Source organism: Neomonachus schauinslandi, chromosome 10, assembly GCF_002201575.2.
Source record: "Neomonachus schauinslandi chromosome 10, ASM220157v2, whole genome shotgun sequence".
NCBI classification, from domain to species: Eukaryota; Metazoa; Chordata; class Mammalia; order Carnivora; family Phocidae; genus Neomonachus; species Neomonachus schauinslandi.
The window spans coordinates 116915788-116986492 of record NC_058412.1 but is presented as its reverse complement, the minus strand read 5'-3'; the positions used below and the strand labels follow the sequence as shown (position 1 = coordinate 116986492).

At 53.7% G+C, this 70705-nt stretch overlaps 1 protein-coding gene across 1 annotated transcript; it reads right to left on the bottom strand.

Annotated features, from left to right (window-relative positions):
- Positions 1–14841: 14841 nt before the first annotated feature.
- Positions 14842–49478, bottom strand: VSTM2L (V-set and transmembrane domain containing 2 like). Its single transcript, XM_021689248.1, has 4 exons — positions 49358–49478; positions 25645–25814; positions 24104–24154; positions 14842–15403 (listed from the first exon to the last, which is right to left on the bottom strand). Exons 1-4 carry the CDS (start codon positions 49476–49478, stop codon positions 15131–15133), a joined length of 615 nt encoding a protein of 204 aa, XP_021544923.1. The 3' UTR covers positions 14842–15130.
- Positions 49479–70705: the final 21227 nt, after the last annotated feature.

The following is a 70705-nucleotide window of genomic DNA, read 5'->3' as shown; positions in this document are numbered from 1 at the left end:
TTTCCTCAACTGCCTGCTTATACTGGGAAGAGAGTTATTCACAGAGATTCCTCTTTACCTAAGGAACTTATCTGCACAACTGGACAACCTTTGTTTTCCAAACATCTCCTCTCACGTTCATGCTAATGGCCTTTCTCTCCTTTGTATCCTCAGACCCCTACCACTCTCCTTAGCTCATATAAGCATCATGCTGCTTCACTGTCTTCAGAATGTCCATGTCTGTGTGGATTCCCTGTGTGCACACTATTAAATTTTATTTTCTCCTGTTAATCTGTCTCCTGTCAATCTGATTCTTAGTCCAGCTAGAAGGACCTTGAAGGGCAGAGGAAATTCTTTCCTATCCATGTGAAGAAATTCTTCCTAACCATGGGATCTTTGACAAGTCGGTTTCTTCATCTGTAAGATAGAGATGATAATAGTAGCTCACCCCTGTAACATTGTTTGAGGACTTGGTGACTTAATGCATGGCATGCACTGAGCCCTGAAGCTAGTTAGTACTCAGACAAACAGAACTGTTTCTTTTCTGCAGACCTACCAGGCCCCTGAGAACATTAGGATGAGTAAGACCCAGGAATGGCAGACCCACCTAATGAAGCACAAGACTGGACAGAACAGCCATTTCTTCCTCAAGGGTCATAAATGGCTTCCTGAGGGGATGGCTCAGCGTGGCAAAGAGAAAAGACCCAGGGCAAGAGCCTCTCCCCTCCAAACCTCAGTTTCCACACCTGCAAACGCATATAATGGCTACCTGGTTGGTTTGGCTGTGAGGATTAAATGAGCTAGTGCAAAACAAGGGTGGGCACGACATGGCCTGTGAGCACCTTCTAGGCATGGGACTGCTTATAAGAAAAGAGGAGCCTGTTTGCTATCAAGACCTGAAGAGTTCAGACCAGTGGGCCTGCAGGGTAGCTACATCCTCAAAATAGACTCCCTCCCCTCACAGTCCTTCAAGGGGGATAATACCAGGGTGTGAGCTGACATTCCTGAGTGCACGGCTCCTTCTAATCTTCACTCCTAGCCATGAAATTGAATGCTGTGCCCATTGTACAGGGGCAGAACCCGAGCTTAGAGAGCGGGAGAAACAGGCCCCTCCCATGAGAAAGGACTAGGGTCCTCAACTAAGGTAGTTCCAGCTTGTGAGCACCTGCTTTGCTGACATCTGGGAGGTCTGTACAAAAGAGGGGGTGCAGCCCTTGAATTTACACTCCAGTGTGGGAGGCCAGACTTCCCTGAGAAACATTTTCATTTACTAATGGATTTAATGAGTGCAGAACTTCCCGTTTTAAACAAACAAGTGATTAGCATTGACTACAGAAGTGAAAATGGATCCTAATGAATTGCTAATTAGCCTCCTCCTCTTCCAGGGGTCTTTAGCTGGTAAATTCCCTCTCTGGCTACTGGGAGTCTTCATCAATCTGACTGGAATTCGTTCATTCATTTTTTCATTTTTTTATTCGTTCGTTTTTTCACTCATCATACATTTCTTGAAGACCTACTATGTGTTGCTGTGAACAAGACAAGTAAGATCCCTTCCTTACAGTCCAACGGGGAAGGCAGGATTAACTAACCTCACATATAATGACACCCTTATAGGACAGGGAGCTGGGACAAAGTGCAACAGGAGGACTGATTCTTTTTTTTTTTTTTAAGATTTTATTCATTTTATTTGACAGAGAGAGAGAGCACAAGCAGGGGGAGCAGCAGACAGAGGGAGGGGGAGAAACAGGGAACCCTCAATCATGTCCTGAGCCGAAGGCAGACGCTTAACTAACTGAGCCACTCAGGCACTCCCTGGAGGACTTGTTCTTGCTTTGGGGTGGGGATGGGGTGTCCCTCAGGGAAGGTTCCTTAGAGGAAAGGTCATTTGAGCCAAGATCTGAAGAATAAGTAGGACTTAACTAAATGAAAGGGGATGAGAAAGAGTAGAAGAGTGTCTCAGGCATCCAGAATAGGTATTTGCAAAAGTCCAATGGTGGGAAGGAAGCAGAGTAAGTCTGAGGAAAAGGAAGAAGCCAGTGTGAGAAATGTACAAGGGCATGTGTGTGTGTGTGTGTGTGTGTGTGTATGAGATGAGGCTAGGGTTAAGGATGTTGGTCTTCCCCCTTTGTAGCAGACAGTGCTGAGTGCCCAGCCCATATTCCGCTAGTCTCACCACTCCAGCGTGCTCCAGCCAACTTCCAGCTGCCCCATGTTTGCATCTCTTTGCCTGAGGACTTTCTACAGGTAAGGAAGGCCTCTGTCTTTATACTTTGCAGGCCAGAAGTCCTGGTGAATTAACACCCGGAAGAAGCCCTCAGCCAATGATGGGGAAGTTGAGGTAGAAAAACCACAGGACCCCAGCCCTTGGGCAAGATGACTTTGAGGTGTGTGCTCTGCACTGACTCCCAGAGTTCCCCAGTAGGATGGAGCCCCACTTCTTCACAATGATCACTTGCCTGACCAGGCACACTTTCCCTGTCTCACTTCCCCATCCCCTCACTGGTACTTCCTGGGATCACCTCCCAAGTAAATTCCTTGCCCTGAATATTTTGGCCCAGCATCTGCTTCTGGAGGAACCCATGCTAAAACAACTTTAAACAAGACACGTATATACTTCCTACACCTCTGTACTCTGGTCACCCTTGCCTGGATGTCTTCCTCTCTCTCATTTGCTTCCCTCACAGACTCTGGGGCCTGTAGACCATAGTGGCTCAATTGGGATCTGCCTGGCATAGTATAGACCAGCCCCATCAGATGCCCTCTTTCTTGGTACTCTGCCTCTATTAATATGACCCAAGATGTCTTTCATCCAGAACAGTGCTATCCAATAGAACCTTCTTCAGTTATGAGAATGTTCTGTATCTGTGCTATCCAATTCAATATCCATGGGTCACACGTGTCTATTGAACATTTGAAATGTGTCTGGTATAACTGAGGAACTGAATATTTTATTTATTTATTTATTTATTTATTTATTTATTTATTTATTTATTTATTTTCAATAGAGCTATGCAGTTGGTGGCTACTGTATTGGAAACTCAGCTCTGGGACATGCCTTATCCCCTGTAGGCTGCTAAGTTTCCCAGAACTCAAGCCTGATGAACTGTGAGAAGGGCAACCAAGTGGACCCAGCTCTCTGCACCCAGCTCAGTGATAGGGTCCACCAGAGCTTCCTCAGGTAGGTCACCCAGGGCACCAGGGAACTCAGCAGTGTGAGCCGCCTACAGATCCCATCATTAACTTCCCCCTTCTATAAATGCACCATCCTTCAACTGCTCCCCACCCCTTGTAGCTGGAGCAGACAACCTTGAGGGAGGAGCCAGGATAGTTAGTCTGGGCATGGGGTTGGGCCTAGAGGTGCTGAATGAGACACCTCCTATATCCACCAGCCTGTTCTTTTGGATAGTGAATTTAAAGTTTCTCCCTGGAGTTGAGGAATAAACATGTTTTTCAAATAATACAGTGTGTTGAGCCTAAAGTGCCTAGAGTTCAGGACAAAGTCAGGCTTGCAGTGGGGCCTGCTGGAAGTGATCCAATGTCTATCTTCCCTTTCCTCTGACTAAAAGAACCCTGCTATCTATCTAGGCACACAGCTGTCAGAACAAGGGCCACGTTTCTCGGTCTCCCTTGCAGCTAGATGTGGCCATGTGACTAAGTTCTATCCCATGACAGATAAGCAGAAATGATCTTCATTGTCAAATAAGTGTCTTTAAAGAGAGATGTGCTCTTCTCACCCTTTTTCTCCTTCCTGCTGGCTGAAATGCATACCCAGTGCAGGGAGGTGGGGTGGCTCTCCTGAGCTAAGAGAAGCCTGGCTGAAATGATGGTAGAGCTCAGGGTAGAAATGCCAACTAGCTCAAAACAAGGGTTTTTGTGACATTTAGGGAAGGAGAAAACAGGGCTCCTCAAAACTTCCTTTGGTTAAATAAGATGCAGTAGGTCCAAACTTTGACCCAACTCTTATGAGCTGTTAATGTTTGTCAGAGGCAAGTCTTTATTCATTGATTGATTTACGGAGTGTGTGCCATAAGCCTAGACTGGTGCTAGGCGTTGGGGATGCCACAGTAAACAGGACACTTAAGAATCTGTGCCCTCACAGAGCCTTCATTACCATTCCTGGCATTTTGTAGCTCAGTATACATTCTAAAGTGTTTTTACGGTCACCTACAGTCAAGATGGCATTGAGTTCATGCTTTAAAAAATAACCTGCTTCTCAACCAGAACTCTCACACAGTGCAGATGGAAATGCAAAATGGTGTGGCCACTTAGAAAAACAGTTTGGAAGTTTCTTGTAAAGTCAAACATACACTTAGCTTACTGCCCAGTAATCCCAGTCTTACATATTTACCCGAGAGAAATGAAAACATGTCCACACAAAGACTTGTGTATGAATGTACGTGGCAGATTTGTATATAATAGCCTCAAACTAGAAACAACCCAAATGTCCATCACTAGAAGAATGGATAAACAAATTGTGATAAATCCACAAACAAAATACTATGCATCAGTACAAAGGAATGAAGTATCAGTGTACAACCATATGGATAAACTCAAAATCACTATGCTTAGTGAGACAAGCCAAACACAAAAGAGTATCTACTGTCTGATTCAATTTATTTGAAATTGTAGAAAAGGCAAAACTAATCCACAGATAGAAAGCAGATCAGTGATTACCTGGGGCTGGGGTTTGGGGAAGAGGATTGATAGTAAAGGGGCACAAGGGAAGTTTGGCTGGGGGTGACAGGAGTATTCTTTTCTTGACTGTAATGGTGATTACATGACTATAGATTTATCAAAAGTCATGGAATTTTACACTTTAAATTGGTGCTTTAGTTGGATATAAATCATACTTCAATAAAACTGATATAGGAAAAATTAAACACATTGCCCATGAATTAGTGGGAAAAATAATCTCTGTTTATACACTGCAATAATATATAAATTATGTTTTTAAAATGAAATTACATAGCCACACTCAGAAATATGGCAAACTTCTCCTTTGGAATGGAAAGAGATGAGAAATACAAAGTAAATGGAGGCTGAAGGCTCGGACCTGCCAGGCTCCAGAGCCAGAAGTGACTAGGAATTCAAGTCCTGCAGAGTAAATGGGACCAAAAGGATTCTTTGAGAACTGGAGGCCTAGCATCAGACTCACTGCTTAAAACTGTATCTGAGGTAACAGGGGGAACAGATGCAGATCTGGAAAGTGGGATCGGAGTTAAGCCACCCTGACTCATTAACCTCCTCTGTGATATCTCTGATATCACCCAAAACTGGGGATCGTGAGCTACATTTAGAAAGCCTGGATTGGGACTTGAGTCCCCAGGGTCTGGGTTTAAACAAGTGCAAAGAAAGAAAATGGACAGAAAGATTCCTCTTAAAAATAAGCTTGTGAAGAAAACTGACACTGAGACGGTCAGTAAACTAAACTCTTAACAAATGGATTCATTTGTGATAAGTGCAAGTAAAAAGAGCAATCTGGAAATGACTCTAAAAATAAGTTTAAGACTTTAACAAAGGTAAAGGAATTACTTCCTTTCCTATAAAAAGGAAAAAGTTATGAAGTAAAACAGAATTAACTATTTTTTTGAAGATTTTATTTATCTATTTTAGAGAGAGAATGCGTGCCCGTGTGCATGGGGGGGGAGCAGAGGGGGAGGGAGAAGGAGAGGGAGAGAATCTCCAGCAGACTCCACAACTGAGCATGGAGCCCACACAGGGCTCAATCCCATGACCCCGAGATCATGACCTGAGCCAAAACCAACAGTCGGACACTTAACTGACTGAGCCACCCAAGCACCCCAAAACAGAATTAACTATCAATGTGAAAAAGAAACAATGAGAAATATTAAAAATAAAAAATACCATTATTGAAGTGAATTCAAATAGAATAAACTCTAAATCAGACACATTTGAAGAGACGATTAGTGAATTGATAGATATTCCTGAGCAATTCACCCAAAGAGAGAGATAAAGAAATGGAAAATATGAAAGAGCAGTTAAGACATAGTAAATAGATTGAAAGATTCCAACATATGTGTAATAGAAATTCTAGAAGGATAGAATAAAGGATATAATGGAGTTACAATATTTAAGATATGGTGGCTGAGAATATTTCAGAACCAAAAAGAAAGTCCTCAGATGAAAAACACATACCAATGGTTAAAACAGGGTGGTAAAAAATAAATATCAAACAGAAAAATTGTAATGATAGAGCAGAATGTCAAAGACAAAAAGAAAAATCTTAAGAGTTACAAAAGAATAAAGACAAATTGCCTATGAAAGAATTCCAATTGAGCTGACAGCAGATTTCTCATCAACAGCAATGGATGACAGAGACGAGAGAGTAATATCCTAAACATGCAGAGGGAAAAGCATAATCAGGGGTGCCTGGGTGGCTCAGTCGGTTAAGTGTCTGCCTTCAGCTTAGGTCATGATCCCAGGGTCCTGGGATTGAGCCCCACATCAGGCTCCCTGCTCAGTGGGGAATCTGCTTCTCTCTCACCCTCTGCCCCTCCCCCTGCTCATGCTTTTGCTCTCTCTCTCTCTCAAATGAATAAAATCTTAAAAAAAAAAATATTTAAAGAAAAGCATAATCAACCTCCCTCAATACACAGCTAGAGGAATATTGAAAAAGAAGAGCAAATTACAGGCATTTTCAGACTTTCATAGATTAAGAGAGTTTACCACCCATATCCTCATTGAAAGGATTAATAAAGCACATACTTCAGCAAAACAGAAAGTGAAAGAAGAAAATCACTGAGTCAGAAATTGGTAAAATACATTGGTAAATCTAATGAATTTCTGATCATACAAATATCAACTTTTGTGAAAAACAGTGTAATTAAAATTCTAGGCAATAACAAGGAAGATGGGGTGGGGCACAGTTCAACTGATAGTTACACTGTGTTAAAGGGGTTTCTTGTCAAGAGGAAAATAGAGATACTGAATAACTTTAGACTGTTAAGAAAATACATAGCTAAATAAGTATGTTAAAAATTAAAATAAAACCACTAAAAGAAATGTGACTTACAGCCTTCGAATAAATGGGGAGGAAAAGGGATGGGGTTCTGAAGAACCCTATTCATCAAAAGTCAAGAAAGAAGAAAAAAAATTAAACTAACCACACATGCTCTTCACCCTGCCCCCCACCAAATCTCATGGTAATAGGAAAAATACACATAACACACACACAAAATAAGATGGCAGAACAGAAATCCAAATAAATCAGTAATCACAATAAATGTAAGTGGACTAAACTTATCTATTAAAGACAGAGACTACTGGTTGAATTTTTTAAAAAATAAAATAAAAATCCAGCTATAAGCTCTGTATAAGAGATACTATGCTTAAGACAATGATACACAAATATTCAAAATAGACAAAAAAGATATCCCAGGCAAATACTAACCAACGAAAACTGGTCTAACAATGGTTAATATCAGGCAAATTAGAATATAATGCCAAAAGCACTACTGAGGATAAAGTGAATCATTATATTCATGATGAAACCAAGAATCCTATCAAGAAGGTGAAAACTTATGAACTTAACGCCTTCCCTAGAATTTGAATGGAATCCTTTTGCAGCTACACTTATTCAAGGATTGATGGTTCATTAAACTGAATCTTTGTGCAGGCTTAGGTCCCTTAATGTGGAAAAAGATGAGGCATGAGGACAAAGGGAGATTAAAAAATAAGGTTGCTTACTAAATTATTAACCATAAAGCTATGGGCTAAATCAACATAACTGCAACTAGAACAATAAAGGCCTAGCACACCCTAAATCACTTGTGGTACATTTGCATATTAAATGAGAACATTTATGTAACTGTAGCCTAGAAGATGGTCTTTATTAAAATGTGCCCACAGTTAACACTTCCAGAAACCAAACTCATGTGGCTCCAAATGCAACTCAGAAAGCCTAACCTACTCTTTGTGGCAGGAGTGGAGATAGTAAAAGGGCTGAGTTGTGGTTGAAGGAGATATGGGAGACTCAAGAAAGCTAGGGCATTTGACAAAAATCACATTTGACAACCTTGTAGACAAGAAAGATGAATGAGCTGGATGAGGCACAATTAGGTAAATTTGCCTTGGGTCCCAAAGGGCAGCTGATTAATAGATGCTGTTAAGCAGGAAGAGAGTTCTTAATTGTAGAGTTCTATAAGCCAGGCTCAAATCCTGGGTCCCTCGTTTATTTACCAGCTAGGTAACCTTGGGAATTTTTTTATTTCTCTGGGTGTCAGTCTCCCCAGAGAGAGATAGCTGCCCATTTCAAGGATTGTTGTAAGAATTAAATGGAACAACTCATTAAAGTACTCAGCACATAATAAACACTCAACAAGTGATACTTCCCGTTCTCTAGAATATGGAGAGAGTTTAGGAGCCACCTATATGATACAAGTTTCAGAGTTTTGGTAACTTGAAGTTCAACAGTATAAAATAGCAGTTTGTAATTTGGGCTGCAATAATAGGAGCATGCTGTTGATATTGAGAGAGGTGATAGTTCTGCTTAACACTAGTCAGACCCCAGCCTGAGTAGTGGTTTCATCTGGGGAAGCCATGTTTTTATAGGGACCTAGACCAGTGGTTCTCAAATGGTGGTCCCCAAGACCAGCAGCATCAGCATGATGAGGGAATTTGTTAGAAATGCAAATTATGGGGACGCACTCCAGCCTTATTGAATCTGAAACTCTCAGAGTGGGACCTAGAAATGTACGTGTAACAACAAATGTTAACAAACATTAGCATGATTCTGATGCATGCTGAAGTTTGAGAACCACTGACCTAGATAGACATACATGTTAGGGGTGGATACAGATCTCAAAACCATGTCTCTTGAGCCCAGTTGAAGGACCTGAAGATGTTCAGCCTCAAGGAAAGGAGATGTGACCAATCTAAATAAGGGTCAGAAAGGAAGAAGGAGCTGACTTGTTTCTCCATGTTACTCCAGCAATGATTCACATCAAGCATGGAAAATGTGAGGGAACAGAAATAACATGGTAGGTTAAAGAAAGTGTTCTTGTCTGCAAGTAATTGACAACTGGCCTAAATCGTAAGAGATTTATTCACTGATGACAGGAATCCAGGGGTAGGGAAGTTCTTATCTGACTCATTCACCAGATCACCCACATCCTCAGTTGCTTCTACATCTCAAGTGGATCAGCCGCTCTCTGCATGGTTGCCCAATGGTAGAAGAAATTCCCAGCACACATGCTCAGACACTAAGAAGCAGAGGAAGAAAGTATGACTTCCTTGTGCCTCCTCTTAAGAAACCTTTTCCAAGAGGGGCTCCACTCTCCCTCCAGCAGATGTCCCCTCAAATTTCATTGTGAACGTAACACGCCAGGTCACATGACACTTCCTAAGCTAGTCCCCAGCTAGGATAATGCAATTGCCAGCATTGTCTTGGACCATGGTTTATCTACCTCTTCTGGGCCGTGGACCCCTTTGGCAGTCTGGAGAAACCTATGGACCCCTTCTCAGAAGACCGTTTTTAACTGCATAAAATAAAATGATAGGATTACAAAGGAAACCAATTATTTTGAAATACAGTTTCCGAAATATATTTTTGAAAACGTGTGATATAGGAATAAACACGCTTCTTTTATTAGTGCATTAAATAACAAATTCTAGCAGCAGATCTAATAACAGCCATAATTCTGAAGTGGTGATGAGTGTGAACAATGTTCTGAGATACTGCAATAACTTTTGTGATATGAAAACATTTGTGATTTCTATTGGGGACAAAGTCACAAAGTTCCTGCTAACACTACTGTGGTTTCTTGCTTACATTCATAATAGAAGGAAATGCTAAATTTCAGGTGGAGATTAGTGAAAATAGAGATGGAGGGGTTTTTTTTTCCCCACTCAAGTTTGTGAATCCCATGCATACCATCCACGGATCCCTGATTGGGGTGATCTGTGGACTCCACGTGAAGAGCCCCTAGCTTAGATTAATCAAGATTCACACGCTAAGGCTGGGAGTGGGCAAGCCTTCAATGAGACAAGTGGCCTCAAACAAGCGTAGATTCCTAAGCTAAATCAGGGCCAAATCAAGCAAAACAAGAAATGGGAGTGGGGAGGGGATGGCAGAGAAGCGTGGAGGAAGAGTGGCTCCAGCATCTGCTCCATGTAGTGTCAAGGACTCCTTCAGAAGGAGAACCCTCCTCACTACCGGAAGGTGAGACCTGGTTAAGGCCACTCACACCCCACACGGTGCACATTCCAGGATTCCCTCCATTTTATTTACTTTTGTTTCCTGGTTGGTTTTTGAAAAATATCTCTATGCATATCAAGTTACAGGTGTAATACTTGCCCTTTACAAATATTTAGCCTACTGGGGTGTGTCCCTTCTATTCCTCTCCTTAGGAGAGACCGCAGTTCTCAGCTTGATGGTGTCTTTTCAGACAACTTACTATGCACGCATGGTATCCCAACAGCTCACAAGCGAGCATGCCGGGAAGCTTGTGAGCAATGCAGATTCCTGGGCCCCGCCCTCACTTGTGTGGGTGAATGAAAGCAGCTTCAGTGTGCCAAAAGCTAATTTCACGGTATCCCCTTAAATTCTCCCCCCAATTTTTTAAGATTGTCAAGGTTGTTTGGAGAGAGCAGTTTGTTAGACTGTCTCGGACTGAAAGTGTAGATTCACCTATCTGGTGCTAATGATTCCATGTTGAAGGATTTCCCACACACCTAAAATACCTCATGTGTGCTGAGCAGTTCATAGAACCATATTTGGAGAATCATCACCTGTAACGGCAAATCACTAGAAATAACTTAGCTGTCCATCAGTAGGTGAGTCCTTAGGGTAATTGTGGTGCATCCAGGTGCTGGAATGCTCTTCAGTTAGCAGCCAAAATGAGCGCTGGTAAGAAGCAAGGCCTGTTGCTTGTGGTTGAGTGAAACAAACACCCACTTTTATATAAAAAGTATTATTTTTTAGTTATTCATGTCTATTTCTTTAAAGGATCATATGGTAGAGTTTTTCTCGAACCACCGTCCATTGGCCACCTCCATCAGAATCCCATTGGACATACAGATTTCTGGGCTCCGCTCTGGAACTACTGGGTCAGAATCTCCAGGGATAGAGCCCCAAAACCTGGGTTGCTCACAAGCTCCCCAGACTCAGATGCCCAGGTTTGGGCGAAGTGTGGGCCTGGGCGGGCAGCAGACCGCACTCATTTCCAGAGTCCCTGGTGGGGCTCTTGAGTCCCTCCCCATCTCCCCCTGGACCAGGCCCCTATCATCCCCTGCCCCCAACCTCATTCCTTATTCAGGTGCGGGGATGATTTTGGAACTGGCCCTTGCCCTCTTAGGTAGCTAATCACATAGCCAGCACTTGTCAGGACTAGGAGTATAGTCAGTCTTGCCCTGAACCAGGAGGGCCAGCCCTTGGGTTGAAACTTAGTGGACACGCTCTCACCTCCTAAAATGGGAGCACTCCTGCCTCACACTCTGAATCCTGGGGTAAATTAGGACCAAGAAGGGGACAGAAGCCTTGTCCTTACTGTCAGTTACCCCATCCCCATGCTGCACAGGGCAGGAAGGGAAGCTCTAGGACAGGGTCAGCAGGGGAGCCCTGAGAGGGGCACTGAGAGCGGGCCAGGCAGCCAGGGTGTGGGAGGGGTTGGGGCCAGAATTCAGGGCCTTGGAGACCAAGGGAGCTGGGGGCTGGAGATGTAAGAGTATGAGAGTTGAGCAAGAGTATGGGAAGATGTCCCTGGCCAGGGGTCTGCTCTCTTTCCCCATCACAGAACCACCTGGGGGCACTAGCTATTGATGTGGGCAGGGATCTGAAGGCCAAGAGGGGCCTGGGACATCTGAATTTATAATAAGCCCACCACCGCCCTATTATTCGTAGGGCGGGGCATAAAGGGGACCGTGGCCTGCAACTAACCTGGGGGTGTGCAGAGGTTTATCTGAGACTTTAGGACAGGACTAGGTATGATTGTTAGGAACTGCCCTCCCCCAGGACTCACGTTTCTTTCCTGCCCTTCACACCCACCCCCCAGGCTGCCCTGGGGAGGGGCACAACTTGGCTCTGGCTTCCATATAAAAATCACAGCAATATTAATAGGAGTCAGAATTTCCTGGGGGCCTCCGTGTGCCTGTTGTGGGCCCGTGGGCACTGTGCTGTAGTCAGGAGCACCTCCTTTCTCTCAACAGATTTATTGAGATATAATTCACACACTATACAGTTCACCCATGTAAAGTGTACAATTCAGCGGTTTTTAGGATATCCGCAGAGTTGTGTGTCCATCACCACAATCAATTTTAGAATATTTCAATCACCTGCAAAAGAACCCCATAGCCATTAGCAGTCACCACCCACTCTACTCTCCCCTGGCCCTGGCAACCACCATCTGCTTTCTATCCCTGTGGATATTCCTATTCTGGACATTTCATATAAATGCCATCATACAATATGGGACCTTTTGTGTCTGGCTGCTTTCTCTTAGAATAATGTTTCCAAGGTTCATCTATGATGTAGTATGGGTCAGTACTGCGTTCCTCTTTATTGCCAAATAATATTCCAGTGTCTAGATATGCCACATTCTATCCACCCATTCATCAGTTGATGGGTGCTTGGGTTGTTTCCACTTTTTAGCTATTGTGCATAATGCTGCTAAGAGTATTCATGCACACGTTTTTGTGTGAACATAGGTTTTCAGTTCTCTTGAGTATATATATACACAGGAGTGGAATTGCTGGGTGATACAGCAACTCTATGTTTAACATTCTGAGAAACTGCCAAACTGTTCTCCCAAATGGCTGTATCACTTTATAATCCCACCAGCAGAGCATGAGGGTTCCAGTTAGGCCACATCTTTGTCAACACTTGTTATTATCTGTCTTTTTTATTCATGCCATCCTAGTGTGTGCAAAGGGGTATTTCTTGATTTTGATTTGTATCTCCCTGGGAGCCTCCCCATTTTACAGAAGAAGAAACTGAGGCTCAGAGATGTGAGGAACCTTGCTGGAGATCCTGAGGATGTCCCTATGGATATAGGGACAGTGTGGGTGGTGGGCCGTGGTTCCTGTAGGTGCCAAGGGGGGACCAGCTGGGTGTGCTGGCTGTGAGGGTTTCACCTGAGCGCCCCAGAAGGACACACCCTCAGGCAGATTGTCAGCAGGACTGTGGTGGGTGGGACTCTTGTCTGGGATGAGCCAAGGGAAATCCAAGCCCAGGGCACGAGGGGAGAAGTGGTGACATTCCATGGGTGGGGTGGGAGTTTGGGGGGTGGTCCAGATCCTGCAGAGCAGAGTTCCACAACTGGGTGACCTTGAGCAAGCTACTTAACCTCTCTGATGCTGTTTGCTCAACTGTAAGAAGGTGCTGGTGATACCTGATGGGGGCAAACGAGATCCCTACCGTGCTGTGCCTCAACCTCAGGAATCTCATGCTCGCGCACACCAGGAGACACGGGCGAGAATGCCTTCGGCACTGTTGCCGAGCACCCAGACGGGAACACAAATTCTTGTCAACCGTAGAATGAATCAATAAGTTAAATTGTGGGATATTCATGCAGTAATAAAAGTGGACAAATTACAGACATGCAACAACATGGATGAATCTCACAGAGTGGTGCATGCAAGGATGGATGTGATATGATTCCATGCATAGAAAATTCTAAATGATAGACAAAACTCAACTATATTGCTTAAGATGACATACATATAGGTAGTAAAGCTATAACAAGAACATGAAAAATGTGCTGGAGGGCCGTGTTTGGTAGGTGATGGGCTCACCTTTATTTGCTTTCTAATGTATTTATTGACAAAACAGTGTAAACGTGTCTTACGCACTCCTCTGTATGTGTGACTATCTCAAAATCTCAGAACAATTCAAGCACCGGGTAACTGGACAAAGGCCGGTTTCCCCTCACCCTCTCTTTGTGCCCCAGCCAGCTCTTGTTCTGTGCTGGGGGGTGGGGGACAGGGAGCAGGAGGGAGAGGGGGCTGAGGGAGGCTGGGTGTGGGCTGACCCCTCCCCCACCAGACCCAAATGCCCCAGAAAGACACCGCCCAGAGGTTTCTTTAAACCACTTTATTCAGGTTGGCTGGTAGTCACGGATTGGATCATGTGTACAGGGTTACCCACACAGCCCTGGGCAGAGCCCTCGGCCTCTCCCACATCCCAACTCCATCACTGAGGGGCGGCCAGAGGTTTGAGCCAGTTCCCCCTCCAGGCGGCCCAATAGAAATATTTACAAATTGCCAGGGGGTGGGTGTCCCCCAATCGGGAATTGTGAGGGGATTGGTATGGGGGGGCCTTTGGCTCCCAACAGCCCCAGGCCCTTGGGTGGGCATGGCATGGGCCCCGGAGGGGGCTGGGACATTGGGAGCTGGCAGAGGGGGGCTCCTGGGAGAGCCTCGAAGACCCTGGAAGGGGTCCTGCTGGTGCAAAACTCTGCATAGGGCCACTGGGTCAGAGGGGAAAGGCCCTCCTTCGGACTTGCCATGTGAAAGAGCAGATTCCTGGTCCCCCCACCTCTGCGGAGAGTGGGACAGGGAGCTGTTTCTTATGTATAAGGAAGCTGAACATGAAGGACAACGCCCCAGGAGGCAATGGGGTGTCTCCCTCTCCTCCCAGGACCCCTGTGAGTGACCCTGCTCACGGGCCACGGGCTCAGAGCAAAGCTGTCCTGGGGGCTCTGTGCTCCAGTTCTTCGCCAGGGCTCAGAAGATTCCAGTCCAAATTCAGGGAGGGGTCACAGTCCACACCCCCAGGTTCAAGTGGGGGATGATGGGGAAGGAGGGAGAGTAAGGCTGGGAGGCCCCGGCTCGGGACAGGATGGGGGACAAGCAAGCAAAGCAAAACACTGGACTCCACTGAAGCTGGTGACAGAGAGGCAGCCTGGCCCCGGCACGGTGCCCGCCCCAGCATTTGGGGTGGTCGTCCCCTTGGTGCCCGGGGCCACCTTCTCCGAGCCAGGTCACCGCAGGGGTCTGAAAAGGAAGGGTTGGGCAGGGCTTACATGCTGAGCAAGGGAGTGGCGGGCAGAGGGCCGACGTGGTGGCCACAGGCAGTCTTGGGGATGGGGAGGCGGCTGGACCCAGGCAGTCCCGTCCCCAGCGGTCCAGCGGCTCCTCATGCACTCTGTACAGCTGTAGGGGCGCGGGGCGGGTGGGTGGCCGGGTAGGCATCAGTCTAGAGGCTGCAAGCCTCCTCGTCCACTGAACGCTTCCGCAGCTCCTTGCCCGGCTTTGGGGGGGGCGGGGCGGGCGCGGCGGGCGGGGCTTCGGGCAGGTGCAGGACCGAGTTCTCTCCGGGCTGCACCCGAAGGTAGGCCTTGACCTTGTGGTGCCGGGCCTTGCCGTCACTGAAGTCGATGACACGGCACTCGTAGGTGCCTTCGTCCGTGGGCTTCACCCTTGACAGACGCAGTTTGTGGGAGATGTTGCTGCCCACCACCTTGACCACCTGGGGAGGGGGACAGAGAGACCGTGACCTGGCCATCAGGCAGCAGCTGGGAAGATGGAGAGCGCTGGTTCTGGGAGCCCACCCGGAGACCGGGGCCCCAGAGACCACTCCCACGAGGGCACTGGGAGGCTTGCGGGAAAGTGAGTCAAATAGCAAAAAAGCAGAACCCACTTCAGTGTCCATCAACAGCACAAATAAGTAGGCAGTAGTCAGTTGGATGGGATACTGCCCAGCAGTTAAAAAGCCTGAGCTAGAGCTGGGCTCCGAGACACGCGGGGAGGGAGAAGATCTCACTGCAGAGCCCTCGGGGCCAGGCCGTTTCTGTAAACAAACGCATAAAAACACTCGGTCCTGGCTTTGGAGACAGGTGTGTGCAAGTGTGAAAACAGACTGGAGGGAATGCAGGGGCCCCAGAGCAGTGGTTGTGTCCAGGCTGGAGCCCAGGGCGGGGCCAGGGACCCGGGAGACACGGCAAAGTCAAGCCTCAGCTTCGTGTGAAAGGTCCTATTTCCTCAAACACACAAACCAACAAAAAAGAAGGCTGACGGCAAATACATCAGGATACTAATAACTTCACACCTGTTGCAGGGAGCAAGAGTGTCTGTACTAGTTGTCTTTGTAATTTGGCTCTTTGCTTCTTTATTCGATTCGGTTTTTAAATTTTTATTTTAAAATTGAAATAAACCTTGTAGGCAGTAAAGTGCATACAGTTTCACGAAACTGTATTTGTGTGCACCTGTGTGACCACCGCCCAGAGCAAAGCAGGGGACACTTAGAACCCTCTGGAGCCCACCCTTGTGGCCCTTCCTCATCAACACCCCCACCTACCCTGACTTTTGTCACCCTAGATTAGTTTGGTCTGTTCTTGGACTCTTGTGTGTGTGGCCGCTTTCCCGCAAGGGAATATCAGTGAGGCTGCTCTGTGTTGTTTGCTCTAAGCTCTGTGGTTGTTCACTGCTGAGCAGTATTGCATCCAGAGAAACACCCCAAAATCTTCCTCTAGCCACCTGTTGATGGGCATGTGGGTAGTTTCCAGATCAGAGCTCTTATGAGTAAACCTGTGGTGACTATAATGCTACTAAATTTTTTTTTCCAATGAGAAGAGAAAAAGCAGTTGGCCAGTTTTATAAGGTATTTCACTGGGGAAGCCCGGGGAAGGGCACAGGGGACCCTAGGATCTATCGTTGTAACTTCCTGTGAGTCCACATTTCAACGTAGGAAATTAGAAAGTGGGAAGGGGGGACGCGGGCCTGGAGAGGAGAGGTGGGGAGGGGCTTCCATCCTTCCCTGGCCCCTTCTTACTTGCAGCTCAAAGGAGCCCTGCCCTGCCTCCTGCAGCTCTCACCCTGCCCAGACAGAACGGGGAGATCAGTCCCCAGCCCCGTGTCACTGACCTCACCACCAGTCACCACTTGGCATTACTGCAGGCTGGCCAGGCCCAGGCTGGAGCCGAGTGGGTGTCAGCCCCGCAGCCCCAGCCCTGAGCCCTCCTGGCCCCTTTCCCCGCCCCGGAGTGGGGGGCAGGGCATAGAAAACCAGCTGTCGCATTCTTGCCACAAGCCCTGGCACTCGGAGGGGTGGCCCCTGCTGGTCACCCTTGCCGTGAGGAGGCCGGGATGCGAAAAAGGACCATGGGGGTGCGTTCACTGCAGACATGCCTGAGCCTATGCTGGGCACGTGCACACATGACTTACAATATCTCACTGACCTGCTCGGGCCTCCGGGTCCCCTTCATCTCCACCAAGTGCCAAGCACTTTCTGACCTCACGGCCTTTGCACATGCTGGTCTCTCTGCTCCAGTGCTGTTCCCCGCCTCTCTTCGACTCCCATTCATTTTCAACATCACCTCCTCCAAGAAGCCCTCCATCACAACCCCCTGTTTATCTTCTTCATAGCAGTCATTACAGTTTGAGAACCATTTATTTGTCTGTTGACTTGATTTTTGTTTCTCTCCCTGGCCAAACTGTAAACACCATGAGGGCAAGGATGATACCCATTTTGTTCATCTCAGTGACCATCCAGGGCCTTGTGCCCTGTAAACGACAATGACAACATTCGTTGAATGAGTGGACTCGCTCTAGGTCCTTCTTTTTTCAAGTGAAGTGGAGATATCGTGCTTTCTAATTTGAGGGCACATACACACGTCTATACCCACTTTACAGATGGGGAAATGAAGTCTCAGAAAGAGAAGGGGCTTCCCGTGGGCAGTGAGTCAGCAAAGGGCAGAGCTAGAAACTAAACCCAGGCCTGACTGCATGCACGCTACCCCTCCAAATGGCGCGACCGGTCCATCCATGGTCACCCAGTGCTGACAGGGCGAGAGGGGGGCGCGTCCCAGGCTCCAGAAGGGAAGAGGAGAAGTGGGTGGGCAACAGCAAGGAGCCTGGCCCGTCTGAGCCTTCCAGCTGGCCATCACCCCCACAAAGAAGGAAAACGTGGACTTCTGGTAGAGCAGGAGGCACGAGGGGGGACACAGGGAGAGCTCCCGGTAGGAAGCAGCGGGAAGCTCTCCCAGCCGCCCCTCTTGGTGTGGGGCTGAGAGCCAGCCTTCCCTGCCCAGCTCTGGGCTGGGCCCAGCTGGAGGCCACAGGTCCCGCTGACTCCATCACCTCTGACCAAGGGCACAGGGAGGCCCTGTGGCCCTGCCATGCTCTCGGGCGACTTAGGAGATGCTGTTGCAAATGCACAGCGGGGAGCGAATTACCTCAACATCTGTTTCCCTCACGGATATTAATTATCCTTCATTTGTCAACCCTACAAGGCGCTAATGGAGTAATAATGCGAAGCGCTGGGAGCAGCCGCTCCTAGGGAGGGAGCACCAGACACAGCCCACCCCTCCCACCCCCAGACCCCAGGCGAGGCCTGGACCGGCCCTCCGCAAGCAGTCTGCGCCCCCCACCCCCACCCCCCTGACCCTGTCGCCCCCCTCTGTCAGCAGACACGGTGGCCTTCAGAAGAAGAGCCCTTCCCCTCGGAGAGGAGAGGAGGGAGTCAGGGAGGGTGCTGGGAGGCTGGGTCTGACCTGGACCAGTCACCAGCGCCCAGGCTCTTGGGACGGACTCCTCATGCATCTGGCGGACATTCAGCAGGCGCCCGCTCTGAGCTGGGTGCTGGGGTCACAGCTGTGAACCGGCCAGACCCCAGCAATGCTGCGTGGACTCACGGGCAACCAGACCCCACACCGAACCCAGCACCTTGGGGAGACTCATGCATGAGACACCGCTCTCTCCGGCCCTGGTGTCTACCCCTTGAAGCGTCATCCAGAGAAGGCAAATAAACCCCCAACAGCAGTAAGAACGGCCAGTGTCTATAGAGCACTCGATCACTGCGAGGTGATGTGCTAAAAGCCTCATACATCTTGTTTAAGCCCTGCAATAACCCCGAGATATAGGCCCTGCCAGGATACCCTTTGTAAGGGTCAGGAAACTGAGGCTCGGAGAGGTAAAGTGATGGGCTCACGGCCGCCCAGCTGGGGACAGACACATCTGGCGAGCCTCCCATGACCAGTAAACCACAGGGCTACCTTTTCACCCCCTCCTACCTCCTTCCCTAGGTCCCCAGCCTTCCTTGTCTGCGGGGAGCCCAGCCCATCCTCAGAGGCATACCTATGGGAGGGGCCCAACATCCTAGCCCAGCTTCTGGGGCTGGAGGCAGCAGCCTCTTGGACTTCCTCATTCACAAACGGCAGAAAACGCTATGGCCCAGCCGTCCAGCGAGCCCGGAGAGGCCAGAAGGAGAGGAGACCCCGCGCCGCAGCCTGGCTGTAAATCATAATCACCTCGGCACAGGCATCGACAGGCCTTAGCAGTGCAATTAAGCACCTAATTATGCTGAAAGAAACACGGTGAGTCTGTGCCATGACCAAGCTCAGCCTCCTCCCTGCTCACCCATGGCCCGGGCCTTTCTGGACATGGCAGGGGCACCCCAGGGCCCTCAAGGCTGGGGTCTGTCTCCAGAGCCAGGCCGGGAAGAATGAGTGATGCTGATGTGCGTCCGCAGTGCCAGACCTCTCTCCTACATGCTGACTCGTGGCTGAGCCCGCGAGGGACAGGGTGGCTCCGGGAAGGCGCTGGGATGGGGAGCAGGGGTCAGGTGGTCCCTGCCCCAGGCCAGGGCCTGCTCTGAGCTCTGCCACTCCTAGGCCTCCATCACCAGCACCCAGACACTTTCACCATCAACCCCCCGTGGAGTCCTTCTGAATCTGGACCCCAGCCAGACCCCCTCCAAGTCATCACCGCCCTTGCTCCTCGCGCACTCCAGCACAATCAATTCCAGAATTCCACAGATCTTCCTTCTGAACATCACTGGACCCCTTCCCTTTCCTCCAGAGTCCAGCCACCTTGCACTGACTAGGGCCCCAGCTTCTCCCATCTGGTCATCGTCCCAGCCTCCTCCCAGTCTCCCCAAAGCCACTGTGGCCCCTTCCGATCTGTTCTCCATGACAGCCAGACAGATGTCTACACAATGCCCCCAACTCAGGGCCCTTCCTTTGATGGCTCCTAGCAGGGGCTGACCGAGCCCTTCGGGGCCTCTTCCCCATACCTGCCCCTTGGCCACACCAGCCTCCTGCAGTTCCTCCAACACACACACCCAGCCAAGATTCCCCGCTCCTAGTCAACGCTTCTATACTTCAGTGCTTACTTTATTTTTTTTTTTAAAGATTTTATTTATTTATTTGAGACAGAGAGAATGAGAGACAGAGAGCACGAGAGGGGGGAGGGTCAGAGGGAGAAGCAGGGAGCCCGATGCGGGACTCGATCCCGGGACTCCAGGATCATGACCTGAGCCCCGAGTGCTTACTTTAAATAGCACCTCCTCCAAGAAGCCCTCCAGACCCAGGTCCTCTGTTACTGGCTCAGACCCCCCAGGCAGCTCTCCTTATTTTGATGGTCATAGTTGTCATTTTACTTTTTATCATGGGTGATGATGGGGTGATGATCATGGTCAACATCCATCTCCCACACTGGCCTGGGAGCACTGGGGTCGAGGTCCCTGACCACGCTAGGATGTTTTAGGCATTCCTGAGATAGATGGAGTGATTTTTGGCTCCATGTGACTCTCACCTCCCTGGAGGAGCTCAGAATTTCATGCCTTGTGTATATTGTGGACCAGAATTTTAAGAGAGAAACATCCAGAGCAGAAAATAAAAACCATAGTGAACCATGAGCCACCACTTGGCCTGTTACTTCTTTGTGAAGGATGCAGACCTCATGCACTGCTCCAGCCATCCTAGCCTTCCATCAAAAACACCGAGTGTCCACACATGCACCACACACATGGGGCAGTTGGGCAGGGTTGGCAGGGGCTTGGCTGATGTAACAAATGGGATCATCTTATAACCATTCATGGGGATTTCACAGAGATCCCAGAGCGGGGCTGCTGATGCTTCCTGAGGACTCTTCAGGGCTGTACGTAGCTTTGGGGGGCTTGGCTGGGAGGCATACAGGCTTTAGGATGAGCGGGCCAGAGCCCTGGGCCACATGCATCTGGGGACTTGGGTGGCCCAGGACTCTTTCCCACTAAAGCAGTTAACATGATGAACGCAGGTAAAGAAGGTCTGGGGATGGGGGTGGGGATGGATTTCAGCTTGCTTTAAAATTAAGAAGGTGAGAGTCAACGCTGCTTGCAAAACTGGTTAAGGGGAAATTCACCTAAACTCGAAAACGAAGAACTTCAGTTAGATCCAAAGAAAAACGTCGAGAACTTGAAAACAGCTAATAGGAAAAAGAATCTGCCCGAGCCACAGAAATGAGGCCCCGAAGGTGAAATCCTCAGCACATGCAAGCTACCAAGGGAGATGTTTTTAGGCCAGGATCCTTCCCTAGGTCCCAAGTGAAATGAGATAATTCATGTAAAGTTTGCTCATCATGGTTCCTGGCATATGGCAGGCACTCAATAAATGTTAGCTGCATTATTACTGTTATTATTATTATTATTATTATTATTATTTTATCACAGATACCTGTCCTACTACATAACCGATCTCCCTACAAGATGCTGAGCTCTTTCGTTCCCTCATCTGTTCCCTGCAGAGAAGCTGGGCCCCGTTTCATGCTCCTGCTGGGAATAGGAGTCTTGTGACTCACAAATTCATGAAAAGTTTTCACTCTAGTAACCCCTGTCATTCACATGGCCGATCTCTAGGACTTCCCAGCTTACAAGGTGTTTTGGCTCAGGGATTCGAGGTTCCGGGCCCCACTGTGTCCTCAGCACTGCCTACTCGGATCCTTCCCAGGGTTACCATGGCAGCCCCAACAGGTCACAAGGAGCCCTCCTGCCCCAGGCTCCAGGAAGCCCCTAGACCCTGGGGTCCCATAGCACCCACACCATCCCGCCAGCACACGACACATGCTCAGCTCCCACAGAGTTTTTCAAAGTAGGTCCTGACAGTTAAAAATCAAGAGCTGCCCATCAGGACTTTTAGAAGATACGGAGCTACGGGGCCGAATTCCTGCCTGGCTCAGTTGGCTCCTACAGATACAGAGCCTGGGTTCTAGGCTCCGTGGCCCCCCGCGAGCCACCCTGTGCCTTCATCCACCGGCACACATACACAGACAGGCACGGATGCACAGCATGTCGGCATGTCCGTGTACCAAAATCTGTGTCTGGGTTTATACCACTGTTGGCCTGGGTGTGTGATAGTCATTCAATTATTTATAGGTGCCAGGTGCTGTGCTAGGCTCTGGAAATGTAACAGCTCATCGGGCAGGCACAGTGCCAGCCCCACTGAGTCGGGGGGGTTGGGGGGACGGATATGAAACAAATACACACACGGATGATTGCACGTGGAAATGCAGCCAGCATAGAAATGGGTGCCGGCTGAGCCACGGGGTCAAGGGAGGCGTCCTAAGCTGAGCTCTGAAGGAAGAGAGAGAAACAGTTTTCTGGGCAGAGGAACTGGCCCATGCAAAGGCCAGGAGGTGGGCAGGAATGGGAAGGTGGAAAAGCAGCCAGAGTTGGGAGGAGAGAGGGAGCCAGGCCAAGCAAGATGAGACAGCCCAGAGGGTGACCAGAATGAGTTGAGCAGAGCCTTGAAGGCCATGGAGAAAAGTTTGAGCCTTCTAGCCTGCGGGAAACCGGGCTGTGCATCTGTTTCCAGGTGTCGGCTAACTCCGCGTCTGTGTATTTAAGAACTGAAGTGTGTGTGACGCTGTCTGGACAAGGAGGTAGTCGCTGCCTGTGTGAGAGTTTCCTCACCAGACCCCCGGAGCCCCGGCTGGTGCAGGAATTTCAGGGGCTGGGGGTGGGGAGTGATTGCACAATCATACTGAGCACATTTATTTTAACTAATTAGCATCTTCGCATTCCCCTCACGTGGGGCCTAGCAGCCTCGAATTCTAATCCTCTAAGTCAATTAGATTATTCTTCCCTTTGCCTGAGACACTCCTTAAACCCCAAACAAAATCATAGGAGAGTTGCAGGTATATAAATATATTCACAGATCTCTACCTACCCAGGTTTAAGTGGTGGGTGTTTGGACAAGGAATGGGGCATTGCACATGGATGTGCCCTTGGCAGAGGGTAAAGGTGAGGGGCAGGGGTGTAGGGGAGCTGCAGCTGCCCTAATCTGGAAGCGGCTTGAATTTCCAGACCCTGGCTGGGAAGGGCCTTGGGCAGACTGCACAAATGTTGCTTTAAAGGCCCTCGTTCTCTAATCTGCCCACCTCCTGTTAGGGTGGTTGCGGGAGCCTCCTCCCTGGCCTCTCTGCCTCCTCTCCCCCACCTTCACTGCCCAGCATGGCACCCCCCATGCCTGCTGGTGCCCGCTCTTTGCACTGTGACTTCTGCTCTGGGGCCAGGCTCTTCTGAGCATCTGTGTCTCGTTGGCCTTGGGGTCTGGAGCTCCATCACAAACCCTTGAAAAGTTGTGGAAGAATCAGCAGAAAAGAGTGAATCTGGAGGTCACTCTCCCCACATACACACTCATACCCCTGTGGGCACCTGCATTTCTGATGTTGCTAGTGGACTTACTAGCTTCCTGCCAGGCTGACCCGATGCCCCCCGCACCGATCCAGCCCTCCTCCGCAAAAAACTGGCACTCCCTGAGTCCCCTGGGTCCTCACAGAGGCCCCAGAAGAGTCTGGAGACAAGGAGCTCAAGCCCTGAAGACAGGGAGCTCAGCCACGTCATGGCCTCCAGCAGATCTTTGACCCCTCTAAGCCTCAGTTGCCCTACCTATAAAATGGGTGAATGCTTGGCCGTTCCCTACAGACTTGTAGCAATGATAAAACGAGTCCTTGCAGAAGAAGACCGGACCAGTCCTGAAATCCTTCAGCTGTAGTTTCCCCGCCTCACCTCAGCCCCGGGAGCCACATGACCCAAGTGACCCTGACATGCCACCACCATCAGTCATGATGGGCCGAAAAAAGCCAGCTTAGTCCCATTAGACCCTATTGGTTCCCCAAATTAAAAATGCTGCTGAGACAGCCACAAAGCACCCGGGCCACACGCAGCCTTGGCCCTGACAGGAGAGAATGCGTCTTCTCTCCCCTGTCATTTTTTATGCCTGTCATTCAATGAACTTGAAAAATCTGCATCTTTTAAAAACAGAATGAGGCCGATTTTTTTCCCCATTTCTTGTTTCTTCTCCTCCATCTTCATGCCCAAGCTCCCAGCTGAACTGGACCCTTTTTTTTTTTTTTTAAATTACAGCTGTGTCCTCCATTAGAGCCCTTGCAAGAAGTCATTACCAAAACTCACACTTATTTTGGTGGCGTCCTTCCCTGTGTCTTCCTGCTGAGATGCTTTTAGCTGTCGGGAGGGAGCGGGAGAGGCAGAGAGAGCAGAGACAAGGCGTTAGCATCATGGGGTGGGAGTATGGACAATAACTAAGATAGTAGCTGCGACAAGTGATGCTCCGGGGTCCGGAGTTGGGCATCCCTCGGCTCCGTGTCCCCTCGGGGTGGGGGTGGGGGTGGTGAGTCAGAGCCAAGGACAATGAAGGGGGTCCCTGTAAAGCGGCACGTGCTGTGCACTTAGATATGTGGGTATTTGGGGATATACGGGGGTGGCGGAGTCTGCCTGCTGTGCCTGTTGGAATGTCTGTCTCCACACTTGGGTCTCCGTCTGCGAACGTGTTTGCGTTTTCAGGTGTATCACACCCGTGATCGTGTGTGGCAAATCCTGTCAGAGTCCTGCCCACGTACTATTCCCTGCAGGCTGACCCCTGATGCTGCCAACTGCAAGAAATCTGCAGGTCTCTGCCTCGGGGCTTCCTCTGACCCCCCAGAGTCCTCTGAGCCCTGTGAGGCAGGCTGCAAGTATTGGAGAGTCGACATCCCCAGGAGCAAGACAGAATTTAATATGCATTTGTGAGGGGCGCCTGGGTGGTTCAGTGGGTTAAGCCTCTGCCTTCGGCTCATGTCATGATCTCTGGGTCCTGGGACTGAGCCCCATATCGGGCTCCCTGCTCAGCGGGGAGCCGGCCTCTCCCTCTGCCTGCCACTCCCCCTGCTTGTGTGCACTCTCTCTAATAAATACATACATAAATAAAATCTTTACTATGTATCTGTGAACGTGTTAGAGGCTATTTCATGAACACGCAAGAACGTGCGAGCACGCCCGTGTGTGCACATGCAGGTGTGTGAATGTACGTGTTCATACGTGAATGGGCGGGCAGATAGGCATGTGTTCGTCTATTATTTGCATTTACCCCAGTGTAAGAACAGAAGTGACCTCGTTTGGGTTCCCCATGAAGCCGACCTTGAGACAAAGGTTCAAGTGCAATTAGCCTCCCTGGGAGGGGATCCCAGGGGACATCAGGAGGGGAGTGGGCGGGAGGAAGTCAGTAGTGTGCCTGTTATCCAGCTGGCGACCACTGCGGGCGGTGGGGCCCCGAGGGAGAGAATGGGGAGCTGTCCCGTCACCCCAGCTGTGGGCGAGGCCGCTGGGGGACGTGTCCTCCAGTTCTGTCCGTCACGGCTGGGCTGCCTTGCCAGCCAGCGGGCTATCACCCAGAGAAATCTCTGAGGTGGAGTTGGCAGTTGGCCTTGGGGCTAGTAGCAGGTGTGTGCAGGGCACCAACGGTAGCTGCTCCAGTGAGTGCGTGTGTAGTGACTGGGTTGCCCGCCTTGCCCGGAACCCCTGGCCTCAGTTTCCCCACCTGTACAGTGACGGGAGGGACTTGGCCATCCCAAGGGTTCAGCCTAGCTCTGCCTCCTCCTCGGAGGGTGGAGAAACGTCCGTACCCCCAGGGGCCAGGGTGGTCCCAGCCCAGCTCGGGGGTCTCCCCAGGGAGGTACCTGGTTCGAGGCCCACGCCTGCTTTTCGGTCCAGTCCCTGTGGCTCCGCACGTACCACCACTGGATCTCCAGCGAGTAGGAGGGGGAGCCGCTACCACGAAAGGAGCAGGCCATCTCCACGTCCTCGCCCGTCCGTGCCGTCATGTCGTGGGGCGTCTCTGTGAACAGGGCTGTGTGGAGAAAGCGGGGAGGAGTGGCCGGGGCTCAGGAAACTGCAGGGCCCATGGGCGCAGGGCTGGCGGGTCCAGGAGAGGTGGAGAGAGTGGGAGCAGCTGAGGGGGGCAGGGGGGATGGCCTGGCTTCAGGTGGGGCCTCCAGAGGAGCTCAGTGAGGCCAGGCAAGGGGTGTGCGACAGCAGAGGGCAAGACATGGGGACGACGGGGCAGGTCCAGGGCCCTGAGGGCCCCACACGAGCTGGGTCTCTCTCCCGGAGTCCGTGGGCGCCACGGGAGACCCACCCAGGGCAGTGAGGGATCAGACGAGGGCTGGGTTGGAAGGCGTGAGCACGGAGGCCCTGGAGGCCAGGGAGGAAGCTGCCGTTTTCATCAAGTCTTCCAGATTTTTCTAGTCACCCCCACCGGTCTCCCTCCCAGGTTATTCCCAAGCCCAGAACACAGCACCCAGTGCCGCAGTCCTTGTAAAACCAAGTCGGGCCAGGCCAACCCCCTGCTCAGAACCTGCCCTGGCTCCCCACACTGCACTTGGGATAAAGCCCACCAGGTTGGGGTTCGGGGCCCGCCCACTGCCCCCTGGTCTCCTCTCTGTCCTGTACGCATGCCTCGCTTTCCCCTCACTTTTGCCCTGTGCCCAGTGGCTGGAACGTTCTATCCTTGGTCTCTCTTCACCCAGCTGGCCCCTCCCACCGCCCCCCCCCCCCCCCCGCCGCGGCAGACGTGCCACCCCACAGCCCCAGGGGTCCCTCCTGTATGTCCGCGTGCCTGCGCAGCGTGGGGCAGGAGGAACGGGGAGGCCTGGGCTGGGAGGTAGGCGTCCGGCTCTGGGGCCACTTGCCTCCTGCCCCTCCCCAGGATTCTGAGGGCTTTGGGAGCATCAGGATTGACAAACACCTCCATCTGGAAGCTTCTGCTTTTTCTGCTCTACACCACAGGTTTCCATGTGGAGCTTGACTCCAGGAACTGGTTTCTGGGCTAAGAGAAAGCTAGCAAGGTCCCTAATCCCTGAGGTTAAAGGTTCGTGAGACGCTTCCTGGAGGCTTCCCACATTCGGTGAGGTTGGGAAGGACCGGCCGCTGTCCCATAAACAAAGCCTGTTTAATAAGAATGGCTGTTTGAGTTACTGAACATGTGCCCCCTGAGGTGTGACGGGCCTTCACGTGCAGTCGATCTGAAAGTCGGGACTGTCCTTATTCCCACGCCTGCCTTTGCCTGCCGGGTGCCCAGGCCCCTTGACCCCCCTCACCCTCTCTTATAGCCCACATTCAGTCTGCAGGGAGCCCCGTGGATGCTGCCTCCTGAGCGTCTCCAGAACCCCGCCGCCGCCCCCACTGCCCCCGCGCTGGGCCAGCCTCCGGCCCGTAATGACACAGCAGCCTCCTCACTGGCCTCCCTGTGGCCACCTGTCCTCCCCGACAATATATTTGCAACTGGTTGGCCAGAGTTATCTTGGCAGAATACAAACCAATCCCGACTCCTTCTTTCCTCAAAACTGTCCTGCCGTGTCTTCTTACTGAGGGCAAAAGCCAAGCCTTTACCATGAAAGGGAAGGCCTTCCATGTTTGGGCCTGTCCCCTCCGGCACTAGCTTCTGCTTTCCCCCTGCTTATTCCGTTCCCGCCACAATGGCCTCCTTGCTGTCCTCTGAACATTCCAGTTGAGATCCTACCTCAGGACCTTTGCACTTGCTTGGTATTCCCTCTGCCTGGAACACTCTCCTCCCGCCCCCAGATTCCCACATAGCTCCCAACCTCCTCTGCTTCAGGACTCCGCTCAGATATCACCTCCTCAAGGAGGCGTACCCTAACCACCTCATTTAAATTGCATCTCTCACCCAAAACCAGTGCTTCAAATCACTCTTCCCTTCCAATACATTATTGGTGCCGTCTGACAGGCCTTCTGCAATGAGGAAAAATTTTCTATATCTGAGCTAATCCAGAAACTACCAGCCACGTATGTCTACCGAGCACTTGAAATGTGCCTAGTGTGAATGAGGAACTGAATTTTAAATTTTTCATTTTAACTCATTTAAATTTAAACAAATAGCCACTTGTGCGTAATGGTTACTGTACTGGACAGCACTGCGAATACACTTGTTTTATGTTTATTGTCTGCTCTCCCAAAGGGGGTACTGTGCCTGTTTTATCCATTGATATATCCCCAGCTCCTAGAACAGTACCTGGCAGCTAGGAGGTGCTCAAAAAATACTCGTTGAGTGAACGAATGAACAGATAAGACTGGGCAGTGGTGGAGCATCATCCAGAGCCAAGAGGTTCCCACCCTGAGTGTCCTGGGCCAGGCTGCGCCCCCCTCACCTTCCCTGATGCCAACCTGCCGGCTCAAGCAGGCCTGCGGGGGCCATAGAGGCCCTGAGCCACCAGGAGGGTTCAGAGGGGATCACAATGAGCGCTTGGCGCCTTGTCCTGGGACGGCTGGATTTGGCCTTGATCCAGACCCAGTGGCCTTTGCAAAGAGGGCAGGAGGAGAGTTGGATCCAAAGCAGCCAGCAGTGGGACCTAGCTGGCTATGGGTCAGCGAAAGGGACACAGTTGTGACCTTCTCCAGGTGCCATTGCTGAGCCACAGAAATCAGAAAGTGCTCGCCATTTTCCCTCCTGCACCAGGGGAAAGGAGGTCCACAGGCTGCTTGGGTCACAGACTAGGAAGGGTGGAGCCAGCCCTCGAAGCCAGGCCTGTCTGACTCCGCCCCTGCTTCTCCCCCACCTAGAGATGTGTGTATGTGTGGAGGAAGCATGTCTGCCAACAGGTAGTGGGGGTCTCATGGGTGGCACGAAGGGCAGAGATGGGCTGTCCTTGGGTGGGGACTCCATCGGGGGACCTGGAGAGAGGCCAAGCCTCCATCTACCCTAGCTCAGCCTCCCCTGCCCATGGGCACCCCCAAACTGAAAACCCAATCCTGGCCCGTCGGTTCTTTTTACTGATGCAAGCAAGGCTCAGAGGGGGCGGTGTGTGGCCTGGGGTTACACAGCAGCTAGGGGACAGCAAGGTCAAGCCCCAGGTCCTGAGTCCTTGACCAGGCCCTCTAACTCCCAAACACACTTGAGGGACGACCCGTCCCCCCCATCCCAGTAACGGTCCTCTAGAGGACGCTGTCCAACAGAACCAGAACGCAAGCCAGGGTTGGGAGGCACACATGGAAATTGCCATTTTCTAGTAGCCACATTTAAAAAGTTAAAAAAAAATTTTTTTTAAACAGATGAAATTAATTTTAATCATGTATTTTACTTAATCCAAGATATCAAAAAAATTATTTCAACATGTAATAAAAATGATTAATGAGGTATCTTATATTTGCTTTTGTGCTAGGTCTTAGAAATCCAGAATGAGTTTGACACGATTACAGTACATCTCGATTTTGACAAGCCACATTCCTGGTGCTCAGCTGTCACTGGTTGGGGGGCATCCTAGCAGGTGACTCTCCCCTCCCCATCACATGTCCTCGTTGCTCAAAGGAGGCAGCCAAGGCCCAGTGTAGGGCAGTGACCCTTCCAAGGTCACATGGCAGAACCTGGATTTGAACCCAGGCCTGTCTGACTCCCAAGGCTATGTTCTTCCCAGAATATTTCAACTCTTTCTGGCTGTAGAGATCTTTCTTACAAAGTAACAGTCTAAGATGGTCAACCTTGCAGGGTCCTGTGGGGCAGGCTGGGGAGGGCAAAGGCTTGGGAGGCACAGAGAAGGCATTTCACCCAGCCTGAGGCAATCAGGGCAGACTTCTCAAAGGAGGTGTTGTGCTCCCTGCCCATGCCCCCCTGCCCCAGGTGGGGAGATGGTTTGGAGCCAAGAGTGGGGAAGGGCTTCGGGGAGGAAGAGGGATAGAAATCTGGCTGCAAGAACTCATGGAACCAGGTGAGTCATCTGTGGGGGCAGCCACCAGCTCCCCCACCCCCACAGTGGACTCTGGTCCCAGGGTCTCTCTGATCTCCTCAGACCCTGCCAGGATCTGCCAGGATCTCCCGTTGTCTCCAACCTCAGTGGTGATGGGGGCGATGTGTCTTCAAGACACGTGGCAAAATGAGGTTCTGGGCATTTGAGAGCATAACCTGAGTCTCCCTGTCCCCGGCCCTGTCCCAAGGAGCCCCTGATGGAGAGGCAGCGTATGCAGGTGAGTACCCAGGGCATGGGGCTGGAACCAGCGATGGAGGACTGAGCCTGTTTCTGCCAACAGATCTGCTGTGTGGCCTGGGGAGCATCTCTCCCCGCCTGTGAGCCTCGGTTTGCTCCTCTGTACAATGGAAGTCAGTGCTGATGGTCTGAGAACCCCATCAGCTCAGACAGTCTGAGGGAGAAAGTGATGTAGGTCCTAAAAGCGGTGTCCTGGGCACTGGAAAGGGGAGGGGTCACCGCTACTTGGGGGAGGAGGAGCATGTCAGCTGGGCCCTGAGATGGGTGCATCCTGACAGGCAGAGGCAAGGAGAAAAGGAATGGTGTAGGGGCGCCTGGGTGGCTCAGATGGTTGAGTGTCTGCCTTCGGCTCAGGTCATGATCCTGGGGTCCTGGGATCGAGCCCCACATCGGGCTCCTGGCTCAGCCGGGAGTCTGCTTCTCCCTCTCCCTCTGCCTCTCCCACTGCTCATGCTCTCTCTCTCTCTGTATCTCTGTGTCTCAAATGAATAAATAAAATCTTAAAAAAAAAAAAAAGGAATGGTGTGAGCCAAGACAAGGAGGAGGGAAATCCAGAGAGCTTTGTCATTGTTTTTTAAAAAGAATCCATACCATTGATGAAGCATCTACTACACTCCTAACACTATGCAGGCACTGTCTCTAATCCGCTTACCCCCATTTGACAGATAAGGAAAATGAGGCTCAAAAAGGAGACAGGACTTGCCCAAGTTCACACAGAGCTGGGTTTTGAACCTGGGTCTCACCAGCAGTTGTGACCAAGACCCAGGGCTCCATCAGCCCCCATCAGGATTTGGTCTGAATTATCAGGAAAAGTTCAGCCACCAGGCTCCACACCTCTGCATCCCACTTGCACACTTCCAGAGATGGGAGCTCAGTTCCTCACACCTCCACCACAAGCAGGCAGCTCTAGTCAGCAGAGGTTCTTGCTCCCTGTCCCAGCTCTGTGAGAAAGGGTACCACATCAACACCAGAAACTGGAAGGAGGTCCGCACTAAGTTTGAGGACGATGATGGCACAGTAGTAACGTCTAAGAAATGCAGAGCACTCGTGTCAGGCACCGTGCCAAGCTCTTCCTGGACATTTGCTCCCACCATGATGCTATGGGGGAAGGGGGGTCATTGATCCCCATTGTTCAGGTGGGGAAGCCGAGGCCCAGAGCGGTGAAGGACTTGCCCAAGGCCACAGAGAAAACAGTTACATTTGAACCCAGTTCCAGAGCACTTGAGAGTGGAGCCCATAACTTCTAGACCTTGCTCCTGCAGCCCCTCTCCCTATCCCCTCCCCCATGTCCTTCTCTCCAGCCTCCCAGAGCCCCCCATCTCCAGTTAGCATCCCTGCTGAGTTTGGCACATAAAATCCATCTCTTCTCCTTGACTTCCTCCTGTCCTAAGCCCTCCCTCCCTCCCTCCCAGCTCAGGTAACTCCTCACAGCCGGTCTCCGGGGAGGCTCGTATAATTATAGATTTTTGAGAAGGATGCAATTGCGTTCTCCTGCCCCAGGGCCTGAGCAGGGCTGGGCCTGCTGGGAAGACAATTAAAACCGGTGTCCACAAATTAGGATTCTGCAGGAGAAGGAGAAAGGGGCTTGATTGAATGCAACCTCTTCTTCCTTTCTGCCTTTAATTGGGGGAGCAATGTAGTCATTAACCCCAAGCCCGGGTATTGGGCCTCGGTCGGCAGGAAACAGCTCTGGGATCCTGGCCCGAGTCAGTGGGTTCGGCTTCTAGTTAAGGCGGAGGAAGACCTGGAAGATCTTGTCTGCCTTTCACGACAGGGGCCTGACCTCCTTCCTAACCTTCCAGGCCCTGATTCTATACCACATCTAGGGCTTTGCCCTCAGGCCTGGGTTCGAATCCTGTCTCTTCTACTCCCCAGCTGTGTGACCTGGACAAGCCCCTTTGCCTCTCCGAACCTCAGTTCTTTATATGAAAAAAGGAGAGAAAGAGAGGGCAGAGGGGAGGATGACACAAGGCAACACATGCCTCGTGCCTGGCACACAGTAGGTGCTCAGCAAGTATCACTCCCTTCACTCACATTCTAGCTCAAAATTCTGTCATCTCCAGAAAGATTTTCAAGATGCTTCCTTGTAGCTGCATCAGATTATGCAGTGGGTACGGCGTCTCTACTTCATTCACGCCTGGGCCGTGTGTAACCTCTTATCTACCCTGTACCTCCTCGCTCCTTCCTCATTGGCTCCCGACAGCCCCCTGTCCCCCCAGCAGCCGGTGACACACAGGCAAGCCTCAGGGGACTTGTCCACCAGAGGCAGCCTCAGCCCAGCCCCCAGCTCCCTCCACCTCTGAGGCCAGACCCCCCCAGCCCAGACCCTCTGATCCAGCCCCAAATCTCCTCTCTCCCTCCCCACAGCCTTCCTTGCCCTTCTAATCTTCAAATCTCTGGTTTGAGGCTGCCTCCTCCAGGAAGCCTGCAGGGACTGGACCCCAGGCCACCCATCCGTCTATGCCAGAGTGAGAGCAGGCTTCCCTTGAGGACCAACAGAAGGATCAGTTCCTTGTCAGGGGAACCAAGGCAGAACTGGAGCTAGAGGGAGGCAAGAGGGAGGGCAGAGCAGGGAGAACCAATGTGGCCCCGCCGGCCCCTTGGTCCCCACTCAGTCCATCTCTTGCCAGGTCCTACTGTGTCGTGGCCTGCTCCCTTGATGAGTGGATACACAAAATGTGGTCTCTCCACACAAGGGAATATTATTCAGCCTTAAAAGGAGGGACATTCCGACCCAGGCTCCAACATGGATGAACCTGGAGGACGTGATGCTGAGTGAAATAAGCCGGGAGCTAAAGGACAAGTACCGTGTGATTCCATGAGGCCCCTGGAGCAAGCAAACGCAGAGACAGAAGGCGGAAGGGCGGCTGCCTGGGGCGGGGGGAGAGGAGGACGGGGGAGTGTTGAACGGATGGGAGCAGAGCCTCAGCTGGGGAAGATGCCAAAGTTCCGGAGCCGGATGGTGGGGATGGGCGCACAGCAATCTGAACGTATCTGACACCACGGAACTGTGCACCTAAAAATGGTTAAAATGGGAAATTTGATGTTGTATATGTTTTATCACAATTTTTAAAAAGCCTCCTGTGGCTTCCCCGGCCCGCAGCGGTGGCTTCCACACCGCAAGACTCTCCCTGGCCTTGTGCTGGGGGTGCTTCCCAGCCCCCACGTGCACGGGGTGGGGGTGGGGTGTGGGGGGACACACACTCAAGTCTTTGCTCCACGGTCTGTCCCTTCTGTCCCCCTCTTCTCTGCTTCATGCTTTTCCCTTTCCACTAACACGTTCTCTGACGTCTCTCACTTGCTGTCCCTCTCCCACCCTGAGCGCAAGCCCCCCATAGGCGGGAGACCAGAGTCGGCCTGGTTGACCGCTGTGTCCCGGCAGCTAGAAGGACACCAGGCACACCGGCGCACAGTAGGTGTTCGACGGACGCTGGCTGCTGTGACACCAGACGAACACGGTGGCTCTGGCAGAAAGCAGGGGTGGGATCCTGTCCTCTCGGCCCCGGGCCACCTGGGAGCTCCAGGAAAGCCTCACACTCGGGGAGCCCAATGGGAACCTGCCGGCTCTCAGAGCCTGAGGCAGGCTCTCGGGCTGGGCATCCAAAGTCTGCAGCTCTGGCTCTGCGGGACCCCAGCTGTGTGCCCCTCCTGCCTCTCGCGACACTTCTATGTGTGCCCCCCCCGGCCCCCTCCCGGGGCACGGTTCCGGGAGTCCCGGCTCACAGCGGGCCCTGTGCCCGCACATGCCTTCCCTGCCCGGGCTGCGGTGGAAGCCCTCCTTGGGGCCCCGGATTGGCCCACTGGAGCGGGTTCTATGACGGACACTAAGGTGTCTGTGTCTGTCCCCGCCTGGTGGCTCCCCCAGCAGGGGGCAGGCCCATGGGAGGTGCTGTTAGGCATGTGCTGAATGAGTGAATGAACGCATGAAGGGAGAAAGGTCAGACAAAAACCCAGAGGACTTCTCGAAACTGTAAGAAAAAAACCAAGGAGACAGACATCGTTCATTTACGGGGCACCTACTATGTGCCAGAAGGGAGTTTCTGGGGCAACTGTGCCCACAAGAGCAGGGATAGGGACAAATGGGCAATGTGGACCCAGGCATCCTGGGAGGCTCTGAGTGGGGCTCCAGCAGGCCGGACCCCTCCCCAACCTCCCTCCTTCTGGCCGCCCGAGCCCGGCCTGGCCCACAGGCGCCCCGCTAAACTGACAAGCAAGCCGGAAGCTCCCTGAGAGGGCCCAGAAAGTGGTCATATGAAATGTGACCGGGAATGAACTGGGGCAATAAACAGAGGCCAGCAGTGCCAGGAAGGGCAGTGTCGGCCTCGCGGGCCGCTGTCTGCACCCTTGAGGCCCACAGGCTCCCCTTTCTCCCCCGAGGCCCGCAAGGCACTGGACAGCGGATGTGTCTGATCCCACATAATCCTCAGAGCGACCCTGCAGGTCAGGGGTCTTTGACTCTTTACTACAGGTGGGGAAACTGAGGCTCACTGAGGTTCACCGCAGGTAGGCGACAGGAGCTGGGACTGGGACCCGGGCCTTGGGGAGCTAGAATTCAGATTCAGGCTTTGGGACCCCAGAATGCAAAGTCTCCCCCCACCCCACCCTCTTCTCTGCAGGTGCTGCAGTGAGGAAGGCAGGAAGTAAGGTGGGTCCACGTAAGGGCCCCTGCAGCTTCCCCGCCCACCCCCTCCATCCAGACCTGAGCCTTTTCCAGCGACTTGAGAAACAAAGCTCAGAGAACATGGGGGCCACCCTGGGACTGCAGGAAGCGAAACCCTCCAGGCGTGCACAGGACCCAAAGACTTGAGGAGGTGGTGGTCTTTATGGCCAGGCCCCACCTCACAAAGGGAGGGTGCACGGTTCAGAGAGTGAGTGTCCGTGCCTGAGGTCACACAGTATGAAGGGACAAAGCAAGATGCCAGCCCCGAGGCTGACTGGAGAGTCTCCCAAGCAGAACCCGAGTCCTCCGCCAGCCCTCCTCCCCTTCAGCTCTATACAGTGTGACTCCCTGGGGGTCATTTCCAGCAAGCTCAGCTGGGGGCCAGGGCTGCAAGCATGTACGGCACAGAGTCAGGAAGGCCCGTGGCCACCTTACTCTCGGCTGGGAGGCAGAGAAAGGGAAAGGCTGCAGAGGGAGTGCTTGAGGGAGCCCCAGCTCATCCATCGATCTCACCTTGCTTCTGAAGTCAGGAGATGTAAAATGTCCCTAAGAGGAAAACCCAGATAAACTGAATGAAAAAGCCCCCAGGGACCGAGAAGCCTGGCTTCGTAGAAGGAGCCTGGCGGGCACCAGCCAGAGCCCTCTCCTCCCTGGGGATGGGTGCAGTGTCTGCTCTGGGACGGGCAGGGCTCAGGGGAGGGTTCTTTGTTTCCCCCGGGGCGGCCCCTGGCTGCTGGCCGGCTGTGTGCAGCAGGAGGGATCGAGGTGTGAGGCGATGAAGGTCGTTTGATCTTGGAGCGGACAAGTTTTCCTCTTCTCAAGAAGTGCAAGAAGGCCGTTTGTACAAAAGCTCGGGGAATTGCAGCACTCCTTAGTGGGAAGATGGCAGCCTGGGCATGCAGTAGGAGCTCAAGTCCTCCCCGCAAAAGGAATGAAGGAGATCAACCTTCATGGACCCCTCCCTGTGCTGGGCTTCCCAGGATGCTCTGGCCAGGCCCTGGCCCTCAAGGGGCCCAGAGTCCACAGGAAGGGCAGACACACGGACCAGTGACTACTGTATGGACAACGGCTAGGCCTGAGCCTGCATCGCCATGTACAGTTGTTCACCGTGTGCACCATTCACATAGCCATGAATCGTACTCCCCCCTCCCGCTCCCCAGAGATATGCAGAAGCTCAGAATGGAGGTGCAAGTGTTAGGGAAGACGGAGGCAGGCCCACATCTGCCTGGACTGGGGGATGGCTTCTGGGAGGTGGGCCACGCTTGGACTCGAAGCCTGGTTGGAGTCGGCACAGTTAGGAGGAGCTCCGAACAGGAAAAGGCATGCCCCACAGAGAGACAGTCTCACAAGTCCAACCTTTTGGGGACCAGCCTCACCATTTCCGCAGGATCCCTGAAGCACCTGCACTATTATTTACTTAATATTTATTTTCAAACACCTTTCCCTTTTTACTTAAATAAATTCAGCTTAAAAGGAGACTTTTATTGCCGCCATAAATGGAAAATCAGCATCGCTTACCATAAATAGAGGGGAACTGTAAAAATAAACACTAGGAGAACCACACAGCGTCTATCAATTCTAGCCAGGGAAGGTTGCCTGCTGAAGGCTACGGGCCTCAGTGTCCATTTTCTCGCAGGAACAGGGGAGGTTGGCGAGAGTTACACATTAAATGCGGAGCAGGGCCAGGCAGAGACTCTTCTCGGTCAGAAGGGCTTGAGAGGCAGGGCTGCTGAGGGGCGGGCCCACGGGCAGCCACCTCCACCACGGTCACTGGTCACCACCAGCTCTGGCTTCCTCGGCCACTGACGCCCTCCCACCTTCATCCCTCGTCCCCACTTCCCAGCTCTGGCTTGCAGAGGCCCAAGGACGGGAGCCTCCCTGCCACTCACCTGTCACAACCCTACGGACCCTGCCAGTCCGGCTTCCTGTCTGATTCACCCTCAGCCTCCCTGTGTCTTGCACGTGGGGAGGACTGACACCCATTTCAGGTCCGAGGAGGCCCACAGACGGCCCGCTTGCAGAAGGAGTGAACAAAGAAAGGAAGGGCGGATGCCCTCATGGTCTCTGCTGCTCAAACCAGGGATGCGACCTCTGGAGGCATGGATTTCCCTCCCCCAAAGTGGGGAAAGAACATAATTTTTGTATTAAAACAAACATGAATATATTATGGAACAGAATACGGAATTCATGAATTTTGAATGACATAGGAGAACATCAAAGAAACGCTGCCCCTGGTGGGGAGCCGTTCACTCTGCCGCGTGGGGCCGACCCCCCAGTCCAGGGCCTTCTCTGCCTGATCCAGGCAGAGGCCTCCTTTGTCTCCAACAGCCCTTGCTCTGCACGCAGGAGTATTGATGTGTTGGCTGCCAGGGGCGGCGGACCAGGAGGAAGCAGAGGGACTGGGGTGGGGGGGGCAGTGAAGCCTAGGATTTACATGTGGGCACACCAGCTGCAGCCCTGTCCTGACTCGCTGTGTGGCTTTGTGTTAAGTTGCCTCACTTCTCTGAGCGTCAGTTTCCACATGGCTCATTGTGAGGATGAAACGAACGAATGCAGGTAAAGAGTCTGTTTCCCCGTGTGGGACACAGGAGAGCCTCCTGGCCGCCGCCCACCGCTGAGTTACACACACACACACACGGACACGGACACATGCCCAGGTGGGGGTGGGGGTCCCTGCTAACTGGGAAGGAGGGCGGCCCCAACCAATAAAAAGTCAAATTAGCTGGGCGCCTGGGTGGATCAGTCCGTTAAGTGTCTGCCTTCGGCTCAGGTCATGATCTTGGAGTCCCAGGATTGAGCCCTGCATCGGGCTCTCTGCTCAGCTGGAAGCCTGCTTCTCCCTCTGACCCTCCGCCTCTCATGCTTTCTCTCTCTCTCTCAAATAAATAAAATTAAAAAAAAAAATTCAAATAGCTCATGATCCCAGGGTCCTGGGATCGAGCCCCGGATCGGGCTCCCTGCTCGGTGGGAAGCCTGCTTCTCCCTCTCCCACTCCCCCTGCTTGTGTTCCCTCTCTCGCTGTCTCTCTCTCTGTCAAATAAATAAATAAAATCTTAAAAAAAAAAAAAATTCACATCACAAAATTAACCGTTCTAACGTGACCGAGCTGCCGGCCCTGAGTACATTCACAACGCTGTGTACCCCACCTCCATCTAGTCCCCACACCTTTTCTTTTCCCCAAAGGGAAACCCTGCACCCATTAAGCAGTTATGTTCCGTTCTCCCATCCCCTGGCAACCACCAATCTATGCTGAGTCTCTGGATGGATTTGCTATTCTGGATAGTTCCCACAAATGTAACGATATAATACGCGGTCTTTAGGGACCGGCTTTTTTTCACTTAGCATCATGTTTTTGAGGTTCGTCCACACTGTCGCATATATCAGATCGCATTCCTTTTTATAGAGATGCTTCTTTCATCAGATAAAATCTCTCACCGGATCCCCAGACAACCTGGGAAGTAGCCACTCTCACTCTCCTCTTCTTGCGGATGAAGAAACTGAGGCACGGAGAGTGGTGGGGACATGCGCAGTCCCCCGCCCTGCAGTCCTGACACCGCTGGGGGGGGGCAGAGCTGGTGCCTGCAGCTGGGTGCAGGGTGTCTCTCAAGGCCACGGGCACATATTGAGGGAAACAGCAATGGAATTACAAATCTAGGGAGATTTAAGGAGAGTGAAAATATTCTGGCACTTGCAGGATTGTGGGAGTTGAGCAGGTTTCCCCTGTGGAATTCCCACCTTCTCTTCCCACACATCTGGGCCACAGGGAGGGAAAGGGTTGGGAGGGAGGGAGGCAAGGGTGGGAATGCGCGGGGAGCCCGGGACAGGGCAGGAACCCGAATGGGGGAGCCGGGCACAGGAGAAGGCAAACAGACATCCTGATGTTTATGCAGATGGCAATTCTTTGCCTCCTCACCTGTACAGCCTGCAAAGCCTGTGGGGTGAGCCCATTGCACAGATGGCTAGTCAGGCTCAGAGAGCTCAAGGGAGGTCAGGATTTGAGCCTAAGAGTCTACCCCAAAGCCCAGGCATGCACCATCCTTGCTGCCTGCCAGAGGCAGAGAGGGGGTGAATGGGGGAAGCAGAGGGAGGTTGCATCAGCCACAGGGATGAGTAGCTGCTTCGGAGCCCAGAAAGGAGCATCCTCAGGTCCACTGAGAAGAAGACAAGGGAGAGAGGTGGGAGGCACCAAGGGTGGGGCCAGCAAGCTCCACGGCCATGAGGACCAGAGCAGAAGAGGAGAGGGCACATGAAAACCAGGTGCAGAGACCAATAGGAAGGGAGAAACTGAGGCAGACTCCGACAGCCATGCTGTCTCCCCGGGACCTGGTGTGGGGCAAACGCAGCCTCACTTGGGACCCAGTGTCGGCCCTGCCCTGGCCCTCCCATGCCTGCCCAACTGTGTTTGGGAAATCCAGCAGCACAGCAGTAAATGCATGAGCTCTGGAGTCAGGCTGACCCCGATGTGAACCCCAACTGTACCTCCTTGTGGTGGGCAAATCGCTAAGCTTCAGTGTCCTAAATCTGTAAAATGGGTATTGTGGGGACTTGACAGGATCGCACATGCCTGTAAATGTCCGGCACCTAGTGGGCTCCCTGGAGCATTATTAGGCTGGTGATGATCCGGTTGCTATTCATACCGCCTCTCACAGGATGGCCTTGCTCCAGCTTCTCTTTCCCCCAAGGCTCCCACCTCCCTTTTCCTCATCTAGAAGACTAGACTGGCCTGGCCTTTTGAAACACAAGGACTATTCTAGAACCAGAGAATCCTTAGCTGAAGGGGTTCTGCGCCACCCCAGGGCCTTTGCACTTATTGTTCCCTCTGCCTGGGAGGGGATTCAATGGAAAGCAGCAGAGCCAGGATGGGGCTCAGGACTCCTAGTGCCTAACTGGAGTTAGGGACCACTGCTGGGGTCTCTGGGGACATAAGGAGACCAGCTGGTAAGTCTCAGGGCCCCTGCCCCAAAGGACTTCCATTAGCTGTCTGCCAGCCTGCCTTCCCCCTCCCTCTCCTCTGCCTGCCAAGAAACCATTAGTGCCGGGTTGTTTTGAGCGCAATTTCCACTACCATGCACTCTGGCCGCTGAGCCTCCATTAGAGACCCTTTCCTGGGGCCAATGACAGGCGGCAAACAGCTCCCCAGTGAGCCAGCCCTAATTGCTGCCACCTCTAAGGCCAGAAATAATTTTTTTAAAACCTCACAAAGCAGAACAGACACCCTGCAGTCCTCTCTCACGTTCCCTGCCCTGGGCCAGCAACCAAGCCCGAGGCCTGTGAGAAAGGGGGCTTCAGTCAAGAACCCCAACCCCAAGTTGGCTAGTGAGGCTCCGAGAGCCTGAGTGGGGGCCGGGATTTGAGCCCGAGAGTGTCTGACCCCAAAGCCCAGGCAGGCACCATCCCCTACAGCCTTAGCACGCATGGCTGAGGGAACAAAGTTTGGGTTCTGCTCCCTTGCTTTGAACGAGCTGTGGGCCCCCAGTCTCCCCCACCAGTCTCCTCCTCTGCAAGATGGGCATGTTGATGGGTGCCTGGGGTGCCTGCTGGAGTGACCACGGCCAGGCTCTGACAGGTGCTGGGGCCCTGGCAGGAGGTACGCGGAGCATGAAGGAAAGAGCCAGAGGGTGGGAGAGGCAGGGGGAGAGCCTGCCAGGCAGACGAAATCGAAATCGCTGGGCAAAAGGTCCCTGAGGAGGGAGCCTGGTGTGTGCAAGCATTAGAAAGGAAGCAGTGTAGGTACACACACATGCACACGCGTGCACACACGCGCACACACAGGCACGCAAGCATGCCCAGCTCCCATCTCCTGCGCAGCCCAGGTTTCCGTCAGCCCCTGGACGTTGCGGCCAGCCCCGGCTTCCTGCGAGCCCGCAAACTCGGCCCTAGTCCTGGAAGGAGCTTCTCCCGCTCCACCAGTGCCCCCCCAGCCTCCAAGTCCTATTTGACCCCCACCTCAGTCACACGGCCGGGCCCTCCTGATCGCCAGCCACACCTCGCACCTTCCCCACCGGAAACCTCCAGGTGGCGAGGTCAGCGCCGAGCTCCACCGCCTGCTTTGCCCGATGCACACACACAACTCTCTGGATGAAACCCCTGACAGACCCGCTCCTGCGGCCTCTGGAGTCTCCTCTCAGTCCCAGGAGACCCTGGATACCAGGAGCCCACTTCCTCCAGGAAGTCTTCCTGACTGCACCAGGACACAGCCACCACTCTGGTGGGAGAGGGGAGAGACCCCCTCGGGAGAGTTCACCTGCCTGAGCCACTTCCAGGGCTCACATCCTGGTTTGCTGTCCTCCCTGACCTCTCCCCCATACCCACCTGCTGAAGACACTAGAGGGAAGCTTGTTATGTGAGGGCTGCGGTGGAGTGGGGGGGGGGGGCGGGGTGCTCTGCTGAGCATTGGCCCTGAACCCCGGGGCCAGGCCTGGCTCCTCTCTGGGCCTCAGTTTTGTCCCCCGTAAAATGAAGGCTGCGTCCCAGGCACCACAGGTGAGCTCTGGGGGTCTCCCAAACCCGCTGGAACTAACCCAAACGATGTGGCATTCTTCTGAGGCAATGATCCAGTTTTCATCAGATGCTCCAGAGGACGGTGACCTCCAAGAAAGTCAGGAACCACAAGTCTAGACAAGCTCCGGCGCCCCTTGTAACTCCACCACTTGGTCATTCGTTCGTCCACTTCATTCATTCACCTGACATCTCTCGAGTGCCTGCTCTGCGTGGGTGTCACGATGATACAAAGAAGAGACGCATGTGTAATCCCAAGGTGTCACCTGGAGACAGGAGTGTGTGTGTGTGCGTGTGTGTGCTCGCGTGCGTGTGAAGACAGAGTGCGGAGGTGGAGAGATGAGAAGAGGGAGGGAGATGGATGCAGCAGACACAGGGAAAGGGACAAAGAAAGATGCAGAGAGTTTGAAAGACAGAGAGAGAGGCGAGCGTTCAACCCGGGGAGAGAGCGAGCGGAGAGAGGGGCAGGCAGAGCACTTGCCACAGATGGGCACTGCCAGCCCCCTAACTGACAGCTCTGAGCAAGCCCCCCCCCCCCAGCTCTAGCTCTAACCTTCCAGATGCTCCCAGAGCCTCGATGCCTTGAGTCCCAAGGGCACCCGCTTGGAGGGGCCGGGGAGGCGGATCCGCACACCAAGGCCACGGCACCGAGGGCACAGCCTGGCCCCTCGGCTGGGACGCTACACGAGCGCCCAGGCTCCTTCCTGCCCACAGCTCCTCCACCGCACACGATCCAACACCCAAACACACGCACGCCGGCCACATGCTCAGGCAAAACCACCAGCCCCAAGCAGAACACCCAGGCAGGTGCACCCAGGATCCCATGCGTACCCCCAAGGTCCCAGCAGCCCCACTGACAGGGCTGGGCTTGGATCCAGGAGCCTAGGCTCTCAGACTGCGCTCGTGCAGCCAGACCCAGGCCTTCCCAGCATTTTGGCATCCTGGACCCCGAGAGAATCCAGTGAAATCAGGGTGCCGCTCCGGAACAAAGCAACTGTCCACACGCCCACCAGGCTTGGCAGCCAGGAGCAGGACAGGAGCGGGGAAGAACTCCAGCCCTGCAGCCCCACAAGCTGGGCTCAAGCCCAGCTCCGCCATTCAAAAGCTGTGTGGCCCCCGGCGGGTCCCAACACCCCCGAAGCCTCCATGTCCTGGTCTGTAAAATGGGAAGATCCTCCACATGGGGTGTGTGAGGCTGGAAGGAGGAGGTGAGGGGGATGACAGGCACAGAGAAAATGCTCGATGAATGATGTCTGGCGTCTTGGTTCCCAGACCCCCGAAGGCCACTGAGACTAAGCACCATGTGCCAGACAGAATCCCACGCGGCCATGGGCTCCCTCCGCACATGCCGCCTGGAGGACAGAGGAAAGGGCCACAGGTGGAAAGATTCTGGAGGCTAAAAGCCTAGGTGCACTCGCCATTGTTGGGGGTTGCTGAGGCCCAGAGAAGGGCAGGGACCTGCCAAGCTACCCAGCAAGGCAGAGGCCGCGGGAGGGTGGATCAAGGCTCGGGTCTACTTCTCCCGCCCGAACTCGGGCGCTTGAACTCAAGCTGAAGTGAAGTCACAAAGGAGTCGCTGCCCCCACCTCTCCACACAAGAGACAGCAAAGGCCCTCACCCCTGCCATGTCCCCCCAGGTGGGGGGCCAGGAATCCTCGGAGTTGGGATCTCTGCCCACCGGGGGCCCCGTCACTAAATCGCTGTGTGACAGATCGTTATGAACCACCCACTGTGTTCAGACTTCTCTGCCCACTTCACCAGTCTGTGCTCCCTGGGGAAATAAAGCAGGGATTCCCTCCATAACACCCCCAGCTAATAAATGTTTGGCTCCAGCTTACATCGCTCGTGTGATAGGGAGCTCACTACCAGCTGCCCTCGCTGCCCCGGGAGTGCCTTTTCAGGGCTGAACATCATCTCTGCTTCTTCACTCTTATGACAATTTATACTTATATATTTTTTATAGGTTTAGTTGTCTGAGCAAGAACCTTATCTGTCTTCTTCACTGATATGTCCCCCGTGGCTAAAAGAGCCTGGTACATGGCAGGTGTTCAGGCGCTATTTGTTGAATGAATGAAGGAATAAATGAATGGTCGCTTCCAGTAGCCAACAGCAGCCTCTGCTGGGCCAGCAGCTCCGGCTGACAGTACAGAGTATGAGGTGGCGGGGGGCAACCCGTGGGCCAACAGCCCCCACGTCCAGTCATTCCTACACACAGAGCTGCCCTCTCCGTTCTGTCCTTAATGTTTTCCTATAAACTAACCCACTATTTTTTTAATATCCCCGTTAGCCTCATCTAAGCAATCATATCTGTGAAATCACAGTTTTGATGTGCTGGGTTTATTTTTCCAATCCACATTAAAATAAATGCATAACTATTAAAATGTAAGAGGTTTATCTGGGTTCTGCCTAAAACCATCTCTCAGGTAGGACCCAATCCTGCTGAGGGTCCTGGGGGTTCTTGAAAAGGGGTTTCCACTGGGCGTGATGGGGCTGAGTCCCAGAGACTCCTCTGCCGACTTTCAAGAAGGGGAGGGGGCCCGGTCGTGGGGAGGGGGTCCTGGAGGAGCGGCAGCCCCTCTGCCTCCCCAGCCCCACCTCCCTTCCCCACAGCAGCAGGTACCCAAGGGACCCCAGGGCCGCCAGCTGGTAGAGGGGTAAATGTCTTCCCCCAGTGAGGTCACGACCCCTTCTGATGGAAGAGTCTTGCCTCACCAGGGTTGGGGAGAGGACACACCCTGGCACCCCATAACCCTCCGGGTCATAGCATCTCATATGCACTCCAAGGGGCCGGGCCTGGGTCCGCCCACTGCAAAGTGAAGTCAGCCTTGCCCACCCCAGGATGTCCTTGTACCGCTCAGTAAGGATGAGGGAGGGGCTCCGTTTTGTGATCGTTCTACTAAAAATGTGGACTCCTTATGAAATTAAAATTATGTGAATGTTTAAAACTGCATTAACTTGGAATACAGAGAAGTTTTTAGCATTCAGACCTCACTTCTCCCTCCTCTTCTCTGGGACTCAACAGCATTGTGAACCTGGGCTCTGGAGTCACGTTCCTGGGATCAAATCCAGGCTCCAACACTTGCTAGGTGAGTGACCTTGGGCAAGCCTTTTAACCTCGCCGAGACTCAGTTCCCTCAAAAATACCCTGGGCCAGGGGAAGTCTCGTCCTCGGAGGGTTCCTGTGGGAGTCAAATGAGACAACGCCATTTAAGGCCCTGGCAGGACACTCAGTCAACATTTGCTTCCGTACATCTCTCACCTAATTTGCACAGAGTTGGATAAAGTGACCCCAAAAGCCAAGCACTGACCTCCCCCAGCAATTTGGGCAAATGCACCCTGGCCCATGGCCTGCAACTCCTGTCCTGGTGGCTGACCACTCTGCCTCACCCCTGACCCGGCCCACTTGTTTGTCACGGGAGACTTCCCCCAACACCCCTACTGTCAGCCTGTCACCATGTCACTGTGGAGATGAGCCGAATTCCTGTCCTGCTGGCCGCCCACAGCTCCCGGCTCCCGTTGCTTCGGGAAAAGGCCGCCGGAGCCGCTGATAGGCAAGGTGTCAAAACCAATTGGTGTGAAGGACTCGGGGAAAACCGCTTGTGAGGGCCAATTCCCCACAGGAGGCCGGGAACCCTCAGCCCAAGGCCGACTGTTTACGGGCATAATTGATAGAATAATCACCAACACCCGAGACAATGCGAACACATTTTTAACATCATAACCTTCGGAAGACAGCGCTCAATTTTCTCCATCTCCCAGCCACCAAACTAGCCGGCTTATTGATGGTGAGATATCCACAGTTCGGTAAGGAATGAGAGAATGCCAGGGTGGGTTTTCAGGGCACGGGCTGTTTGCCAAATGGCCCGGTGGCCCCTGCCCCTGCCTCAGCACCCCGCTGCTTCCTCCAGGCAACGGAGAGAACCTCAGGGCAGTGAATCACTCAATGGACAAAGCGCCAGGCCAAGCCAGGATCCATGTCTGCATTGGGGTGTATTAATAATTGAAGGTGCTGGCCTAGGTGTGTGTGTGTGTGTGTGTGTGTGTGGCCAGGCGGGGGTGGGAGGATGGATGTTTGCTGCAGTACAAGGCTTCCTGGGGCTCCTCTCAGGGTCCACATGCCCGCTCCAGCATGGCCCCCTCCCTCTCTCGCAAACCCAAACCAACCCAGCAGCCCCTGGCGCCAGACGATGTCCCATCCCTACACGTGTCATCAGGCCTGGCTGAGTGCTTAAGGCAGTGGCTCCCAAACTCCAGGCTGCACGGGAATCATCTGGGGGAGCTTATTAAAATGCAGACTCCAGGGTCTCATCAACAATCATTTTGGGTGGGCGCCTGGGTGGCTCAGTCGTTAAGCGTCTGCCTTCGGCTCAGGTCGTGATCCCAGGGTCCTGGGATTGAGCCCCGCATCGGGCTCCCTGCTCGGTGGGAAGCCTGCTTCTCCCTCTCCCACTCCCCCTGCTTGTGTTCCCTCCCTCGCTGTGTTTCTCTCTGTCAAATAAATAAATAAAATCTTTAAAAAAAAAAATCATTTTGGCCAATGGGTCTGGGTGGGGGGACCCTGGGATCTGCATTTTTTTTTAAGAATCCATTTATTTATTTGAGAGAGAGAGTGAGCAAGCTGGTGGGGATGGGGGTGGTAGGGGAAGAGGCAGAGGAAGAAGCAGACTCCCTGCTGAGCAGAACCCTGAGATCACGACCTGAGCCGAAGGCAGACACTCAACCGACTGAGCCACCCAGGCGCCCCTGGGATCTGCATTTTAACAAACTCCCTGGTGATTCCAAGGCAGGAGGTCTACAAAGATCCTCACAAAGATCCTGCCTTCTGCCCCCCCACCAACCCCTGCCCTAGCCAAGATCTGGAGAAAGAACTGGAGAAGGAGTCCAGCCCAGCTGTCTTTTTCTAACTTGCACGTGGCCTCAGCAAGATCCCGTGCGTCACCTTTCTAAGCTGCCGGTTCCTCTTGGTGGCCCCCACGGCTTTACCAGTTCTCTGGGGAGCTGGAAGGGAGCGCTGAGATAGGGCTGTGCAGAAGGAAGAAGTCCTGTCACGTGACTGGCCCAGCCTGCCTCGAGGTCGTCCTGGAGGAGGCAGGTGCTGCTCTCTGGCTCTCTGTACAGACTCAGTGACCTTGGGCAAGTCACTGGCCCTCTCTGAACCTCAGTATCGTCATATGCCCAACACCAGCCTTGCGTGAATAACGTCAGCCTCAGTGAGTTAACACTGGCAAGGGGTTTGGCAGCAGCTACCACACAGTAGGCGGTTCATAAACGCTAGCTCCGCCCCCTGCCCCCCACCTCTGCTGTGCTGATGGCAATGAGCTGACCCTTTCTCATAAGGAATAATCAAAACTACCATTAATTGAGTACCTAATAGGTACAAACACGGACCGCCACAACCCCAGCCTCCCAATCCCTTATGCCTCTCGAAGAGGGTGTTCACCCCCATTCATTCCTCATGCCTTTAAAAGGCCCTCTGTGAAGTGGGCTGAGTGGAAGTAGCAGAGAGATGGGAAGCGAGACGGATGTCCTTGCTGACCCATCTGACCACGGGCTTTCCCTGTGACAAGTCCCGGGCGGGCGGGGGCAAGGCGTTAGCCTGGCGGCTGGGCTGGGCTCAGATTGAGCTGGAGAGGTGAGGAGCCACCAAGTGGTTGGGGTCCATGGGCTCCGGAGGAGGAGCCCCCACTTCCAGCCTCCCATCCCCACCCCCAGACACAGACACCTCCCTAACCCGGCCACATTTCCTGAATCAGCTGAGGACACGCGGAGCCCAGGAATAATGAAACGATCAGGCTCCAATCTGCTAAACAGCAATTTCTGGGCTTTTTCAGCACACACAGCTTTTATCAAATTGGTATTCTCCTCCTGAACACAAATGGCTTATTAGACATGACCCACTTATTCGCCGCGTCTCACTATCATTAATAACAGTTTCTTTTTGTGATTAAGTGAGTGGCTCCAAAACCTTCCTGTGCTCGGGTGCTTGGCCCAGCAGAGGGGCAGCCGTGGGGGCTCCTCGGCATCCACTACTTGGCGACTTTGAACCTGGCAATGTTGGGAGAAGGTAGCCTGGCCCCTGCAGAGCAGCCTGGCCTCCTCATTTCAGGAGGGACAGAAGGAGCCCCAGGGGGTTGACCCACTTGCCCAGAAGTGCACAGGGGGGTCAGTGAGAGAAGCCAGGTTCCCCCGCAGTCAGTGCTGTGTCCTCTCTGTCTAGACCCTCCTTTGGGCCTTAGCGGGACCTGGCCAGGGTTCAGAGGCGACCTTTACAGCTGGCGGGGCAGAGCTGTGCCCCTAAGCATGCCTGGCACCAGGGGGGCAGGCAGAGACTACCACACAAAGGGCAAAGCCTGATTTCCTGTGGGGGGCCACCTCGGGGCCTCCAGAATGACAGAGTAGCACCCAAATCCTTGGGGCCTGACGCTCTAGGGACAGGATGACCATAAACCTGAGAGCCCTAGTCCTCGTATCTCTTGGGACTGCAAACTCAGGAAAACCCTTCCTTGGAAAACCCTCCTAGTCTAAGTTCTAACCGTGCCAAGGAACTGAGCAGAGCAAGGAGGAGAACGGAAGGAGGAATCCCCAGTTTCCTTTAAATGGGAGGGAATCTGACAGGGAGATGAATATCCGGGAAAAAGCTCTGTCTTTGCCCAACAGACCCTGTGGCCAGTCCCAGCTCAAACACTCACGCACTGTGTGACCTTGGGCAAGTCCCTTCACTTCTCTGAGCCTTGGTTTCTCCATCTGTAAGTTGAGGGTCAAAATAATCCTTCCCCTATTTACCAGTGCTCCAGCAGGTCAGTAGAAATCCGATGAGCGATATGAAGGGTGCAGAGATGAGACACTGAGCACTTACACCAAACGTGGTGAGGCAGAAGGGTACAGGGAGTCATGGTTCCCAAAAAGCAGAGACCCTGGAAGCCCCCACACCCCCCTGCAACAATCCCACTGGTGCATCAGGCCCCAGCAAAGCCTCCTCTAATGACCTACTCTCCCCCCGCTTTTCCCATCAGAATAAATCACAGTTCTCTGCTCTTTGTGCAAACCTCCCCCCAGCCCTGGGCCCACAGTGCCCAGTACTGCTGCTGCAGCCTCCCCCACCAGATGGGGAGGGATGGATGGAAGAAGAGTCTCCATTTTCATTTATGCTCTGGTCCCCATGCTGGAGCCTGGCTCACAGGGGAAGGGGGAGCCCCCACAGCTACAAGCCTCAGATGCTACAACTCTGCGGCCAACTTGGGCTCCTTGGGGCTGAAAGGAGCTTCTGACACTCAGGCAACCAATGTGGGGCTGCTTGCTTGCTCCCTGGCTGCCATGGTGGCTGAGTTGATTTCCCACCTTTCAGTCCTGGGGGCCGAGGATAAGGAGGGCTGGGTACCCTACAGAAGGATGGCAGGGGCTTTCCACCCCCAGAGACAGATAAAAGCCCCCGGCATCCTTCTTCCCCTCCCGTGCCCATGGCTAGAAGCAGCAATCTCAACTATTCCAATGACTTTGAGGGGCTACCCCCAAGCCTTCATCCCCCACCCTGCAGGGGTAGCAGCAGCCCGAGACTACCAGTTCTCCAGAGGCAGGGTCTGCTGTCCCCCAGGACCTTCTCCAGGGGTGTAAGGGGCAGGACAGGAATGGGAGGGGATGAGGGCAGCTGCAGGGTTAAGCCCAAAAAAGGGAAAGGCAGATGGGCAGAGAGGAGTGGGCGAGCCAAGTGTGTTCACGTGTGTGTGTGTGTGTGTGTGTGTGTGTGTGTCTGCAGGCAGAAGGGCGGGCAAGAGTTGTGCAGAGTGCGCGCGCCTGGGCGCCAGCTGGCAGGGTGTGAGCCCACCAACCGTAATGCCTGTGTGTGTGCAGCGGGCGTAAGTGCGAGTGTTTGTGAGTGAGGACGGCGATCCGAGAAGGTGTCTGGAGATGTGTGAGGGCAGGAGTTGTGAGTGTGAGAACAGTGAGTGTGCCCCTGGCTGCGAATATCTGTGTAGTCCTGGAGGTGTGTGTATCGGCGCGAGCGTGCTTGGGAGTCGGGGTCTCTCCCCGCGAGAGCGGGATCGGGGCTGCACACGGGGTGCCCCCTCCTCTGCACGGGTGGCCGGGGTGCCAGGGCGTGTCCATGGACCCGGCAGGGGGCGCCATGGGACTCCCGCCAGGGCCGGCGCGGGCTCCAGCCCTGGGGACGGCCAAGTTGAAGCGGCGCAGCCCGGGGTGGGGTTTGGTGGGGAAGTCCGCGGGGGCGGCGACCGAACTCACCGTGGCCGGAGACGTGGTTGTCCCAGGGCGCGTGGCCGGCGGGCCGCGTGGCGCCTCCGAGTTGCAGGAAAAGTGCCAGGTAGTGGAAGGCGCCCAGCGCCACGGCGAGCGGGGCCACCATGGTGCGCGCTCGGGCCGGGGCGCCGCCGCCTCACATCGGGGCTCCGGAGACCGCAGACCCCGCACCCGCCGTTCCCTGCCCGATGCGGCCTGGCTGCCCAGCTCCGGCCGCTGCCCCTCGCCCGCCGAACCTGGCCCGGCCCCGGCCCCAGCCCTCGCCCGGCTCCGGCCCAGCCCCGGCTGCGGGTTGCGAGCGCACGCCCAGCCGGCCGCTTCCGACTGCGGGACTCTTCCCTTCCGCGGAAGGCCACTCCGCTCGGCGCCGCTGCCGCCGCACCCCCTCCTCCCACTCCCTCCCGCCCGCCCAGAGGAGGCGGCGGCGGAGGGATCTGCCGCTTGATTTATCATCAAAGTTTTGCCCAGGCTGGGATTTTTAAAGCGGTACCCGCAACTTCCCCCGCCCGAGAGTGCAAATGGGAGAGAGAGATGGGGTGGAAGAAGGCCCCCACTAGGGACCCAGTTCCCGCAAAGCATGACACAACTGGCTTCAGAAACAGATATACTATCAAGTAGGAGAAGGAGAAAAACCAATCCACCTGCCACCAGACTCAGCGCGCTCAGAGGGACTCCCAACTTTGCTAGCAGGGCGGTGCCGGGGGTCAGGGGGTCGGGGGAGGTGGGGATGAGGTAGGGCAGGAACCTGGGCTAAGGCACAGGGGACCTGGTGATAGCCCCACCGCAGCCTTTACTTTCCTGTGTGATCGTGTCCGGATGTCTATGCCTGTCTGAGCCTCAAAGTTTTCATCTAAGAAATGGGAATAGCAGCTACTTGCAGGGGTCCTGGTGAGGATTTATGAAATCGTCTATGTTAAAGCGCTTAGCATAATGCCATCCTCATGGTAGGAGCTGAATAGATATTACTGTTGTTATCCTCTCCGTGTCTCAGTTTTCCCGTCTGCATAATGGGAGTGAGGCAGGCCAGTGCTGGGGCTCCTTCTAGCTTAAAGATGCTGGGCCCTACGCGGTGGATTGGATCGCCCCCTTCTGGGCTGTCAGTCTCCGTTCCCCGGACAGATGGGCCTAGATGAAATGTTGGAGGGGCGGGCAGGTAACAAAGCCACTCCCATTCCCAAGACCAGGAATCCAAAGAGATCCTCCGATTCTGATTCCTTCCCTGACGGTTTTACTGGGCTGTTGGGACAGACCTTCAGTACGGACACGAAGGTAGACCATGGCCTCCTTTTAAAGACGAGGAAGCACATTAAATCGGAGACATAGCTTCTCCGAGGTCCCACAGCGAGTCTAAGGCGAGGTCGCTGATGCCAGGGAAGGGTCCCTTCCTGCTCTCATCCCTTATCCTTTCTCAGGCCTCGTTCCCGACGTGGTTCTGTCCTCCGCTGTTTCAGCACCACGGAGGAGGACAGCGTTAACTCCGACACCCATCCTTTTTGGCCTCAAGGACCTTGCCTGGGCGGGCTCTTAGATTCTAGGATTCAGAACCATGGACAGACCTTCCGGTTTCCTCTCCCGCCCCGCCGAATGGGAGTGAGCACTGCAGACAGCCCACTCCCCTCTTCACAGACTACAGGTGGATCCAGCATTGTGCACAGAGCCCCAAGTTTGAGAATGAGGTTAGAGCCCGAGAGACAGCTCCCCACCCCATCTTTACTCTGTCCTTGCATACCCCCTTTCCAATATTATGGCGGGCAGCACACTGGATGGGGCCTGTGGTCGCCAGCAGCAATCAGGTTCGTTCAAAACTGTGGACAGCCCCTTGAAACCCCCAATTACAAATGCTATGTTTCAGCACAACTGATCCCCAACAGGACGCTACTTTCAGCACCGCGGACAGATCCCCGTCGTGGACCCAACTCCTTCTCGCCGACATTCACTAGAGGAAGGGGCTGGTTTTGCCTGATTGACCCACTTCTTGTCACATCCTTCGCACACAGAAATAGTATTTAGGTTATCCAGGGACGGTCAGGTGTCTTGGACTCTACAAAAGTGTTTTCTCATTCATTAACTTGAGCTTCACTCCCAATAGAAATGGGCTCCAATGCCCCCAATATAAAGATGAAGAAACAGAATCTTTGAAATCACATAGCAGCACCAAGACTGAAACCCAGCCTGAGGCCTCTCCAGGACAATGTGGTGGTAGGACCTGGGCTCAAACCCAGGGCTTTCTCCTCTTAACCCACAGATTGCAGGCAGGGGTCCCAGGCCAAGGGACCAAGGAGGGAGGAGATTAGAAGAGAGAAAACAAGAGACTCCACTTGGGGGCTGCCGAGGAAGAAGGTCAGGGTGGGATCACAGCACACTGCTGCTCTGGCACTGACCCATTGCTTGACCTTCAAGAATCATTTCTCCTCATAGTCTGGAACAGGGTTAAACACAGTGACCTCTAAATCTCCTTCAAGGACAGACATCCAGGGCTTTTCTGACTTTGAAAAGGCTTATGCTGTGCAGACTCTGCCCAAAACATTCCAATGGCCTTATTTATTACAGAAATCTCAACTTCTCAGGGGCGCATGGGTGGCTCAGTTGTTAAGCGTCTGCCTTCGGCTCAGGTCATGATCCCAGGGTCCTGGGATCGAGCCCCGCATCGGGCTCCCTGCTCTGTGGGAAGCCTGCTTCTCCCTCTCCCACTCCCCCTGCTTGTGTTCTCTCTCGCGCTGTCTCTCTCTGTCAAATAAATAAAATCTTAAAAAAAAAAAAAAGAAATCCCAACTTCTCTAGTTTGCATTCAAGGTCCCAGCCTCACCCCCTGCACATGCCCTTGGTTCAAGTAACGTTTCTGCCACATTCCCTCCCTGAACATGCCTGAACTTCATTATGTCCTTACCCTTCCCAGTGCTTCCGCCTCCTCTTGCATGCCTTCCCCTCTGTCTAGCTGAGTCCCCCATTGACCAACGTCCAGTCTGAGTCCCCCATAGGAAGAAATGACTTTTCCCAGCCCCCAAGACTCTGTTGGCCCATCACTTGTACCCAGCACTGTGCTGAGAACTTTAATTATCCCACTTAATCTTCAGAACGACCAGGCAAAATGGAGTAGAATACTGTGGTTGTAAGTATGGATACTAGTTTTGAATCCTGCAACTTATTAGCTGTGTGACTTAGACAAGTTACTTAGCCTTTCTGTGCCTGAACTTCCTCATCTATAAAATAAAGATTATAATACCTTCATCACAAGATTATTGTGAGGGCTAAATGAAAAGCACTAGATGGAAAGCCCTTAGAACAGTGCCTGGCACATAGTAAATACATGACACATGTTGGCTATTATTGGTTATCACTATTACTATTATTATTTACAGACAAAAACCCAGAAGCTCAGAGAGGTTAGGTATCTTGTCCAATGTCACAATGTCACACAGCACGGCGGTTGTAGAGCCATGATATGTTTGATTCTAGAGCCCATTCTTTTAGGCATAATACCTAAGCACATCTAACTCAACCACCCTCTTTGCACCTTAGGAAACTAAGCCCAGAGAGGGTAAGTGACTCCCTCAGAGTTACACAGCTAACCAGGACAGAACTAGATCCAGGTCCCCTGCCTTCTAGCTCAGGGCTCTCCCACTATACCACACTGTCCCATTTGTATTTCCCTCAGCACCTGGATTGCAGTTTATAAATCACATTCACATCCATGATCTCATATAATTCATGCCAATATTATTACCTACCTTCTTTTACAGATAAGGAAACAGAAGCTCAGAGAGATGAAATAATACGCACAAGGTGGCACAGGGAGGCAGGGTGGAAACTGGAGGTGAAAGAAGAATCCTCAGCCCATATCCCTCCCCTGCGTCATTCTGACTTTTCTGCTCATGGATTCAAGTGCAGGCACCGTGGAAGCTAATTGCCTGGTGGAGGCAGGAGGGAACGGAAGACTATGCCGGAAAATCGCTAGGATGGGTGACTCTTGTCACTCTGGGAATGCTCCAGGAGAGAGTAAACGTCCCATCCCTGGAGGCAATTAAACAAGCATCCAGTGGCCACGTGGATGCCATGAGGCAAATATTACTGCTATTCCCATTACCCAAATGAGACTCCAAAGGTGTACATCATGTCAGGTATTGCAGGTGGGAAGGACAATCCTTTTATTTTAATATGTATATTAAAGATATATAACATATATATTTATATTTTATTTATTTGAGAGAGAGAGCGTGCGCACACAAGAGCAGGGCGGGGGAGGGGAGAAGGAGAGGGAGAAGCAGACTCCCCTGCTGAGCAGGGAGCCCGATGTGGGATTTGATCCCAGGACTCCGGAGATCATGACCTGAGCCAAAGGCAGACGCTTCACTGACCAAGCCACCCAGGCGCCCCAAGATGATCTTTTTCAAGTTCACCCCAAGCAGGGCATCTTTCACTTTCCCCTGCCTCTGACCCAAGCTCCCTGGAGAGCAGCCACCCTCCCCTTGATTCCGGGAAGCCACCCTCTCCCTCCCCTCCTTGAGAGGCGTCACTTGAGCACCATGGCTCTGTCAGTGGTAACAGCCGTAAGATTTGTCCTTTTAATCCAGAATCAATAACAAATTTCATTTAAAAATAAATTAAACCAGGCATTGGAAATCATTCACCGTGTGGGCCAGGGCCCTATATAGTGCCGTCTAAATGGCTTCCTTTCGCTCATCTATCAATGCCAAGAGGGGGGAAATACCTAAGCTGCCTGATTCATGGAGAAACTACTTAAATGTATCAGCCCCTAACAATGAGCAATGTTGAGCCCGGAGTTGCGCCTTTTAACACACCAATAACATGTGGAGCGCGGCTTCATGGGAGCTTATCAGAGACCCCACAGTCACTGGCTTCGAGGGAGCCCATTTACAAGGGGGAACAATGGCTTCAGTATGTAGTCGCCTAATTTCCAGAATACATTACTGAGCTTGGAGGAGCGCTGGAATTCTATTAAATTCTTATCTGCCATGGGAGGGTGTGAAACCGGCAGGGAAATCCAGACTTGGCATGGACATGCCCAGAAAGCACGGGGGCTGACCCTAGGAGGTGGGTGAACAAACCCAGAGGAAGGGAGGGGGGGCAGGCGGGGCCCCGGATGTGTGAAAATATGTGCGTTAATAGAGCTTCGGTTTCCAGCGATTACGTTTACATCAGCGAATAAAACTTGGCAATAAAACATCGGAGCTGCGTCTCAGACAGCATTTCCTTTTACAGCCCGGTGTATTTCACTCATTACAACAGGAGGCAAGGAGCTTCAGGTGTCTCCATTTCTCCCCCTTTAATTAAATTTCCTAAATTACTGCCCCAGATTTGGATAAAGCAAAAGACTTACGGCTCCGCTAATGGCCCTTGCAAGCTCTCGCCCCTCACCATGGTGGCCCTGACTGTACCAGGTTCCAATATTATTAAAGTGAAATACTGTGAGCACTACCTGCCCGGGCTCTGGTTTGTAAAATGAGATGGAGCCTCAGGAGAGAAACTGGCCCAGGCTCAGGAAAGAGGCCTGGGTTCCGGGACTGGCTTTTCCATCACCTCGCTGTGTGACCTTGGGCAAGTTACTTCCCCTCTCTGAGCCTCACAATTCCCCCCCTTTCCCTAAACATCCATCTCTTAGAACTGATTTGGGGCGGGGGTGGCCCTTGAATGCACACTGGGATGATTTGGGGAAGCTTTAAAAATATTAATGCTGAGGCCACCCCCAGAAATACTGACACAATTGATCTGGGCGAGGCTGAGGCCTGGCTATCAGGCTTTTAAAACATTCCCCAGGTGATTGATGCCAGTGCCCAGCTGGGGTTGAGCACCACTGGCCTCCACACAGAGTTAGGAGATGTTGGTGGACCAATGCCTCTGAGGAGTCTAGTTGCGCCTGCAGAGGCCCAGGCCCCGGTGGGCGGGGAGGGAGGGGCTTCTCTTTCAGTCTGGCTGGAACAGGTGTCTCACCGGGCACCAAGGTGTATCTCATGCAGGGGTCCAGTGGGCCACAGTGAGGACTGCAACAAGCTGAGAGGACATAGGCTCTTCCTCTCCTGTTCCTTGAATTGGGCCCAGCCAGCCTCTTGGGCTGAGGAAGACACCTGCCCCTGCGCTCATCCAAAGGGCGGCACGGGGGGCCGAACGGTGACTCCCACCCAGGTCTGGGGGGCTCCTCTTTTCTGCTGCTGGTTTTATCCGTTCCCCCACAATCGAGGCAGAATCCAGGAGTGGCCTCCGCAGCTGGGCCATGTCCCTGTCCTAGGAGCCTCCAGGTTCTCTGCCTCTGCCCACGTGCCCCACCCTCGATGCGGCCCCAGGTTGCCGTCTGCACAGATTTGGAGCCTCCGTCTGCAGTCAAGGGCCAGGTCTGCGCCAGAGGCCAGGGGTAGGGGCAGGTCGTCCAGCCAGTCCCTGCCCCTGCCAAGCTGCGTAACCTCGTGAAGACCCGTCGGGCCACTCGGAGGTTTTGCTTCTGGATTCCAGCCCGGGTGCACCACACAGAGTGAAGGCATCATCTAAAACCTAGAATTTAAAATGTCACCATTTTTTAACAGAGAAGGTCATCAAGGATCAACCCCTATTTCTCCCATTGTAGAGACAGGGGAACTGAGGCCCAGAGAGGGACAATGATAAGCCTATGATCTCACAGGGAGGAAATGGCAGAGCCAGGCCAAGGACCCAGGTCCCCTGAATCCAGGAGGGGTCTTTCCTCCACATGTCATTGCCTGAGGAGGGTAGAGAGGGTCCGAAGACCTCCCACCCTGTGGCTTCCCAAAGGGGGCACCTCTCTGAGCGCCAGAGAACCTTTGGAGGCCTTGGCCCTCCAATTGTAACCCAAGCCCAGAAGTTGTGCCCTACCAAGGCCAGTAAGATGTGCCTGTGGTGTGCATCTGTGTTATCGCAGCGAGGAGCCTGGTGATAATCTCCATCAAAGGCAATTAATTGCATCAGAGAGACGGGGTTCCTGGGCCCTTCACCCCGCAAACTGGGTGCTTGTTAAACACGATGGGACAGCAGAGGCTCTGCCAATTCAAGGCTCTGCTTGTAGGAGTGTTTTTTAAAAATGCTGAAATGACTTTAATGGCATGCTTCACGCCAGTCTAAATATTCCCCAGCTGTGACTAATTAGCTAGGCCGACGCCGTCCAATAGAAAGCAAAGCAGGCTGCAGGTGTAATTTTAAGTTTTCTAGTAGCCACAGTAAAAAAAAGTAAACAGAAACAGGTGAAATCAGTTTAATAATATATACATACCTCCAAATATTGTTATTTCAAGACATAATCAATATAAAACGTTGTTCATGAGATATTTTGCATTCCTTGTATGTACCACATCATCAGAATCTGGGGTGTATTTTATACACGGTGCCTCTCACACTTTGGGCTGGCCACACTTCCAGCGCTCAACAGCCCCATGGGGCAGGGCTCCCCCAGCAGACGGCGCCAAGCTGGACCACTCCAAGGGCAGGCCTGGGACGAGTATGTCCACGGATCCCATGCAGGGTGTCCTTGGCGCTGGAGCGAGACCCTGGGGACCCAGGGCTGGCGCCATCCAGGTGACTCCTCACAGCACCTTGACCAGGGCGCTCACCACACTGCACAAGACCCACCGTGACCTGGGCCGGACACCCCTCAACAGTCTGCCCTTGGCTCCCCGGTTGCCCCCCGGCCCCCCTGCTCTGGCCACACTGGCCTCCTGGTGGTTCTTCAAATGCCCCAGGGATGCTCCTGCCTCAGGGCCTTTGCATTTGCTCCTCGTGTTCCCTGGAACACGGTTTTATCAGATCTTCTGGTCTCTGATCAAATGTCGCCCTGACCATCTTACCTAAAATGTCGTCCCCGTCCCGCCCACGCCGCTCACCTTTCTCTGTCTCAGCGCTTACCATTATCTGCCACTGTACCTGTTGATTTCTTGACTTTCTGTCTCCCTCCCTGCAGTGTGAACCCCAGGAGAACAAGGGCTGTGTCTGTCTTGTGCTCCAGCCTAGACCCTGGGGCACAGCGTGTGCTCAATAAATGATTACTGAGTGAACAGACAAGTGTGATTTTGGAAACGTGTTTGTGCCTGTCTCCCCCACAGCTCGGGAGACCCTCGAGTTAGGGACCAGGCCGGTTCAGCTCGTCCCCTTGCTAGTGCAGGGCCCAGCACACGGCAGGCCCTCAGCGGCTACTGACTGAGTGGAGCTGGACACCCCACACCCTGGGAAGGGTTATGACTTCTGTGTTACCATGACCTGCACCCCGCTTTTGTTGGGGGTCTAGGATGTGGCAGGTCACACGCCAAGTGTTTGCCATGTTTTTAAAAATTAAATCCCCACAACAGGGAAAGGTAAGCATTTTCATCCCCATTTTACAGATAAGGAAACTGAGGCCCAGAGGGGTGTCCAAGATCATACAGCTGGCAAGTGGCAGATCCAGGGTCCAGTCTGGATCTTCCTGACTCCAAACGGTAAGCAACACTTACTGGCAACCTGGGTTGCTGGTCGCTGAGCTGAGCACACTGCTCCCATTATCCTTCCCGCCCACAGCGCCCCTGTGACGTTGCACCCCTGACATCCTATTTGCTGATGAGGAGCCCGGGCCAGGGATGCAGAGCCTGTGCTGAAGATGACAGCTGGTGGCCCCCGAGAGGCCTGAACATTTCACCCCAAGAAGGAAGTCTCTTTAGCTCCCACGGTGTTGTTTGGGGCCCAGATCTCAGCTGGGTGGAGATTAGCTTGGCCAGCTCCTGATGTTGGGATGTGGTGCCCCCGTCAGATGGACCAGGGGAGGCAGGCTCTCTTGCTCGGAGTTTTAGCTCACCCCCCGCACCACCCTCTGCACCGCCGCTTTCCCGTCTCTACCGTGGGAGGGTACAGCTTGATCATTTCGGCAGAGCCTTTCCAGCTCAGTGCTCTAGAAGGAAATGAGGGGTAGTGACTTGACCAAAATGCACAAGGTTTCCAACACTGATCTTCAGAGACCCAGGCTAATGTTCTCCCCACTGAGGCATATTTTTTTAAAAAACAGAACTGCAGTATTACACCAAAGGAATGACACTCTAATGGCGAAATTTCAGGCAAGGATGGGGGTGGACACAAAGCATGACCAACTTGACCCAGACTCCTGGGCCTGGGTCAGAGCAGAGGGGTCTTCCCAGGGGTCCCTGCTAGAGTAGAAGCACCAGTAGGTGTCCTGGGTCTCTTGTATTAATGATCTATTGGCAGAATCTGGATGGATGTGCTGGCTAATTCTATTTCAATGGCTGGAAACTGCTCCAGTCCTTCATGGCATTTGCCAAGGCCAGTACATCATGCCACGGCAGCTCAAGGAGGGGATAAATTCCTCTCTAATCTGGGAATATCTCCAGCTATGATCCAGAAGGCAGCACAGCATCTGGGGGCTTCCAGACCCTCCCCACCCCCAAGGGAAAAGCAGCCTTCCAGGAGCAAAGCCCATGATCCTGGGGCTGAAGCCCTCTTACCCCTCATGAGAAAGCAGATTCAGAACAGCAAGGCAGCTTTGGAGGGAAGAGAGTTCCCAGGGCTGCATGCACATTTTCATTTTTCTGTCCATCCAACAGTGGTCATCCGTCCAGCATCTACTCTTTGCTGGTGCAATGATGAGCACTTGCCCATAGGGTCCAAATCCTAACCCATGGGACCCCGGGCAAGTCTCCTCACCCCTCTGAGCCTCCATTTCCCATCAGAGATGTGCGCTTCCTCTCCCCTCACCCTGGGGCTGTTGCAAGAGCAGAGGACATAGAATCCGGGGAACCAATTTAACAAGCAGGCACTGGGCCAGCTCTGGGCATACCAGCTCATTGAAACAGCCCTGGGCTGGGGCCCATGATTCTCCCTGTTTTATGATGGAGAATCGGAGACTGGAGAGGTCAAGGAACTTGGCCAGAGATGCACATTTGCTTGTTCTCGCTCACTTCCACTCACACCCACTGCACTTTTCTCCCCATGCTCCCGTCCATGCCCTTCCCCAAATACCGCCTGCCCCAAACCCTTGCCATGGCCCAACTTCTTGGGTCACTGGTCTGATTCAGTGGATGTTCCCCAGGTGGGCTCCTATTTGGGGCTGGAGAAGTCTGAGGAGTGAGGGAAGCTGAGAGTCAGGCTGGGCCTCAAGGCCCTCAGGAGGCCTCCAGGCCCACTGGCAACAACAGAGAAGAGGCCTTGACCTTGCCATGTGGCCACTGGTAGCATTAACAGGAGCATACAGCCTAGAACAAGGGAGGAGATGGTTTGTCCTATTCTTCTCTGTCCAGCTCTGGTCTCCACTGTCCCTGCCCCAGACTCTTCTGCCCCTTTCAGGGAAGGGGGCATGAGGATGGGATAGGCCTCTGGACCACACGTTTTCAGCCTCTGGGAGGACTGACCCATCTGGCTCTGGCTCTCATCAGCCCTGACCCAGGCATCACTCTGTCTACAGCACACCTCCTCTTGAATGGCCCCTCACATCCAACACGCCTCCATCCAAGGTTCTGCTCTTCCCCTCAAGTCCTGCCCTGCCCTAGGCTTCCCTGTCTCAGGCATGCCCCCTCTCCAAACCCCCCAGCTAGCCTGCACCCAGAGATGGAATCCATCCCTAAGCCCCGCTTCCATGGAACATCTCTTGTCATGCACGCTCTCCGAGCTGGCGGGTCGGTGGGCATCTCACCAGCTGCAGGAACTTCCGTGTCCCCGGTGCCCACCCCACATCCCACCAGAAGTCGGAGGGAGCGCTTTTACAAATGCAAATCCCATCATCCTCCCCCACTTAGAGCTCTGGATGGTTTCTACTGCTTAGAACAAAATCCAAACAGCTTCCTTAGGTGACCTCACCTCCCACTAGCTCCCCCTCACTCTTGCTTCCAGCCATTTGGACTTCTGGCAGTTTCTGGAATGTACCACGCTCCCTCTCACCACAGTTTCCTCTGCCTAGAACATGCTCGCACTTCTTCTAGAACTTCGCTCCTGTGCCAATTCCTGGAGGGGCCAACTCTTCCCCCCTCAGGGCTCTCCTCGCCCCTCATCCTCTCCTCTGCAGCCCTGCCACCCTGACGGGGCCATGAGCATCTCCAGGGGAAGGTCGGATCTTCCTCATGCTCACATTCTCCGAGACTGGCACAGGGTTGGGCCCCAGTAAATCCCACTGAATGAATAGGGGAGGGAAGTCATGGTGGATAAATGAAGAGCTGTAACAGTTCGAGGAGGAGAGGCTGTGGGCCCCGGTGGGGCCTGATCACTGCATTTCAGACATGGGGGAGTCAGGCCCCACTGTGACACCAGCTCCCTGTGTCACTCTGGCATTTTGATCCTTCTCTGGGTCTCAGTTTCCCCAGGGGAATGAGGGAGTTGCATGAGACCTCGAAGCTTCCCCTCCCCTTGGGGGTCTCTGTTCTGGGAGGTGAAGGAGGCGGGCAGATGGCAGAGCCCTGCAGGTGGGGCTGGAGAGGGTTAGACTAGGTCCATGCAAGGACCAACGTTCCCCTAGCCAGAGTTGTCTTGCCGCTGGACAGGCTGCCTTGGGAGAAAGTGAGCTCACCATTGCTGGAGGTGTGTAAGCAGGGGTGCCATAGGGAGGACCCCTGTACTGCCTGGGCAGTCGGACTCATGACCGGGCACCCAGTCTAGATCTCAGAAAGGCACAGGCTCTGGAGGTCAGTCTCAGCTCCGTTCTTATTAACTGTGTGACCTTGGGCAAGTTGCTTCAGCTCTCTGAATCTCCAGAACACAAAGGGGGAGCTTCGACCTTGCAATGTTTAGAGAAGACGCACAGGGCCTGGAGCGGTCTAAGTGTGTGATAAGCATCAGCACCTGCCCCGGCCCGGCCTGCGTGTCCAGGATGAAAGTTCTGGTCCCACACAGGACAGGTTGGCTGCTTCATCCCCGGAGTCCAGCAAGCGCCTGGCCCCCAGTCACAGGGTGTGTGGGGTGCTCCCCTGGATGGACCCACATTCCCGGGAGAAAGGGCGGGCTTGAGCAGGCCCCTCACCTTGCTGGTGCCCCCCCTACATCCGTGGGCCTGTGAATGCTTCCTTTTGCACCCCTCCTCCCTCACCTCCTTGCAGGGAGCCCCATCCTTTCCACGCCTCCCAATCACGGCAAACTGCCTCATCAATCATGTTCTCTCTAATTAACTTCTAATTTACCTCTTTAGTCAAATCTGTTTACAATCAGAGACAAGAATACATGCAGCAGCTCAGGTGCGGATGTGGGGACTGGCTCCGGGGACCGTGGCAGATCAATCAGCCCTTGACCAGGGGTGGGAGCCCCGGTTCCCCTCCCCTCCCAGGGGGGCCCAAGGGCTCTAAAGGGCAGGGGTGTGGGGGGGGTACCACTCGGCCCAGTGCCCTGGCATCCAGCACCCCTGACCCCAGAGGCCACCCCGTACCCCTCAGGCTCCTGCAGAATCCCTTCCCTCTGGTCTTTCCACCCCACCAGGTGGGAAGCTCCTCGTGGGCAGGCCTACGGCCACTTCCTGGATGTGTGACCTCAGAAAATGCCTCTGAACTTCTGTTTCCCTGTTTGCAAAGTCAGGGATAAAATAACATCGCCCTCCTTGCAGGCAGGTGGTGAGTCGAAAAGGAGTCCCCATCCGCAGCCCGGCCCAGCTGGGCCTGAACACTGAGCCCAGCACAGAACGATCACAGGCCTTGTTTGGTGGGGTTTTGTTTCCATATTTTGGATGTTTTAAATTTTTAAAAATTTGAATTCATCTTCAACTTACGGGAAAGTTGCAAGTACAGTATGTGGTACACCACCATCTCCAAATATTTTAGCATGCATTTTCTAGAACGAAGACCTATTCTTACATAACCACAGTACAGCCACCGGAATCAGGAAATTCATGTTGAAACATCACTGCTGTCTAATCTCAGCCAGGGCCTGAGTTTCAATCCCACTGCACCTCTTACTGGTCGTGTGCCCTCAGCCAAGCCACATGACCCCTCCGAGGTCCAGTTTTGGCATCTGTGAAGGGGGTGGGAGAGGTAATAACCCTAAGTCTCCTGTGCAGGGCTGTGTGAAGTCAACAGCCGCTGCACGGGAAGCAAAATGGGGCAGGGGTGAGAGGTATTGTCCACGCTAGAGGCGGAAAGGGAGGCCCAGGGAGGCCAGTCCTTGTTCTAGGTCACGTGGCATGATGGCCGCAGTCAGATCCCATGGCCTTGAAGAGGCAGAGCCCCAAGTAATGGGTGGGTCTCACGTTCTCCACTCAGAGATGGACCCGGGGGCTCCGAAAACCCCATGACTTGTCTTTAGGCTTCTTGACCTGTGCTGAGGGCACAAACCTCAGCAGTGGAAAGACAGAAGCAGGGAGGAAGGTGAGGGGTAATGGTTATTAATGGCACACCAATAATACTGACAATAAATAACGAGCAGAGCCACCTTAGAGGAGGTCCCTCCTGGGGCTGGCACGCGGGGGAGCTGCGGCGGGGCGGGGCCGGCAGGTGGAGGAGGGAAGGACAGACGCCTCATACTGAGCACACAGTGCCTGCCGTGCAGGGGGACTTCAGAGGAGCCTGTGAGCCATCGGTCACGGACCCGTACAGCGGAGAGTGTGGGGACACCTGAGGGCTCCAGGCCTGTCTTCCCACAGCGCACCCCCTTCTGCTCCCACTCGCTTGCCCACATATCCACGCATTGGTTCATTCGACTTGCACTCACCTAGAATGTTCCCCCAGCTCTGCCCTTGGCTGGCCCTGCGCACTCTTCAGGTCTCAGCTCAAACATCGCCCGAGAGAGGCCTTCCAGAACCATCGTATCTCAAGGAGCCCCCTCTCCTCCCCGGTTCAATTCACTCTTTATCCCACCACCCTGCCCTCACCAGCTCACAAGCCTGCTCAGTATAAAATCACAGGTTCTCCCGGTGGGGGGCCAGCCAAGCCCAGCCCCCGCCCCCAGCACTGCCACCGGGACAGAGCCTGCCGGGACAGCCCTCCAGCTGGGAGACGGAGCCCTGGCTCTGGGGCCAGGCCAGTGTGGCTCCAGCCCAGCTCTGCCCATCTCGCTGCCCCGACTGCTGGAGGCCTGGAATGACACCTTTCGTTCTCCACGGGGTCCAGAGGAGGCTCTGAGAGGGGCTCCCGTCCACACGCTCCTTTGTCGTGGGGCCCTGGCTGGCGGCAGCAGGGGGGGTGTGGGGGGCTCTGCCGGGCTCCCTCCAGCTGGGGAGCCCCTTCCTGGGAGTGGGGACCTTGTTCAAGGACCAGGAGATGTGCCCTGTCCTCCTGTCTGGAGGCCTCGGGGAAATGACAGCCTCTGGCGATGGGGAGGGCACTGGGCTGCCTGCTACTGTTTGTTCATATTCCTATTTCCCTGCCCATGTTTCTCGTTCCAGACTGTGTAATTAGGTGTCCAGGGGTGTCTCTGATTCTGTTCCGATAGAATTTGCCTTGTTTAATCGGTAACAGGATGGCTGCCTCTGACAGCTGTTTTTCCTAGGGAAAAAAAAAGGCTGTTAGGGATGGGGCGAGTTGGGAGGCGGGCGGGCCAGTATCTGGCTCCTTGGCTTGAATTTCCCTTTGCCACCGACTTGGGGGTCACCCCGGGGCCCGTCATGTCCCCTTCCTGGGCCTCAGTGTGCTCAATGGTAGAACGAGGGGAGTGGGACTTTGTGATCCTTCCGTGGTGTCTCTGAAACAGGAGGGTCGGCCGCACACCCACTGAGCGAGCGGTACTGCAGTGGGGGGTGGGCTGAGCTCACGGAAAGTCGTTCATGGATGCATTTAAATCCAAGGTGGCATTTTTATCGCTGTGTTCTTAATTGTAATTGCCATTTAATTAGATTAATGATAATTAATAACGTTAATAACGTACTGTCCTTTGTTTGGGATGATGACATTGCAAACCCACCTTCCGGAGGTGGAGCTGGGCCGTGCTGAGCCCCCTCAACCTCAATCGCCCCTGCTCTCCCCACTCCCTCCGCCCTTTTGTCTGCCTGATCACCTGTGCTCGGCACACTGGGTTGGATCGCCTCTTGTCGCAGTGGTCTTCCCGTTAGACCGTGCAGTGCTCCAGAGGGCCAGGGACCAATGCAGGCGTTCCCGCACCCTACCCCCCAACACAGAGAGGGACTGGCCCAAGGAGGAGACTAACGCGTGCTGGATGGAAGGAAGAAGCGGTGGGTGGGTGGACCGGTGGTCAGAGAGGGGGATGAATGAATGACTTTAGTCTCTGGCCAGGGGAGGTGACCAAGCTAATTGACCCTCTCGGGGATGCAACCAGCGCTCCCCCCCCTCCTCCCCAACCAAGTCCGGCCCGCTCTTAACTCCGTAATAGCTTTCAAATATGCCCTCTCCTCCCTGTCCTCAAGGTCACCACCAAGGCTTGCCTAGACCACAGCACCAGCCCTCTCCTGATCTTCCAGCCTCCTGACCTACCCCCTTCCGTCCGTCACGCATGAAACAGGAGGGACTTTCAGACTCGTCCATGCAACCTGCCTCTCAATGGTTCAGAGCCCTTCCAGGGCCCCTCTGGGCCTTCCGAATAGAGTACTATTGCTTGGCCTTGACATTTGAGCATTCCCAATCTGACTCCTGCCCATCTCCCAGCCCCCTTTTCTACTACCTCCTCTCCTTCCTCCCTGCCTACTCACCTAGCGCTTCCTCAGCATGCTTCCTCCCTCTGTAACCTCCTCCCCTGCCCAATTCTTACCACCCTTCATGGTTGAGTTCAAATGCCACCTCCTCCACGATGCACTCCATGATACCCCAGGAAGAATGAGCTGCTCAGCAATGCCTGCAGTGTGTGTGTGTGTGTGTGTGTCTTTGATAGTATCCTCCCTCCTGCCTGCCATGTGGACTCCCAGCACCCACAGGAGTGTTGGGATACATTTTATTGACCGCCCTTGGGCTTTGAGGTCAAGATTTAGCTCTTGCCCAGAATAGTTGTATGACCATCCAGCCTCTTCCCTTTCCTAAGCCTTGGTTTTCTCATCTATAAAATGGGGACAGCAGCTTACACTTCACAGAGTTGTGGTGACAATTAATTGGATTTGGGTCTGTAAGGCCCCCAGCTCAGAGCTGGGCTCTTTCCTGCCTCCCTGCCTCTGCCCTTCTCCGAGCCTCTCCTGAGAGCCCCTCCTGTCTCCTTACCTGGTGAAGCTCCACTTGCCCTTTCATCCCTGGGCCATGGCTGCCTCCTCCCGGAAGCAAAGTGTCAGGGACTCCCAAGACTCAGGTCAGATGTTCCCAGAACCACCGCTTCCCACCAACTCAAGCTGCCTTCGTGTCTGTTGCTCTGACCACCACAAGCCTGGGCTAGGTGGGGCCACTCCAGACAGTGGGCCAGAAGGGACGTAGAGGTTAAGGACAGGAGGGGCCCAGATCCTGCTGCATCCGTGGTGGCGTCTCCTTCATGCAGGCAGCCAGCTGGGTCCTCTGCCCTTTGCTCTGCCATTCATCCCTTTATCTTCTCTTCCTTCACCCATCCCCTCCCTTTCTCCCTCCTTGACTCAGTCATTATATTCCACACACATTCCCTGTGATCATTTTTCCCTCCACTGCTTAAAACCCTCCAATGGCTTCCCATTGTGTGTGGAAGAAAATCCAAATTCCTCACTGTGGCTAACAAGGCCCTGTACAGCCTGCTCCCTGCCCAACTCTGCAAACTCACCTAGCTCTCCTCATTCAGGAGGCACCTGGCTGTTCCTTAAATATGCAAATCACACCCCTGCCCCAGGGCCTTTGCACTTGCTATTCCCTCTGCCTAGAATCCTATTCCCAACTTCCCTTGGCAGCTGCTCTGCTCATCAATCCTGTCTCAGCTCCAGCCATTACCTCCTCAGAAAGCCCTTCCCTGACCATCCAGACCAGAGGAGCTACTCTTCCTTCCTATCACTCTCTTTTATTTTGTGTATAACTCCCAGTGCCACCTCGAGCTGGTTTGCAGGACAAGGAGCCTTGTTTGTTCTCTATCCCCACAGCCGTCATGGGGCCTGGCACATGGTAGGTGCTCAGAAAAGATCTGCTGAGGAAATGTTGCAGGGGCTCCTGCTGGGTGGTAGCCCCGTGCTGGGCACTCAGTGCAGAAATGGAGGAAGGCAGCCCCCACCCTCAGGCAGCTCACGGGGCAAGTCAGGAGAAGCAGGCTCAGGGAAGGCTCACTGGGGGTCTGGGGAGAGCAGAGAGGGGATGAAAGAGGAACTGGGGGCCTCGGGGCTGTGGGCAGAGTGCATGGGGTTCTCAGAACCTCTGCTTGTCGTGTTCTGGTTGATGATGGGTGTATCTGCCTCTGTTTCTTCCAGGAGGCTAGAGCCCCTTGAGAACGGGACCCATGCTCCTGCCCCCAGGGAGGGCGGTGTCTGGCCCCAGGCGAGTCTTGAGCAACAGTAGAATCATCAGCAGGAGAGTGGGAAGTGGAGGGGGGGGGGGCGGGCAGGCCACAGAGCAGGAACACATGGACAAAGGCCTGGGGTGAGGGAGCACCAGGAGGCCATAAGCAGCGGCTGGACAGTTGGTCAGGGGAGGCCCACCCACGGCACTCCGGTTCACCACCCCAGTCCCTTAGAGGACAGCTGTTGTATACAGGTACACTGCTCACTCTTTGCTCCTAAAGGACCTTGGCATGGGTGTTTGCTGCTGGAAGGACTAATGCCCTCAGGTTCGCTCATTCATTCTGGAAGGTATAAATAAAGATGAATCAGCTTACAGTCTAGTGGGGAAAGTGAAGAAAATACAGTAACATAAGGATGTCGGTAATGATGGTGTGACCATTGATCAGCACTTAACCGTTGGTCAAGGACTTTCTACATATCAGCTTGCCTCAGATCCAGACGGTGAGTAGTATTTAGAGCCCTATCCCCATTTTATAGACGAGGAGACCGAGGCTCAGAGCGGGGAAGTCACTTGCCCTGGTCACACAGCTGGGGAGGAGCAGGGCTGGATTCGAACCCAGGAAGCCTGTCTCTAGCACCCATGCCCAGTGCCCACCGGTCTGCGGGGCCAGCCGGGTGAAGCTTGCTTGCATATCTTTTCATCTTTCTCAATTACAGAGAGACATTGGCTTGTAGCTGATAAAAGCAGAAACCTGTCCTCAGGCCTTGATCCCAAGAGGGCTGGCGTGAGGTGAGGAGGGAAGGCAGCTGGCCCAGGCCATGTCCTGTCATGGCCACTTAATGAGCTTAACTGATAACCATGGGCTCAGGCAGGTTGCCAGCTATGCTCGTCCATTTGGCCAGGCTTCCTGACCGGACACCACTGGCTGGGGGAGGGTGGCCGTGGGGCCCGGGGAGGGGCCTGACGGTCCCCAAGTGAATGGCCGGCCTCCGTGGCACAGCTGTGTGACCTTGGACACATTCTTTGACCTCTCTGTGCTTCCTTTTCTTATTTATAAAATGGAGGTGAGCATGGCACCGTTGGAAGATGCTCCAGGGACGCAGCCAGGTGCTGGGGACGGTGGCCTTCAGTTCGGAGACTACCTGGCACGTAGTAGGCAGTCAGTACATTTTCTACTCCAGTCTCTGGAAGGTCTCAGGAAAAACAATCTCAGCTCCAGAACACTTTCGTAAAGGAGAAAAAGGCTGCTGTGGTCGGGTGGAGACAGACTCTCATCTGGCTGTCGCTAACACAGGCGGTGACCTGGATCCTACTTCTCTCTGGGCCTCAGTGTTCTCATCTGCAAAATGGTATGGTGCTTGTCTCCCCATCACAGGAATGTGGGCAGGAGGCAATAAAATGGCGCCTACCAAGTGCTTAGTACAGAGTCAGACATATAGTTGGTGCTAAATAATGTAGCCCCCACTATGGTGGTTTGGGAGGGCTGGCTCTGCTGATCTTGAGTGATCTTAGGATAGTCCCCTACTTTCTTGGGCCTCTGTTTGCTCGTTTGTCAAACGGTCTGACCCCAGGCACGCTTTCCCCCAGCTCTGTTCCTGGAATTCAGCAGCATTGGTTCCTACCTTCTCTGAAACCCATCTAATCTGCACTAGTGGGGAGGGGGTGAAGTCCCTGCCGTCTTGGGGAGGGGCTGAAGGCAGGGGGCGGGAGGAGGAATTGTGTCTGATTCCCAAGGGGAGTGAGGTCCCTGCCCACTGCTGCTTCTTGCCTGTCCTGGTGGGGGTGCTGGGGCAGGAAAGGACCAGACTTCCACGGGGACCCCAGGAAGGCCTGGGGAGGAGGGCCTGGGTCCGGATTCTCCAGGGACTGGAGCTGAGTAGGCCCAGAGTGGAGGCAGGGCCTGGGGGCGGGCAGGCAGATTCATTGCAGCCATTCTTCTCCCCCTGCAGCGCCCGCTTCTAATGAAATTTTACGGCAGGTGGAAATGATATGACTCCGCCAGCCCTAAAAGCACTTCTATTTATTCATTAAAGATATTTATATACTGAGCAGCTCTCTCCGCCGGCCCCACCCGCCTCTGGTTGGGCCGTTAAGTGGCTCCCAGCCCTTGGTGCTGGGGAACAGCTCCCGGACCAGGGCCCCTCCCTGCATGGTGACCCATTGCTCTGCCTCAGCCTGTCCCCACAGACCACCTCCTCCTGGCCCACAGCACCAGCATCTCCTCCCTGGGTGCGTGCACCAGCCTCTTCTTGGGGCTCCTGCTTCCACGCTGTTCTCCACAACGAGCCCTCCATCAAGCAAAGGAATCTTTTCAAAAATCAGATGGCATTCTTTCCTGGCCCAAACTGCTCCGTGGGCTTCAGGGCCCTGCAAGATCTGGCCCCTGCCCCCCTCTTTGGCCTGCTCCCCCAGCAGCCCCTGCCTCCCGCGTGGGTCCAGCCACCATGGCTCCTGGCTATTTTCTGGAGAATGATGGTGCTCTCCCTCTGCCTCAAAGCCTTTGGGTCTGGGCCTCTGCTTAGACCCCTCTTTCCCCAGCTCAGGCCCCTGGGCTCCTTGATGTCATTCAGAGCTTAGCTCAAAATCACCTCACCAAAGAGGACTTCTCAGCCCACCCAACCTCAGCTAGGCCCCCCGTTGCCTAGTCTCTATCACTTTGTACCCTGTTTGCTCCTTTTAGAACACCCCAGTACTCATTCTGTTTGTTTACCTGTTTATTGTCTTTCAGTCTGTCCCACGAGGATGGATGCTCCTTGAGGCCAGTGACAATGTCTGTCTTGTTCCCCACACAGCTTATGGTGGGTGTTCAGTAAATGATGGGGTGGGTACCCTGAGCTGGTCGCAGGTGTGGATTTCCACAAGCTGACCCCTCAGAGACCCTCGCATTCAGTCCTGGAATGAAGAAGAGCTGAGACTCCAAGAGGGTAAGGGCTATGCTCTTGTCTGACAGAGGCTGGACTCGAGGCCCCATCGTCCTGCCCTTCTGCTCCTGGGCACTTCCTGGATGGGCCTGCTCACTGACGCCCTACCCAGGAGCTGGGGCCGGGCTAAATAAAGCCTGGCTCGGCTGTGGCCAGACCTGGGTCCTGGCTTCTGCAGACCCACCTCTGGTGGCTTCTCCCACCTACTTCCTAGAGGCCTCCCACAGCCTTCCTGCTGCCTTAGGGGTGGAGGCCTTGCTTGTTGCTCAGCTATTACCAGCGTATCTGGGGCCTGGTTACTCCCCGGACAAACTTGCCAGGCTGGATCCTGCTTCAGGGGTCAGAATCTGTTTCCCCATCATTCGAGGACTGTGGGAGCCTACAAGAAGGGGAGGCAACGTGTCCTAGAACAAGCTCTGTGACTAGACATGACCCCAAGCTTCCAGAAAGCACAGGAATCAACATGCCTGTGATTCTGTCGGGTTCTGCCATAGCCAGGAGCTCATTCAACCCTTGCCCTGCCCAGGTATGTATCAGGGCAGTCCCAGTATCCCCAAAGGTCCGTTTTATCTGGCCCCCAGCCCTTTGCCTGTGCAATTCCCTCTGCCTCGAAGGACTTTCTACCTCTTATTTTTTGAGACTCGTGGCCATCTTAAGACCCCTGTGAACGTCACTCAAGATACAGATATGGTGCACTGGCCTGTCTTTCCTGATGCCTCCTGTCAGGTTTGGGGGCCTTCTCTGTCCTTCATCTCTCTTAAAGCTCGTTATCGCTTCCTTGTGACACCCTGTTGGGCAACTGCGCGCAGTTAACACTGCCTTTCAGCCTGGGGTGCACGCCCCCCGTGCCCAGCACGGGGCCCCGCCCAGAGCAGGGGTGCAGCTGGAAGACGTGCCCTGGGAGGTTACAGTGACATGTAACATGGGTTGGGGGGTGCAGAGTAGGAGTCTGGGCTCAGCAGACAGGCGGGGGGCAAGGATCCTCACTACAAGCTGCTGGAAGGTAGCTCCTCCTCCCCATAGCTACAGAGAGAAAGCCTAACCTTCCAGATGTTTCTTGGACTTCCCTTTCCGCATGGTAGAGCAGCCAGGGCCCCCATAAGGTGAGTATTGCAGCCAACTGCTCAGATGTAGGGGTGAGGGGCTCAGGGAGCCGGGCCCGCACAGCCACCGTGGCTTCAGTC

Excerpts from the sequence above, each read along its gene's own strand:
- VSTM2L (XM_021689248.1), bottom strand. The coding sequence starts at position 49,478 with ATGGTGGCCCCGCTCGCCGTGGCGCTGGGCGCCTTCCACTACCTGGCA. Across the intron at positions 25,815-49,357 it reads CAACCACGTCTCCGGCCACG|CCCTGTTCACAGAGACGCCC; the intron begins GTGAGTTCGGTC and ends TTCTCCACACAG. Across the intron at positions 15,404-24,103 it reads AGGACGCCACCAAAATAAGT|GTGGTCAAGGTGGTGGGCAG; the intron begins GTGAGTTTTGGT and ends CCCCCTCCCCAG.